Raw genomic sequence first — 60,948 nt, 5'->3', positions numbered from 1 at the left:
TCATTACATGCACATGGGCAGTATGACGGGCGAGTCCCTGAGCGCTCATACAGGTGTGTTAGCAGCATTACATGGAGAGCTTCACGTGTATTAGCCCAGGGCAGCAGGATCCTTTTTTTTTTGTTTTTAAAGGAAATTTTATTGAGTTTGTTAGTTATAAATGATTTAAAAGATAGGCCGGAAAGGATGCAGGCGGGTGGGCAGAGGAGCAGAGGCAGGCCGGAAAGGATGCAGGCGGGTGGGCAGAGGAGCAGAAGCAGGCCGAAAAGGAGGCAGACGGGTGGGCAGAGGAGCAGAAGCAGGCCGAAAAGGAGGCAGGCGGGTGGGCAGAGGAGCAGAAGCAGGCCGGAAAGGAGGCAGAAGGGTGGGCAGAGGAGCAGAGGCAGGCCGGAAAGGAGGCAGGCGGGTGGGCAGAGAAGCAGAGGCAGACAGGAAAGGAGACAGGTGGGTGGGCAGAGGAGCAGAGGCAGGCCCGGAAAGGAGGCAGGCGGGTGGGCAGAGGAGCAGAGGCAGGCCGGAAAGGAGGCAGATGGGTGGGCAGAGGAGCAGAGGCAGGCCGGAAAGGAGGCAGACGGGTGGGCAGAGGAGCAGAAGCAGGCCGAAAAGGAGGCAGACGGGTGGGCAGAGGAGCAGAAGCAGGCCGGAAAGGAGGCAGAAGGGTGGGCAGAGGAGCAGAGGCAGGCCGGAAAGGAGGCAGGTGGGTGGGCAGAGGAGCAGAGGCAGGCCCGGAAAGAAGGCAGGCGGGTGGGCAGAGGAGCAGAGGCAGGCCGGAAAGGAGGCAGATGGGTGGGCAGAGGAGCAGAGGCAGGCCGGAAAGGAGGCAGGCGGGTGGGCAGAGGAGCAGAGGCAGGCCGGAAAGGAGACAGGCGGGTGGGCAGAGGAGCAGAGGCAGACAGGAAAGGAGACAGGTGGGTGGGCAGAGGAGCAGAGGCAGGCCCGGAAAGGATGCAGGCGGGTGGGCAGAGGAGCAGAAGCAGGCCGGAAAGGAGGCAGACGGGTGGGCAGAGGAGCAGAAGCAGGCCGGAAAGGAGGCAGAAGGGTGGGCAGAGGAGCAGAGGCAGGCCGGAAAGGAGGCAGGCGGGTGGGCAGAGGAGCAGAGGCAGACAGGAAAGGAGACAGGTGGGTGGGCAGAGGAGCAGAGGCAGGCCCGGAAAGGAGGCAGGCGGGTGGGCAGAGGAGCAGAGGCAGGCCGGAAAGGAGGCAGATGGGTGGGCAGAGGAGCAGAGGCAGGCCGGAAAGGAGGCAGGCGGGTGGGCAGAGGAGCAGAGGCAGGCCGGAAAGGAGACAGGCGGGTGGGCAGAGGAGCAGAGGCAGACAGGAAAGGAGACAGGTGGGTGGGCAGAGGAGCAGAGGCAGGCCCGGAAAGGATGCAGGCGGGTGGGCAGAGGAGCAGAAGCAGGCCGGAAAGGAGGCAGACGGGTGGGCAGAGGAGCAGAAGCAGGCCGGAAAGGAGGCAGAAGGGTGGGCAGAGGAGCAGAGGCAGGCCGGAAAGGAGGCAGGCGGGTGGGCAGAGGAGCAGAGGCAGACAGGAAAGGAGACAGGTGGGTGGGCAGAGGAGCAGAGGCAGGCCCGGAAAGGAGGCAGGCGGGTGGGCAGAGGAGCAGAGGCAGGCCGGAAAGGAGGCAGATGGGTGGGCAGAGGAGCAGAGGCAGGCCGGAAAGGAGGCAGGCGGGTGGGCAGAGGAGCAGAGGCAGGTCGGAAAGGAGACAGGCGGGTGGGCAGAGGAGCAGAGGCAGGCCCGGAAAGGAGGCAGGCGGGTGGGCAGAGGAGCAGAGGCAGGCCGGAAAGGAGGCAGATGGGTGGGCAGAGGAGCAGAGGCAGGCCGGAAAGGAGGCAGGCGGGTGGGCAGAGGAGCAGAGGCAGGCCGGAAAGGAGGCAGGCGGGTGGGCAGAGGAGCAGAGGCAGGCCGGAAAGGAGGCAGGCGGGTGGGCAGAGGAGCAGAGGCAGGCCGGAAAGGAGGCAGACGGGTGGGCAGAGGAGCAGAGGCAGGCCGGAAAGGAGACAGGCGGGTGGGCAGAGGAGCAGAGGCAGGCCGGAAAGGAGACAGGCGGGTGGGCAGAGGAGCAGAGGCAGGCCGGAAAGGAGGCAGATGGGTGGGCAGAGGAGCAGAGGCAGGCCGGAAAGGAGGCAGGCGGGTGGGCAGAGGAGCAGAGGCAGGTCGGAAAGGAGACAGGCGGGTGGGCAGAGGAGCAGAGGCAGGCCCGGAAAGGAGGCAGGCGGGTGGGCAGAGGAGCAGAGGCAGGCCGGAAAAGAGGCAGATGGGTGGGCAGAGGAGCAGAGGCAGGCCGGAAAGGAGGCAGGCGGGTGGGCAGAGGAGCAGAGGCAGGCCGGAAAGGAGGCAGGCGGGTGGGCAGAGGAGCAGAGGCAGGCCGGAAAGGAGGCAGGCGGGTGGGCAGAGGAGCAGAGGCAGACAGGAAAGGAGACAGGTGGGTGGGCAGAGGAGCAGAGGCAGGCCGGAAAGGAGACAGGTGGGTGGGCAGAGGAGCAGAGGCAGGCCCGGAAAGGATGCAGGCGGGTGGGCAGAGGAGCAGAAGCAGGCCGGAAAGGAGGCAGGCGGGTGGGCAGAGGAGCAGAGGCAGGCCGGAAAGGAGACAGGCGGGTGGGCAGAGGAGCAGAGGCAGGCCGGAAAGGAGGCAGGCGGGTGGGCAGAGGAGCAGAGGCAGGCCGGAAAGGAGGCAGGCGGGTGGGCAGAGGAGCAGAGGCAGGCCGGAAAGGAGGCAGACGGGTGGGCAGAGGAGCAGAGGCAGGCCGGAAAGGAGACAGGCGGGTGGGCAGAGGAGCAGAGGCAGGCCGGAAAGGAGACAGGCGGGTGGGCAGAGGAGCAGAGGCAGGCGTGCGGAGGAGAGTGAAAGGGGGCGGGCACAGGAGAAGGCTGCATCAGAGTGGGCGGTGTGGCCTGCGCAGCGTGATCTCTACTGTCACACTACGCAGGCCGCACGCAGGGGTCAGGATTCGGGAACAGCCAGCATCTGAGCGAGTGCTCAGACGCTGCCCGGCATTAGACTGCGCATGCGCAGTCTAATCCCGAAATTCCGGGATTGGATACTCCAATCCCAGGATTGAAATCCCAGACTTTTTGGGGCCAAATCCCGGGATCCCGCCGATCCCGGGATTGGTCACCCTAGTACCGATTGACCTTAATGACTGTTGACCATTCTTTCATCTGTCGACCTTTTTTTCCCAACAACCTAATGCCTGTCGACCTATTGGCTGTCAACCTAGACAGTGTAGAGCGATTATACCGCACCCAGTATACCCCCTTATGTTTCCATTGGTTTACATGTGTCATTAACACAAATACGTCCTTCTTACTTGTTTAATCCGAGAACAGTGACATTTGCATTGAATCCATGTAGAGCAGAGTGTGAATAAACTGGGCAGAGCTTGATGGGGATATGGCCGCTAAGTCAACACTATGAATGTCGACATACATTAGGTCAACCAATAAAAGTCAACAGGGCTTATGTCGACATGTGAAAAAATGTAATTGTGGCTAAGGCTGACAGGGTCAGAAGGTTGACACAAGCATTAGGTCGACCATGGGAAGGACGGCAGTCAAAAAGTCAACATGAATCTTTCCATGTTTTGTTTTCAGCCGACTTGTGCCGACAGGCCGTATTTCATACCCTACCATCCACTAGGACATGGAGGGACAAAGAGACACCACGCCCGAAGCATGGCGAGTGCAGAGAGCCATACGAGCAGAAGCGGTACACCGACACAGAGGCCAATGTCGACTTACGTAGAAATACGTGTAAAAAAGGTGCAAAAACTCATGTCAACCTTTTGTCTTTTGACCTTCCCATTGTTGACCTAATACTTGTGTCGACCTTCAGACCGTCGACTTTAGCCATGTTGACCTATTTTGTGTGTCAACCTTTAGCGGTCGACCTAATGTAGTGTTGACCCTATGACCCATACCCCAGCGATGCACATTATTACTGCCATAGTCTATGACACTAATGATATGCCCCAACCTCTCCCTAGTTTACGGTTACTCTGCTCTACACGGATGTACAGCATGAGTGCGCCTTATTGTACTTATAAATAACTCTTACACATGATGCCAGTGAGCAGCAGCCATATAACCTGTATATATAATAACACTACGTCTATTTATGTTCCTATGAACCAATCAGGGCGCACCGCTGAGAGCATGCGCATTGCGTCCGTCGGCGCTCGGCAATGCAATTGGGACAAGACCGAGTAGGAGAGACACGCCCACCGGTCTTTGATGGAGGGTGTGTCTTACTAGTATCGCCGCGGGAATGGAGTTTCTATGGTTTCAAATAGGCGTGGCTTACATGTACACCTATAACTCCGCCTTCCCTATAAATAGCGGAGGAGGGCAGCCGGCTGCCAGCAGAGTACGTCAGGCTCCATACAGGAAGTGTCAGCGCTCAGGATGGGTTCCCGGTCGTCTACGCTGCTGCGGGACGAGGAGATAGAAGAGATCAAGAAGGAGACCGGCTGTAAGTTACTGTGTGGGTGCGGCGTCGGCTGGCACGGGTGACCCGCCGCCTGGCAGTGGCATCCCCGTATAGGCCGCATAGAATGCTCCAGGTGTCCTATGTCTGCTCCCTGCTGATTTCTAATGTCTCATAAATCCCTTAATTGGTGTCTTCTCTGTAACCATTAGGGAAGCAGAAGTTCTGCTGAGCTTTGTAGTTCTACATCGCTTTATTATCTGCACTCAGGTCAGATTGCCCCTGGGTAGCAATTCAATGGGCAGCGATGGGCATCAGGTGCCCGCCACACTTCTACGTGAAGACACCAGCTATAAAAACCCGCCCTATGCAAGTTTGCGATTGAATTGCGAATGGATCGTTATCGCTTGCAACTCCCGTCACTCACCATCGAATGATTTTCCTAGTTCGTGCAAGTGTGCGTAACTCTGACCCCTCCCCTCACGATATTGTCTCCGCTATTTGGGCTCGCACGTGCGCTATGATATCTATGCATGCGCAGTCATTCGATAATCGCTAGGATTGCACAGCAGCGATCAGTTCTGAATATTATCAGGGCTGGATTTGTGCCTATGCCCGTGAGACACCGGCCTCAGGGCGGCAGGCAAGCTGACATTCAGTTAAATAGCAGCATGGCACAGCAGGAGGGCAGCGGCGAGTGACGAGCGCCGCCGCCGCAGACATTAATTATCATGTGTAAGCGGCAGCGCCGCTCGTCACCCGCCACTGCCCACCCACTCTGCCATGCACATTACATCACCGCTTAGTGACTGGGTCCGACGGTCCCCCTGCGCTTCCAGAAATGGCTCAGGCGCGCGCGCGCCACACACACACACACACACACACACACACACACACACACACACACACACACACACACACACACACACACACACACACACACACACACAGATCCTCCCTGTACTCAGTCAGTCACAGTGTGTGAGCCGGAGAGAGACTGACGGAGACACTGTGCTAATCACTGTACTAATAAGTGCCTCCCTCCCTCCGGGTCCTCTGTACAGTGAGCAGTCCAGAGTGTTTAAAAAAATATTAAGGTGGGCTACAGTTAAATTTTAATGAAATATATAAATAACAATGTATATACATATGATTACATTAGACTGGGTGGGGGCACAAAAATGTTGTGCCTAGGGGCGGCCTGACCCCTAAATTCGACCCTGAATATTATACACTGGGCTGTCACCTTTTGCTTGTCTGTCTGTTTTCATGTTCCTGTGCACAATAAGTGCCAGCTGGTTAATCCAGTTTTATATTAGTTTGCTCAATAATCTGAGCGTGTGTGGTTGGTTTTAAAATATACAAATTGGTGTGGTTGGTTGTAGAACAGTATTGGGGCCTACACACTGGGAGATGTTATGAGCAATGCTAGAACGCTCAGCTCAGTGATGTGTCGGCGCTGTTTGCTGAGCGATCCATCAGGGCCACTGTTCTCCGGTGAGAACAGTGGCCCTGCCCGGCGATGGGCGAAAGTGACACGCGGGGCCACACGTTGCTATAGCCCCTACACACGGAGCAATGTGAGATCGCTTAGAAAATGCCCTGAAATCGTCCCGTGTAGAGGGCCCATATGTCAAATTAAAAAGTCCAGCCGTGAACTACAGTATTGGGACCTTTTATCATGAAGGTGTCACATACTCTCCGCAGAGCCATACAATATATACAGTTGTGTTCTAAAGGAAGCGGGACAATTGGCTATTGTCTAATTACAGCCTAATTGGTTAAACAATGTGTCTTTGCACCATCAGATCAAAATGTAATTTATTCAAAGCCGTTGTTCAGTCTTTTGCTAGAATCTGATTAGAACAGATCAGGTTGCAATGCGTGTGCATCCATTATGTTGAACATGCAGAATTGCAACATATTTGATCTGTTCACAGCCGGCGTTACCTGCGTTGTATCCTGTCACAGCGCGGAGCAGTGACCCTGTGTTGCTCCATTCCAGCACTCTGGTTATATTTACTTACCGCTCATTACTGTTTATGGCTCACTCGTTTATCTGTAATTTCGCTCGCTCATGAAATCTGGTCTGTCAGATGTTTTGTAAGCACATATTCGTAGCCGTTCCTTTATATAATATGTGCACTTGTGAAAGCAGGTTATCTGTTCTGCGCTTATTATAAATCCACGGAACTAAAGGTTGTTCTATCCATTGTTTATGCAAAAAAATTTTTTGTAATGTAAATGCCATCTTGGCTTATTTCACATTACTTAAAGGCTCATCATACACACGGCGATTTTGAGCTGAAAGTTTTGACATTTGAGCTGCTTTCAGCTTAAGCCACCCAGTGTGTACAGGCCAGCAAATATTGCCGCCACCGTGGGGTGGAGGGCTTTCCATAGTGTCCTGCTATGGAAAGTCCTTCTCCCTTGGGAAAATCGCTTAAACCCCTTTCACACCAGAAAGTGCATGGACTTACCTGGGAATACAGTCCAGGGATCAAGCAGGGACATTCCCGGGTTGGCCCCTTTCACCCCAGCCTAGTCCCTGCATTTGCTGGTGTGAAGGCGGAGAGACAGCGCTGGGAGGGGGCCTATGTGCCGCAGTGGGGATCCAGGCAGCGGCGGCTGGGTGCTTGTAGCGCTATTTGCCGGGTGGCGGGCCGGGAAGCGCTGCTGAATTAGAAAATATTTTGAAAAGACTGGCCGGGCACGGATTGGCTGAGAGCGTCCAGCCAGTCTTTTAAATATGTTTTCAAATTCAGCAGCGCTTCCCGCCCCGCAAATAGTTACAAGCTCCCGGATCCCCGTTGCCCGGGTCAGTAGCTTTCACATCAGGCAGTAACCCGGGCTGGTCGCAGGAGTAACCCTGCTAGCTAGCAGGGTTGAAATCCCGGGAATTTTCTCCAGCAGTTGGGCCAGGGGTCCTTTCACAACAGCGCTAGTCGCGGGTTGATCCTGGGGCCAACCTGGAAGTTTTGGCTCGTGTGAAAGGGGTATTAGATGGGCGAAATCAGCCCAGTGATTTTCCCTATCATTACTCTGCATACTCACAAAATCGCTTCGTGTATGACCACAAGTTTGCTAATTACTGTCCATCTATGGGTAGATTTTATTTATCCTTATGAATGTAGACAGTATTGTGCTGAAGCTTGAGAATTATCCTTGGTTCAGTAGCTGGCGATTTTATTCAGGAAGTTCTTCTTGGCTTAAATATTACCCAGTACAAATAGAATTCACATTATGTACTGTGCAAACCACAAAGGCAGACAGTGGTGTGTGACGGAGATCTTATAAACATAAATAGCATTTAGGTGATTATGGCAGGACTCGTTGTGCTTTGCCAGACACTCAATATTTGTGGGATCTGTCATCATCGTGGAAAGCTGTTATCCTAGCAGCTCGTTCGTCAATATGGTGACAATTGCGCAATGACCTCTAATATCCTTCTAGATCACGGTATTACACAGATGTGTTTATGGAATCTGAGTTTTGCGAAGTGTCACATCACCTTAAACGTTACACTTCAACTTATGAACTTATGTAACTTTCCATGTTTCATGCAACAGCGCTTAAGTCACAGAACTGAGCGGTCTCCCAGTGATCGTTTAACGGGTATACCGTTGTTGGGTGACATACATGCGTTGACTTGTATAATGTCGACACTTGAAATAGGTAGATATGGATTGAAGGTTGACACAATCATTAAATCAACAATGGCTAGGTCGACAGTACAAATGTTGACATGGGTTTTTCACTTTTTTGGAGCCAACATATGCCGACAGGCGGTAGGTAATTCATGCCCTACCATGCACTGTGGAGGGAGAATATAAGTGTTCCGAGCGTAACGAGATGCAGTGCCCGGAGTGTGGTGAGTGCACCGGTGCACCAATACTGTGTCCGTGTTGACTATGTCGACACAAGGGGGAAAAAAAAGTGAAAACCCCACGTCGACCTTTTGGACTGTTGAGCTAGACATTGACAACCTAAAGTTTGTGTTGACCTTAGGCATGTTGAGGTGTCGACCGAAGCCATGCCAATGTATGTCGTCCTAATAATCGTCAACCCAATGACCCATGCCCGTTTAATGATGGATTTAATTTTGTGCCAGTGGGATTAGTGGTACGTGCCTTTTATATACTAATCTAATGAAGAGGCCTGTAATGTAACAGCCCAGTGTATTGTCAGATGGATTATATATTGGCTGCATCTGAATCTACAATGTCTGTGTCCGTGGTTCTGAAACTCATCACTTTATCGCCATTTTTATCATGGCCAAAGTGTATTATAGGGAATATCAGCAATAATTAAATTAAGTAAATTATGTGGACTTAATCATCCTTAAGACTCCCCTGCAAGATCCACACAGCCTACTTGTCATGTGGGGCCTGTCGACGGGGAGAAGTGCGAAGGGTGCGAGTTAGGCTGAATTCGGGTTGACTTGTATGCTGTTTGCAACTCGTTTAAATCTTAAACAGATTTATCTTTTATACAGGAACAACCTGAGACTTATGGGCCCCATACATCAGCAATAAATTGCGACAATCCTCAGATCTGGAGATGATTGTCACAATTAATACTTAATGTGGCGGCTCCCTCTTTTGGCGATCCCGATCAAAAAATGATCTGGCCAATTGATTGCTGAATCAGATTTTAAACATGTTTAATAATCTGGTATTATCTGCGGTTGTTTTTTTTATATATTTATTTATATATTTTGGGCAAAAATCTGAAATGACAACCGATTGAGGTGATGTATGGGCACTTTCCAGATATGAAGATATAATTGTTAGATGGGAAAAATCTGCCTATCACTGAAATAAATCTGTAATGTGTGAGCAAGTCCAGATAGATTGTAGAAACCATTTGTCTGGCCAAAAAATCCCTGGATCTGGTAAACCATTCATTGTGATTGCTGATGTATGGGGCCCATAAGGCCCTTATTCTGGTCCATTCGCACAGACCAGGAAATTTGTAAGTGTATCGATGGTGGGCGTATGCGCAGGGTCATTTCTGCGCATGTCGGATGTGTGTGTCCATGGCGAACAGATTGGTTGCCGGGCACACACCCAAGTGTGGGGGTGGGGGGTTGGGCTGGATTTTCTCATGCTAATGGCCCGATAATGCGGCCAGCTGATATCACCAGAGGTCACCTGCCCACCCACTTCCCTCAGAATGCACTGAGAGCAACCTTAAGGTGGCCATACATCAGAAAGATATTGTACCCAATCATACAATCTCAATTGATTGTAAGATGGATTGTAGGCAGATTATGTACACAATCATGCAGCAAATGGATTGTGTGTCCAAAAACCACCAAGGACTGCCGGGGATTTCAAGGGAAATTGTACACAATCATGAGCGCAATCGATCTTAAGATCGATCTTTCTGATGTATGGCCAGCTTTAGATTTTTAGTCAGCGACTATCGAATGATGCGGGTGTCCCCCTGCAGGCTACGACGGGATGTTTGTTAAACATCCATTCGCAGCCAGTGCGTGCGAACACTCTGCGAATGGGTGGCGGCCAGACCACCATAAGCTAGGCAAGATTTGTTAGACCAGAATATCCCCCTTAATTTAAAGTTCGTCAGCCTTGTTTTTCTTCACTCGGCATCACCGCATTTATGTGCAATTAGACCAGGAAAACTATGGAGGTAATTATACGGCTAGCTCTAGTACAGAGATGTGATGTTATGGTCATTATTTCTACAAATTCACTTGACTATTAATAATTTAGGATAGAACTTAAACTGTTGTGACTGCAGGCAGGTAGGTCGGTATTCCCACCAAGCACAACTGTTGCTGCTTTATTGAGAAGCCAGAACCTATTTGTACAATTATATTTGCTTTCATAGCGTCAGTGTTATTTGTGTGACCTCATGAAGTTCTAAACACCCCCCCCCCCCCCCCAAATTGACTTCTGTTTTAAAAGTATTTTTAAAGGCGTCAATTTGTTCTAATTAGATTTTCTAATGTTTCTTTCCTCTTTTCTGTTTAGTCTCTCACAGCCAAATAACCCGTTTGTACAGTCGATTCACCAGTCTCGATAAGGGCGAGAACGGAACTTTAAGGTACGTGCATTTTAATGGGGAAATTAGCAAAGCTGAAACGCACAGAATTGATTGAAAGCATTAGTATAGGTGACCCTTATAGTGAATCTGCATTGTATCTGGAACCATTTTATCCTGTGTCCATGAGGATCAGTCAAAATGAATGCTTTCAGACCGCAAAACTGGTTTTGACCAGGTATTTTAAAATGTTTCTAATGCCCCTTTCAGACCGCACTTAAAAACCGGTATTTTGCAGATTTTTAACCGTTTTAAAACGGTAATCTGTGCAGTCTGACAGGTGCAGAACCACTTTACCGTTTTACAAAAGCCGTTTTTGTAAAACGGTTAAAAGGAAGGGTCCTACCCGTTTCAGACCCGGTATTTTGGCATCAAAATCGGGTCTGAAACGGTATTTAGGACCCAGCCAATGAGCTGCGTCCTAAATTAAGCGCAGTGAATATTTAATGAGCGCTCATTAAATACTCATAGCATCGGAGACCCCCGCTGCCCACCCAGACTCCTCCCTCGCTCTCCGTTCTGTCCCCGGTGGAGGAGGAGGATGCGGCGGCAGTAGCAGCACACTCAGCGCTCCGGACAAGCATCCTCCTGGCCTGAGCAGGCGGGCAGCGACCTCGCTGGCTGTGGTGTCCGATGCCCACTGCTTGTACTTCAGCAGTAGCTTCCGATCCAGACTGCGGGAGCTGGGCACGGGGGTGGCCGGGCTCTGGGGGGATGAGGATGCAGGGGGGGCCGCTGAAAACTGAACTGGCTTTGACCCTGTATTTGGAAAGTTTACAAAAACGGGTCTGCCAGTGTAAAAAAAACGGCACTTAAACGGTAATATACCGTTTAAGAGATGCGGTGTGAAAGGGGTTTTACCTGGCAGACCCGTTTTTGGAAATGTTTTCAAATACAGGGTCAAAGCCAGGGTCAAAGCAGTTTCGAGTATAATATTAATCCTTACTGTAGCAAGTTAAGACTGTGAATATTTTTAACAAATTACTTCTGCCTGTTTTTGATTCTTTGACCATGGAGAGACCTTTTCCCCACTGTATGTGGTTGGGCATCCTACTTCAGTCCAGGGCCCAGACAAAAAGGGGGGCCCAGGACTGGAGTATAATTTGTCATAAGCAAAGTTCACATTTTCCTTGAAGCAATGTAGAGGTTGAGTAGCGCATCCAGTGCTGCTGACACAGCTCTCAGCAGGCATTCCAGGTGTTCGAGAAAGGGAAGGGGGGCCCTGCCTATTTTGCCAGTCCTGGCCCCACAATTTCTGATGGTAGCCGTGATCCTTGCAGCTAGGATGTTTGAGGTCACTCAGTCTAGGTTTTTTCCACTTTAAAGGCTAGTAAACCTATATAACGCTGTATAAAAATGTCAAACAAAATGTTTTATGTGCGTTTAGGTATTTGCAACATAATCGAAGCACCTGGTTTATTATAGTGACATTGAGAATATTATAAAGGCTGTTTTATTATAATAGTTGTCCCTATTTTGCAGCCTTTCTTAGGTAGTGGAGGAATACGTTCTCCACCTTAGGTGTTCGCTTGTAAAGATAAAACTAACTTTCATATATATGATTTTATGTGCAGTCTGGTATTTGCAATGATCACTGTTTTTTAAATGACACTCGTGTTTTGCAATACTTATTCCCAAATTAGAAAGCTGTGTACAAGGTGCGATTTTGGCTATAGAGTTTGACTATATGGTCAAATTCAGTGTTCAGCCGCATGTGATCCCGATGCACGGTTCCGCGTGGTAGGTATCATGTGGCTAAGTAGACCTTGCAGGCAAGTCCATCCTGTAGAGTGTATTTGGCCTAGGACCAAGTAGCAAGATAGTGTAAATCTTAAGTGCAATCAGCCAAAATGAGCCTTAATAGCACCGTAATGATGTGGACACACGGTACGAATCTGGTTCTTAGCCAAAATTGCATAGTCAAAATCGGCCAACTGCACTTTATAGATGATGCACACTGTGAGATATGCGCTACTTTGTATTTGATTTTGCTTATAGAAGCAAAATCGACTAGAAAATCGTTTTTTTTTTTTGTCTACATCTGATGCAGATTCGATCCCAATGCGCGTCTGGTGGAAACCAAACAAAAAAATAGTCCTGGCAGCCAAGACAATATAGTGGAAATCTAATGTGTTCACTGCGGCATTCGGTTCGATGTCCATCTGACGCCAGTGTTGATCTAATAGCACATCGAATGGAAAATCGAATGAGAAAATAGTGGAAATCGAAAAAGAGTAGAAAAAACTTCAGAGCAGGCCGGAGAGTCCATATCTAATACAAATCCAATCGAACCTTGTGTACGCACCTTAAGATTTAAGGTGCGTACACAGTGAGATTTCACTTTTAATTTGACCCCGTATTCAATCTGGATGTGTGTTGGTTACATTGTTCACATTAGATTTTGACTACGTAGTACAGATCAGTCCTATATAAGGGGTGTACACGTGCTTCGATTTCAAAAGGTTTTGATTTGTTTTTGCTTTATAGAAGCAAAATCAAATCTAAATCAAATGGTTTTCAAGACTCTTTTGATCCGCATTCAATTCGATACACGCTCCATTCTCTTTATATCGAAATGAAAAATGAACTGTGCCGGCAAGGAAATGACCAAATTGATCCCGTGAATCGAATGTGTACACTGTGCCTTGAATGCTAATCAAAATCGATATCGATATTGAATGCAGAAGTGCAGATTGAATGGAATGCAAAGGCCAAATGGAAAGGGGGTGGTGGTGCATCTCCGGTCTGCAGCCACATCTGTCTGTCATAGGTAACAAACACGTTGCGTTCCAATCGCGTTTTAGGTTTGCGCTTAGATGCAAGTTGCGTACAGTTCTGCATGAAGCCCTTGTATCTGCAAAAGGTAAATCACACTTTTATTTTTGATCTAAAAATGGCAACTGAAATGTTAATTCTATCCAAACTCAAGTGAGTCTTTTAAAAATGAATAAAAAAAAAAAAAAAAAAATTAAAAAAGGCAACTTAACCAATGGATGTATTTCCCAGCAGAAGAAAGTGTTAAAGGTTGTAGCAGAATTCTACAGCATAACCTGCTTAAACTGGTAAGAACCGGATGTTGTGTTCCCAATTGCCTCCCAAGTAATTAAGTCATGGGGGCAACCAATTAATTTCCTTGCTCAAAAACTAATTGCAAACCATTCTGCGATTTTAGTGTTTAATGAAGTGTACTCGTTTATTTACGGCATGTTATTGTCTTCTGCTTAAAGAACTCAAGTAACTTTTTAACTCCATAAGCTCTTTATAAGGAACATAAAGGCTAACTGGCTTTTCTAGCATTCTCCGTTCTCTATAATACATATAGTTGTTATCTGGACGGGGTTTGGTAACGCTTTAACTGTGTTCACGTTTTCCACACCATCTAGTTCATTGGTCTTCAACCTGTGGCCCTCCAGATGTTGTGAAACTACATGTTCCAACATGCATTGCCACATTTGTTCCTATAAGTGCATGCCAAAAAACCTCAGGGCATGCTGGGACATGTAGTTCCACAACATCTGGAGGCCCACAGGTTGAAGACCTGTGATCTAGTTGGTACATTCATGACTTAATCCCATTTTCAAGCATGTGCATTAATTCCTAACCAACACATTCTACAGATCCACAGTTAGCCTGGAAAACGTGACCTGTTGTTAGATCTCACGGACCAGTTTGGCCACCCCTAGTATAGAGTATTTCTCAGTGTGTGATGGAGATGGGCGTTTTCGTTCTATGTTCACAAACAACGTCAAACGGTACAGACTTCAATTAATGCATGCTTACTTTGGCCTGATTGGATGTGAACCGCTTAGCCGACATTTTTTTTTTTTTTCCCCAGGAGCCTGTCAGAAATTGTCATGGTCTAAAATGTTTTTTATTTATTTTTTTATTTTATTAAATAAAGTTGTGACTGTCTGGCATGGCTAACAGAAACATGGTGAAATATTAATGTGCGTAGTGTGATCAGATCTCTGCGGAGGAAGGGAACGTCAGCAGCTGTAATTTATTGCCTACTCCTCATGGTGTACGGTGAAAACCTGATGGCGGCAGGTTTGGGTTTGGTGCACTGTTGCTGGTTGACATGCTTGGCTGGATTGCTGCTCATATTTAACATCTGTCCGACCATTATCAAATGCAGTGCAGCAAATCCCAAATTGATTCTGTGACACGACTATGGGGATTATTTTGGTTTGTTTGCAAAAGCAAATTCCTTCTTTAATGGACAAAACCATGCTGCACTGCAAGTGGGGCTGATGTAACGGGTGCCGGACGCGGTCCCGACAGTCATTTACCCGACGTCGGGATCCCGACTGTCAAAACACATTAAAAGACGGGTGTGCGACGGATATCCAATGGAAAATCAAATAGAAAATAGAGTTCGAAAATGAGTAGAAAAAACTTCAGAGCAGGTTGAATCGTCCATATCTAATAGAAATCAAATTGAAAATGTAATCAAACCGTATGTACGCACCGTTACACTGCTATTTAGATTCCAGTTTAAACACACTCCACCCAAATCTAACTCTCTGCACATGTTACATCAGCACCACCTGCAGTGCACATGGTTTTGTCCATTCAAGAAGGAATTAGCATTTTGCAAACCAACCAGAATAACCCCCTTTATCCCTGTACAGGTCTTGTTAATTTTCTAATCTAAACCCTCGTATATTGGTGCTATGACCGAATGTTCCTCTGTGGGATATATATTAGTTTCGGGAATATCAACCGACTCCTACTCAAGTTTACTTTTGTGCTGATAAAATCCTCAATGTGTTTGTGTTCTAAATGAAACTCGTACACATGAGCTGATCGTCCTAATGTAATGTGTGTATTGGCACGCTACCATTTGTACTTTAGGGAATAGTATTGCTACCTTACATTATACTCACGCACATCCCAATGGGACCGTTCAAAGAAAGATAGCCGCGAATAATGGATTGCTCGAAAGAACCCGTATCGTGCACTATAGATGTACCCAGATTAAGTTTATAACAAAGTACACCCTTTAGTGGCGGGTTCTACCTATGGGTTATAGCCATCAGTATAATCCTCCAATGCGGGAGTGGGACAGTTTTAGCCGGTGTTCACTCTGACTGACAGTTATTTCCTATTGTAAGTTTTACCTGCCAGTCACCTGCATAATAGGCAGTCCTATTGTGAATCATTTCGTATCTCCGGCACTGCCAGACCAGGCTGCAATTAGCAGAGAACTGGCTTCCTGTAGGAAACAACTTCCTGCCTGATGGGCAGCTCTATCTGTCTACTGTGGGCTGCAGCCGATGCAGTCTATATAAAGCTGGGGGTTTGCACATGCGCGGTCCTGGTCCTAGTCAGTTATATTGTGCCGGTGGCAGGGGCTCTCCTCCACCCCAGGCATTACCTCCCCTACAAAGTTAGGAGCGGCCACTGCCAGTTATTTTATTGTTTATTCATCTACAAGTGCAATGCTTTCACGTGCTGCCTGCCTATCCCTCCGAGCTGTACTCCTTATCTGGCTTATCTCACTGGCCTTTTTATTAAGCTGTTTATTCACAGTAAATATAATGGTATCAAAGTGAACTTTGCACCGCTTAATGTGGGAAGATGAAACGGTCACTTATTGCAGTCTTGCGACACCGTACTGAGAATCATGCCAGCGATAAGTGTACAAAGCAGATGTTGTTAGACGGTGAATTGTTAGTCATGTCCTAAATATAATTATCAACGTCTAAAAATACAGGGCAAGACATTTAACCGCCATTATTTTTACTTTTACCGTTTTGAAGAAAAGGAACAGTATAGTAAATATTCTGTCAGCTGCTTTTAAAACAGAATGAGAAGGTTAAATCCATTTAGAACTATTCCACATTCCACAAATTCCACCATGATCATTGTCTTCTAAATCAGGGCTGGGGAACCTTCTTCTTCTTTTTTTTTTTTTGGTACACAGGACATTTTAAATGGATGAAATTCTCCCGGGGCTATTACCTTGAGTCCCATGCTCCGGTCGGTGCAGAATTCTCCTGTCTCATGCACCGGTCGCCGCAGATTAACTGCTGCTGCTGGATGCCTGTTGTGCTCCCGCCGTGTCACCACCTCATGCGAGACTTACATGTCTCCCGTGCAGACCGCCGGGTGGGAGGGCGGGCCACAAAAAGTGCCTACAGGGACCGTTTATGGATTGTCCATCCTATTGGAAAACTCCTGCGAGGACCTTTACTTACATGCAGAGAGGTTTATCCAGCAGATTCAGTGTATTGAGATGAGGTTAGGCAATGGTTGTGACACTTCATGTATCATGTTTAAGGGTTTAATGCTGACACTGTTAAAATGCTCCAAATTACATTACTACAGTGACAGCGTTTTTGACCTATTACACCAAGCCTATTACAACATGTACATACATTTACTAAAGTAAATAGCCATTTTTTAATCTGGTTTTCTCAGGTTGGGAAAATATTTATTATAATAGATTAAAATTATTTCCAATTGGAAACGGTGATACAACAAAAATGAGTATTTATAGTCCAGAAGGTAGGAGGGTCCTGCTCACCAATATGTAGTACGGAGACAGGAAGACATGGCACAATCCTGTACTGTGCTGGACTATTGGGGCCTACACATGTAGCGATATGCAGGCATTTTCTGAGCGATGTTACTCACTTTTACTACATCACTCAGAAAATGCCCCTACATCGCTCTGTGTATAGGGGCCATAGCAATAGTGATGCGCGTCGCTATCACCACAGCAATTACTATCGAGGATGCTGGATAAATCACGTTGATCATCGGTCAGGGCCAGTTTACTCCCTGGAGAACACTGGCAGATCGCTCAGTACACAGCGCTGACACATCACTGACATATTGCTGTGTGCTGAGCGCTCTTGCTGTGTGTTCTGAATGATCTAGCATCGCTCAGCAGGGTCGCTACATGTGTAAGGCCCATACACACTGGGCGATTTTGAGCTGCTCACTAACCGTTTCAGCCCAAAAGCCGCCCAGTGTGTACTGCCCGTGGTGAGCGCTGATGCGCGCTTCCGCATCATCGCCAGCTGCCACCGCTTCATCGCTGTCTATACATGCTGGGCAAAAACACCCAATGTTTCTCACCCACCATTGGTCTGGACTTCCCTGGCTGTGCGTCATGTTAAAAAGCTTCCACTGTCAGGGTGGTATTGTAGGTGGGAAGGAGCAGCAGCTTCATAGGAGAGGTTTCCAAGGGGCCCCCTTCTAGAAAGTGTTATCAGGGGTTGCCTTCCTCTAGATTAGGATATAGGCGCAGTTTGCTTATTTGTATGCTGAACTCAATAACTTAAACATTTCCGAATGTATTTTGTCCTTTTCTCAGTATTTATTGAATTAATTAGCTTGCAGTTTGTATATCAGAAATGGTGTGTGTGTATATATCTATATCAGCATATCATTCATATAGAACAGAGATGGGGAACCTTTGGCCCTCCAGTTGTTGTTGAACTACACATCCCAGCATGCCTTGCAACCGCTTTAACATGGCCAAATTGCAAAACTGTTGCAGGGCATGCTGGGAGGTGTAGTTCAACAGCTGGAGGGCAAAAGGTCCCTGATATAGAAGAATCCTAATGCTTGCTAATAAGTGCTCCAGTCTGTAGTGACAGCAGGGAAGGCTGCTAAAGGAGGGGACAGAGCGGTTCTCAAGCGTTACCCCATATTTTCTAGAAAATCGTTGAACATCTGATCTGTTTCAGCGTTGTATGCGTAGGCGATATATTTTCGGAGTTGAGGGATTACCGGTAAACTGCGCATACATCAGTTACACTTCTCATACACCTACATATCTTAGTGATGTCACTTGCTGCATGGATTTAGTTGCACAGTGAAGGACACTTGGTGACCGAAGTGGTAGAGGTAACGGTAGAGTGGCGACCCAATCAAAGGGATGTTGAAACTGTTTTTGATCCGGTCTTTGCCTGTGACTGTGATCTGGCGTGCAGAAAACACGGCACCAGCGTCTCCGTACAGGACCATACGGGTTACCTAGATGTTTACAGTGTCTGCTAGCGGCGATGCATCTCTTAGTGCAGCCGCTAGGATTAGTGATGCCACCTGTGGGTGTGTTCATTCAAAACCCGACGGTAGCTGTCACACATGCTTATTCCTGCGCAGTAGCTGCTTACAGATTTGCAGCTGAAATTGCTGTTGCATCAATATGTGAATCAGGCCCAATGTGTCTTATTACTAGAAACTGCTACTGAAAAGACGTTCTAGAAAGCAAAAACTAGGAGAACAAGACTAGAGAAATGGCAACAATATGTCCCTTTGAATTTAAAGCTAGTGTAGATCCAAGGACAGAGGCCTGAAACATACGGTCTGTTATTAGGACAGCGCATACTGTGATTTAGCAATTCCGTGGCCATACCGATTGGAGGATTCAGACATGTAATCACTAGAGGGAAATAAGGAACCAAGCTTCTGTCCTGTAGTTGTGCGATAATTGCTGGGATGCGGATTTACCTGGAAAACATTAACTGTTCCAATACGATACAGCGATGCCTAACACTGGATACTGCTAGGTTCTGCTTCCTCTGTAGTACTGTGTTCTGTATATATTCATAAGATCTACACTGGATACTGCTAGGTTCTGCTTCCTCTGTAGTACTGTGTTCTGTATATATTCATCTGATCTACACTGGATACTGCTAGGTTCTGCTTCCTCTGTAGTACTGTGTTCTGTATATATTCATCTGATCTAGTCCATGTCTATACTGTATTTACTTGGCAATAACTAATTTATAAGAGCATTTTTAATTGGTCATCTCTGCTGATTTTCTTGGACTCGTATGCTGTGTACACACTAGTGTTCATTCTAGCACCCGCTGTCTTTGAAAACACATGCAGTTCATCTTCCCTGCCTGGGGTGTCGCTGTCTGCTGTGGTGGTTCTAGCACAGGTCTGGTTTGCATATCGGTGCTGATATACATACCACACTGTGCTAGAAGCACTACAGCAGACAACGACACCCCAGGCAGGGAACAGGAACTGCATGTGTTTTCAAAGATAGCGGGTGCTAGAATGAACACTACACATTGTAGGATTTTGTGTTCGATTTTGACTATATAGTCAAAATCAAATGGACATCGAACAGTTTTCAGCCTCATTCGATGACTAGTCAATCTCGATGCACTCTCCTGTTTAGTGTAACTCAAACAGTGAATTAGACAGTGCAGGGAAGACTATGGCCGATAGCAATAGAATCGCAAGTGAAATTAATACAGGACATGTATCCATTACTACTGTACAATGTGACTAAGTTAGAATCATTGTTCAGCTGTCGGTGAGTACTCAGGGGTAGATTTATTAAGCTCGGTGAAGTGATAAAGTGGTTTTTATCACCGGCCAATCTGCTCCTACCTGTCATTTTTCAAACCAAGCTTGTAACTTCACAGGTAGGAGCTGATTGGCCGGTGATAAAAAACAGACACTTTAAACTTCACCGAGCTTCATAAATCTGCCCCTGTGCGTATGGACAGTGGATGATGAGAATTGGATATAAATAGACTGGTCTTTTTGTACTACTTTTTGTTTTTTAAGTAATGTTTTCTTTCCCCTTGAACAGCCGAGAAGATTTTCAGCGAATACCTGAGCTAGCCATTAACCCATTGGGAGACCGAATTATAAATGCATTTTTCATTGAAGGGTGAGTATTGTGGCGTTTTTTTGCTTCGTTCCTTATATGATTGGTTAGTAACTGGTCACATGATTTGTAAAGTTCACAAACGTCAGGTTACACACAAGATTAAGTTGATTCTTCAAGGGCAAACTTCAGAATATTTATTGAACAAATTAGGTTATCGTTATTTAACATAATGTGTCAGAAGGAGAAGACACGATGGTAGCGTGAGAAAGGAATGAGAGGTAGATGTATGAAGCGGTGATAAGGGAGGAGAAGTGGCCCAGGGCAACCAATCAGCTGCTCCGTATAATCTTATATCCTGCTTATTATAGATGTTCCGTGCTGATTGGTTGCCATGGGCCCCATCTCCTCTGGCTCACATCTCCCTTATCACTGCTTCATACATCTACCCCTGAGAGGTGAGCTCTAACAACTAATGCTCCCAGTTCTTCTGAGGTCCAAACTGGCAACTTGCACACTGGGGCCTTTGTTCCTCTATTGATGTATTTTTCTATCCCTTGGAACTAAAACATTGTGGCAACAAAACGTTGATCAACATTGTGTTGAAAATATTCCTATTACATTGTTGCCTATTTTTAAAGTTGTTTTGCTTTATGGCTAATCATTGTATCTGTTTTCTCAGAGAGGACCAAGTAAATTTCCGCGGCTTTATGAGGACACTGGCCCATTTCAGGCCTATTGAGGATAATGAGAAGACCAAAGATGCCAGCAACTCGGAGCCCCTGAACAGTAGAAGCAATAAACTCTTGTGTAAGATGAACGGTGCCTCTAATCGTCCCGAAACCACTGATCTAGCGCATGAGATAATGATTAAGCGTTCTGGATACCGACACAGGTCAGAAGACCGGAGTTGGAACTCTGAGACAGCTCACCATGTCGCCTCTAGGATCCATTCTGTTGGTATCCTGAGCGGAAGTGTGCTGAGGCTGGTTAGGCTGTGGGAGGCGAGTGTGTGGTTTAGGCAGTATAGGGGAGGAAAGTAACATAGAAACATAGAATTTGACGGCAGATAAGAACCACTTGGCCCATCTAGTCTGCCCCTTTTTTAAACATGTTACCTCAAACCATATTTGATCCTTATTTTTTTGTAAGGATATCAATATGCCTATCCCAAGCATGTCCCCCCTTTCCCTTCTCTGCTCTAAAGTATAAATATTAAGATCTTTTAGTCTTTCCTGGTAAGTTTTGTGATGTAGGCCATGCACCATTTTAGTTGCCCTTCTTTGTACAGTCTCTAATGTATTTATATCCTTCTGGAGATATGGCCTCCAGAACTGAACACAATACTCTAGATGAGGTCGTACCAATGACCTATACAGTGGCATTATTACTACTTTCTACTGCTGATACCTCTGCCTATGCAACCAAGCATCTGACTTGCCTTCTTCATTGCTTTGTTACATTGCCTACCTGCCTTTAAGTCCCCTGAAATAGTGACACCTAGATCCCTCTCTTCCTCAGTAGTTTCCATTATAGTGCCATTTATACTATATTTAGTCTTTGGATTTTTGCAACCCAAGTGCATGATTTTGCATTTTTTGGCATTAAACTGTAGTTGCCATGCTCTTGACCATTCCTCTAATCTACCTAGATCATCAATCATTTGTTTTACCCCTCCTGGTGTGTCTACCCTGTTGCATACCTTTGTGTCATCTGCAAAAAGGCACATTTTACCCTCAATTCCATTTGCAATATCACCAATAAAGATATTAAAAAGCACCGGTGCAAGTACAGATCCCTGGGGTACCCCACTTGTAACCTTTCCCTCCTTTGACTGTACTCCGTTTACTACAACTCTCTGTTTTCTGTCCTGCAACCACGCTCTTATCCATTCAACTATCTTAGAATCCAATCCCAAGCTTTCAAGTTTATTTAACAGTCTGCGATGTGGGACAGTGTCAAAAGCTTTACTAAAGTCTAAATAAGCTACATCTACAGCCCCACCTTGATCTATTACATTAGTCACCCAGTCAAAAAAGTCAATAAGATTTGTTTGACATGATCTTCCCCCAGTAAACCCATGCTGTTTTGGATCCTGTAAATTGCTGGTTTTGAGATATTCTACAACTCTTTCTTTTAAGAGTGTTTCCATCAATTTCCCTACTACTGATGTAAGGCTCACTGGTCGATAGTTGCTTACCTCTTCTTTGCTTCCAAGTATATCCGGGGGTGGGGGGGGGGGGGGGGGGAGGGGTTTATAGTGTGGAAAAGCGTGGGGGGGGGTAGGGTAGGCTGCGGATAGGGAGTGTTACGGCGGGAGGGGAAGAGATACTTACCACTCAAGTTTTTGGAGGGGGCGCTTCAGGGACACTGGCAGGGTAAGAGGGGAATGAGCTCCGTCAGAACGGGGCGTGCACACCCCCTTCCGACGGCAGATGGCGGAGGCTGGTGATTCAAAAGCCAGCCCCAGCCTGAATGACCCCGGCTCTATCTGTATGTCACTTGAGCACTTCTGTATATTTTTCAAGCGCTCATCGATCTTTCGGAAGTATTGCCGGTCAGCCAGATAGCTTTAAAAGTATATAAAAATACTGTAACCCACATCCTTATCTGTGAGTAGTTCAATGATTTTGGTTTTATTTTATTTGCAGTTGCTTTTCGGCTGTATGACCTGGACAAAGATGACAAAATCTCCCGGGATGAGCTCCTACAGGTAACACCTCCAGTATAAACCCCTTCCGCAGCCTTCACTGGGATGTGTACGTACAGTATGTATGTAATTAGGTGTGTGCATACATACAGCAATCTCACTAGATCGCTTAGAAAATGCCCCTAAATCGCTCCGTTTGTAGGGGGCAATAGCGATGCGCGTCTAACGCCTGGTGATCGATCATTCCTCAGACTGCCGCTCACCATCTCCGCGTGTGTAGGCCTCCTCTAAAGCGTGTGTCTGTTCATTAAACTAGATCTAAGTGTTTGTTTGTTGGGAAAGTAAACGCTGCCCAGCCGAACGCCCCCCCCCCCCATCCACGACTACTTGGATTTGCATGTGAGGGGATGTGCACACCCTCCACATTCCCTCACATGTGTCCGGTTGATCAGTCTAGGCTGATGTCATGTGACGTCAGCCTCCCGCACCAAGCAGACATCAACAAGCCGCCTGTGTGCAGGGGAACGCCCAGCGTGTTTATGGGCCCTACCGTAAAATGCTGGGCGTTCCTCTGCCCACCCCCACACAGGAGCACATGGGAGATATCGGGCTATGGTGGGACCTGGAAGGAGGCGTCCCATCTCCCCACCTAATCTAAACTGCCAGTGCTAGTATTGGGTGATCACAATGACATTTTATGGAGAGTTGGACCCAACGGACTGATGCGTTATATAATCACAGCCCAAAGATGTTGGATTGGACATTGCGTAGTATTGATGCACTTTGCTCTTCACTGGCAGGTCCTGCGGATGATGGTGGGAGTGAACATCTCCGATGAGCAGTTGGGAAGCATTGCTGACCGCACTATCCAGGAGGCCGACCAGGATGGAGACTGTGCGATATCCTTCACGGAGTTTGTTAATGTATGTATCTGCCACTCGTTCATAGTGATGACCGTTGTAGACTTTCTGCGTTATGATGTTATATAATTGCTTAGCTACAGTAGTGGGAAAAGGGCCATTTCATTTCACTTAAAACTCTGGGCGGACCCCAGCAAATCGCCCCATGCTTGTCCATTATTTTGCGAACGCCACTGTAAGTGTAAAACTCGTCATAGGCGTTTGCTCCGGGGATGTGCGCAACTGGTCCTCCTCCACTCCCATTCCATCATTTATACCCTTTAATATTTATTAAAAGGGCCAATATTATGCTGGGAAAGTTTATGCTGCAGTACTCCAAGCTGCTCCAGTCAGACCCCTCCCCCTTCAAGCTCATCCAATCAGAAAACCGCCCCCCAGCTCCTCCAGTCAGACGCCTCCCCCTTCCTCCAAGCTCCTCCAAACAGAAATCCCCGGTTCTGCAAGTAAAATTGGAAGCTTGTGGGCAACAAGCTGAGCAATGATTTTCTGCTTAAGTTAATTCTCCTTTTTTGACCTTTTTTTTAATATAAATTTAGTCAGATCCGTGGAGAAGGCTGGCCATGACGGATCGCTCAGCGCACACATCGCTGACATATCGCAGTGCAGCGCTGTGTGTGAGCGATCTTGGCAATGTATACTGCTCAGTCCGACCCTATGTGTAGGCCCCATAAGGAGTTTACTATATGGGAGCTGCTGCATGTGGGGTGTACCCAGAGGTTTTTAATTTGCGTCATATTTCTCATTATTGCAATTATTGACCCCTCCCCCGGTGTCCGGGTTGATCATTCCATTCATTTACCGTGAAGGAGGGCTGCGCTTAGAGGATGAGCCCCTGGCCGTTGGTGGATGCCATGCTGGGCAGGTGCCGGGTGCACCAGATGGGGACCCCTGCCCTGGTGCTGCAGAGTGCCGGCGGCCACTGTGCAGCTCCTCCCTGCTGGGCTGCACGCTGGGGTTGATGTCCTGCTGGCCCAGGGGACTCCTAGACCAGGGAGTTCCCCGGTAATGGTTACATACAGCTGTGCTCTCTGCTCCGCTGGTTTCTCGGTAATGGTTACATCCAGCTGTTGCCTTCCTCTCTGCGCCGCCGGTTTCCCGGTAATGGTTACATCCAGCAGTTGCCTGTCCTCTCTGCGCCGCCGGTTTTCCTGTAATGGTTACATACAGCTGTGCTCTCTCGCCGCCGGTTTCCCGGTAATGGTTACATACAGGTGTTAACTGTCCTCTGTGCCGCCGGTTTCCCGGTAATGGTTACATCCAGCTGTTGCCTGTCCTCTCTGTGCCGCCGGTTTCCCAGTAATGGTTACATCCAGCTGTTGCCTGTCCTCTCTGTGCCGCCGGTTTCCCGGTAATGGTTACATACAGCTGTTATCGGTCCTCAGGTCAAGATGGGTTTTTCATTGTCTTATGTCTGTCAGCAGATTTTGGTATGGACACTGTATAAGCGTACGCGTTCCTTTGCCTGGTTTGCTGCGCTCGCTATGCTTCGGGCACGGTGCCATGCTGCTCTTGGCACACCGTTATATCCTCCCCTATGCCCACTGGGATTGGGAAGTATGAACAAGTGGGTTAAAAAAAAAAATCACGAAAAACTCATGTCATGTCGATGAACGTCGACCAATTTCTGTCTACCTTTTGCCTGTCAACCAATGGCTGTTGACCGTTTGATATTCGACCTAATGGCCTCATCCCATTGGCTTGCTAGATTGCCCAGTCTGTACATTGGAGATAGCATGTTCATTTTGTTTTTTCTTTTTCCCACTGAACTACAGTAGTACTGCCAGTAGTGATTCTTATACATTCCTATGTATCAATGGTCTTTTTCCAAACAATCCTTGTATTTCATCTACGTCTTTGTTCCCCTCTTCCCACAGGTTCTGGAAAAGGTTGACGTTGAGCAAAAGATGAGCATTCGGTTCCTGCATTAACCCCCGTGATGTCCCGGTGTCTCCAGCAGTAGAACATAGAACTGTGTCCGCTACAAGGCTAATGGGGGGGGTACCTCCTGATAACACAGCGAGGCTCACGGTAATCGGGAACAAAGTACTGCCGCTATACTACGGACCTTTGATCCAGCCCAATGATTTGTACCTGTATCTCTGCTGGTGGTACTTACCGGTCCTCTCCTCACACTAGTAAATGCTTTGTGGTCCTGGTATCCACTGCAACGGCGTACGGCTATAAACCAATCTGCAGCCAGGCCTGTGAATCCGGTTTGCTTGGCACTACAAAACGTCTGAACCATATTTAATTTTGTTGTAAATAATAAATGCATCATTTATGATTTAAACATACATGTAATCTTCATGCTTCGGGATATCAAAGAGTTGCACCCACTGAGAGGATTATGGGGGACATTTATAAGTTTGGAGAGAGATAAAGTTCTAACCAATCAAATACTAGCTGCCATGTTACAAGTTGTGTTTGAACAAAGACAGGAGCTGATTGGATGGTATTTTCTCTCTCGCCAAAGCTTTGATGTCCTAGCATTGTCATAAGGAATGACGGGTTGGCCAGTGAAGACTGCTGCTTTTTTAGGCCTGTTACCCGTCAAATCAGGCTTTTATTAGCGGTTTCTCTTTAGTGGGAATTGTTTTGGACCCATTTGGTTCTAAAAACCCCCATACCGCTGGCAGTCAGGACTGTTTGTGGCGATGTTCTCTTTGGTACCTGCTCAATTTATTTGTGGTCAGCAAAAGTGTCCACTCTGCCTGTGGTCTTTCCCCACACTGACCATGTGACCATGACTCCTCCCTCCCTCGTTGCATTGTTCTACAGAGCTACTCCGCTCCTGTGGGATCTAGGACATGGTATGACTGAACTACATAGCTCCTCCCTCATTGCATTGTTCTGCAAAGTAACTCCGCCTCCTGTGGGATCTAGGACATGGTATGACTGCACTACATAGCTCCTCCCTCATTGCATTGTTCTGCAAAGTAACTCCGCCTCCTGTGGTTTCTAGGACATGGTGACCATGTCTTTGTTTGGTGTTGGACTTAACCCTTTCAGGTCCAACGTCTAGTCGGCCTCAACAGCCCTAGCGCTAGTAGCTGATCCAGTGGTGAGACACTGAAATAAGAACATTAACATAGTTAAACATTCAGTGTAGACCATTTTTAAATAATAATAAAAAAAAAACAATTAAAAATAAGTTAAACCAGACTGTTTTGAATTGCAACAGAAAGTTTGGACTGCAAAGGGATAACGTTGTGACTTTATGTGTGGTGGGTTTTGTTTTTTTTGTGTTTTTTTTTAAGGTGTGGACTATCTGTATTCGCTCTCATCCCTATACTTGCAAAACTAAGTGCGTTTATTAAATTTCTTTGTTTAAATGTAATTTTATTTCAATTTGAATCTCAACTTTCATGTTCTGTATGATATCTGTAGAATACCTAGTCCCCTCCCTAGCTTTCAGGACCCGATACATGGTGGGAATTATTAAGGAAGGGGGAGGAAAGAAAAGCTAAAATGAAAAGTGCTGTTTTTTTATTCCAAAGTCACAATTATTAAATTTTCATTGAATTTATTTTATTTTATTTTTTTATCTTTTGTGGGTAAGTTGCTTATAGCAACCAATTGGCTTCTGTCATTTTTATAGCACTACCCGGAAAATGACAGAAGTGGATTGGATGGTGCGGGCAACTTCTGCGCGGTCTTTGCGGATACATCTTAAGCTGGCAATAATTCCGAAAGACCACGATCCGAGTCACGATTTCCGTTGAACGCCACGGCAGCTTCTCAGACACACGATAGATCATGTGTGTAATTTCACATGAGATCTGCAACTCTCAGCATAGTCGTCCTTGAGATCATGTGTGCTGTACATAAGATCATCCGATCCATCTCTTGCGGGACCGCGCATTGGATCATAATCCACACTCAATGCATCAATTGTGCATTCGGGCCTGAAATCGTTCTGATGTATGGACACTGTTACGCCATAATCTGTTTTCCGGGTGCTGGGAAGAAATTTGTGCTGCGGATGTTTGGGTCGTTGCGTTTCTCTGTACTCGTTTTCAGATTTGTAGCGGAACAGCCTGGAAATGATGACTTTGGATACCCAGGGCGCACTCAGCGCATGTGCATAACCTGTGCTGCAGAACACGCGGTGTCTCCTAAGCTGTAGCCTGCCATTTGGGGGAGGGAAGGGGTGGGCCTGCTGCTGTGCTGCGTTCCTGAAAACAAGGGCTTGAGTTCTGGGGGAGCTGAGGCCAGTGTCTGCGCTGTAGAGACTAAGCCCAGTACTCACTAAGCCATGCTGAGCGAAGGGGTGAAGCACGATTGTGCGGAACTAGCGATGCACCCTGTGATGCTGTGGGCTGAGCGATCGTGCTAAACACACAGGAAAGGCACCACTGTATTTCCATGATGGCAATGCCAGGTCCCGCTGGAGGGCATACAGAGATCCGAGCTCCATAACTAATCAGAGCGCTTAGAAATGGGGCTGGAATCACACCCGTGTGTATGTCCCTTTAATCATACTGGGACGCGGCACTGGAATCTGCAATGATGGCAGTTGGCGGCTTTTGCCTTGTAGACACCAAATGCAGCATTCAAATCGTTTTGATGCAACAGAATGCCCCGATTGTTTCATTGTTATGTGCTTATAACGGAGGTTCTCTAACACGTTGTATAGCTTAAATAATGCGTCGTCCTGTGATGTATACGCCTCAAACTGTGAACTGGAAAAAGCATTTTGTACTTTTAGGACAGTTGTTCTCAACATCGGTCTTTAAGTACCCCCCCCCCCCCCCAACAGTTCATGTTTTCCAGGTCACTCTACAGGAGCACTCATTATTCACGGACACATTTTGAAAGCTCCACAGGTGGAGCTAATTACTTCGCTTGCGATTCTGTGTGGAGACCTGGAAAAACGTAGACTGTTGGGGCCCCTGAGGGCCGAGATTGAGAACCACTGCTTTAGGGTGAGTAATGCACCATGCTGTAAAACTTGAAACCTTAAGTTCCTTTCTAGCACAACGTAATGGGATCATCACTGTTGCCCAGTTTTTAATGCACATTTCATACCTATTTATTAACCCTCCAAAATACAAAAATGGGTGTATAGATGTGAATGAGCCCCCAATATTATGATTGCATCATAGGAATAGTCTGTGTGTAAACCATCCTAATTATTTATTAAAGGTTCGGTTGGCTTTGAGATCTTATATGTATCAGAGGAGATTATGAATAAAGGGAGTAAAATGTCCTTAAGAATATCAGATACAGAACTAGAAAAGTCCGTGGTGAGACCACTGGCCCTAATTGTTATTAATCGCCAGGGCGATTGCTGCGCGCTATTCTGTGCACCGCTGTGGCCCATACACACAATTTCTGAGCAATGTAGTTTAATCGCTTAGATAATGGCCTCTCATTGCTATGTAAGCCGCATTACAAGGGGGATGCGGTTATTTGGTCTACAGCATGGTGGTCAACATAGTTCTAGGTCGAAAGGTCGTTAGTTCGAAGGGTCATTAGTTTGACAATGTCTAGGTTGACAGTCAAAAGGTCGACATGGGGTTTTCACAGTTTTTTTGAGCCGACGTGCGGACAGGCGGTATTTCATGCCCTACCATCCACTTGGGGCGAGGTGGGAGAATTAAATAGTGTGCCGAGCGTAGCGAGGGCATGCAGTTCACTTTAAACTATGTCCATGTCAACTGTGTTGACATTCAGATAAAAAAAACAGTGAAAAACCCCATGTCAACCTTTTGAGTGTCTACCTAGACATTTTCGAACTAATGACCTGTCAACCTTTTTCCATGTCGACCATCATGCTGTAGACCAAATGATCCCAACCCTTACAAGGATGTTAATACAAAGATAAGCGGTGTCATAAACTCCTGGAACAATTAAACCAGCAATTTATCAATGTCCTTATTTACGTAACATACAATCTTTATGCTATTTCTGATTCCAATACTTACGCTGAAATGATTGATAACGATTTTGTGGTTTCCAATGTATTTCCAAGCCCATGTACAGATAAGGAGTTCTACAGGCTTAAGCTGGGATGGGCTGGCGGAAGACCAATCTGCTGTCCAATGTAAATCTGCAATTGTTATGTGATGGAACACAAATGTGTAAAAGTGACATCCTAAATGGAACCTTGGAAAAATCAAATGTTGAATTTGCTCAATGCGTTCCCCTGTTTTAGTTTGCATGGGACTCAGTGGTCGCGCTGTAGATAACGCTCGTCCTGTATATACAGATGTCAAACAAAGAGAAAAAATAAATGTTTTTGAAAAATGAGGGCTTTGATTCGATGCTACAAATGCTATACAAACCCAATAAACTGTTATCCCACATTGTTCTGGTGTGCACCGTACATAACACAATTTGGCCTCAATTCCTCCAATTTTGATGCAATCTCGACTGATGGTATGTAAATTGGGCATGTTTTAGATCTGATTCCGATCCAGTGCGCATCCCCGCTGGTCGTTTATGAGATCCCACCTGCTGCGGTCAGGATCTGTAAAAGATTCATTCAACTGGGTACAGATCTGCTTAGGATTATGTTCGTTCCGGTGTGTACCCAGCTAGTCAGCGACTGAGATATATATTTCTGAACAGGCGCCTTTCTCTAAGCCGTTACTCCTCAAAGGGTTGAATCTGAATAGTGGCGCTTCATGTGTCAGACTTTGATATATCAACCGGTTCCTATCATTTTTCAAGCACAGCCTGGAACATAACAGAAGCTGCTTGACTGGTATGTTATTTGTAAACAAGGTTTCATACATCTTCCCCCACAGTATTGAGCAGCTCCGTTTGTAAATTTAAAGCCCCCATATATTACGCAATTTGGGATTTTAGCTGTCGGTATTTGCTGTGTCAGTTGGGATGCCGGTGCTGGTCCTCTGATGGCAGTTAGGGTGCTGGTATCTGTATACTGACTGCATCCGCATGAGAGAGACCATATATTTCCCTCAAATTCCGACATAAAATATTGTTTGATATTGCAGCAGATTTAAAACTTGCCAGAATATAATGGGAGACGGGTGACCATTGACAGGTGTATATAGGAAAGACAGCAAAAGCTACTTAAAAAAATATTAGAGTAGAATTTTTTTAGACCAGTGGTTCTCAAACTTTTTTTGCATCCCGGCACCCCAGGAAAATTGCTGAAAAAAAAAAATTAAATCAAGAAAACGGTTTACAAGCAAATCTTTTCCTACATAATTGAATATATAGGTGACCTATTTGTCCACATAATTTATAACTATCAGCCCTTAGCACTGGTTTTCTCTATTACATTGACCATAAATAATTTGGATTTGTACAGGACCACCAATCCTTGGCACCCCAGAGCGCCATGGCACACATTTTAAGAACTCCTGGTTTAGACTGTTAAGGTGCCCACACACTGATAGATATCAGATCCAATCCAATATCTATGCAATTTCCCTTGATATCCAGAACCTCGGATCATGGCCACACCCTGAACAATTAAGTAAACGCTCAGAGGGTTTAATCAATCGTTCTGTGTGGCCATGATCAGGGGTGTTGCCCCCCCGCCTCTCCATCGCACCACTGCTACTGGCAGATGGGGAGTGGCCGGTGGCAGACAGGAGATTCAAAAACTCCTATTTATTTGAATTGGACAGCTGCTGATTGGCTGAGAGAGTGCTCAGGATCCAAGTATCCCATTACTGTTCTATAATGTTGCCTACAAGACATAATTCCTATTCACGTCCACAGAAAGATTAATTAGTGTGTGCTCTAGGTAGGTTACATCGACCCTTTCTCAGTCTATCGATCACTATTTACTGCTTACTTAATAGTAAATCACACCGAACGATGCCATTAACCTTTGCAGTAAGTCAACACAGATTACTTGGCATTAATAAAAAATATTTCAGTAACAGCTGACGTCCTTTTGTAAGCCGTAATGTCCTTAATATTATCTAGGTGTAAGCACCTGTGAGTGTGCTAAAATGTATTTATTTGTGTATTAACCGTTTGTTATACAGCGCAGCAGGTTCAGTTGCGGAATACAATTAAAACAGGGACAAAACAAACTAGTTACAGACCGTCAAATGGTCCATTCTCTTGGATGGCGTTCATTTTAGCCTATCCAATTACCGATTTATTATATTCAAAACTTTCTTTTATTGAAATGTAAGAACAAGTCAATACAAACAAGGGTACTTGTTTCCTAGCACGGCGCCCCTCGTGGGTCATCGCATACCTTAAGTTAAGGTATGCGATCGACGCGACCGATGCTATTTTTAGCCTTTTCCCCGACAAATAAAAAATTGCGTCCATCGCATGACTTAACTTAAGGTATGCGATGCGACCGACGCGATTTAACATTGAATGCATTGTATTCAATGTTAAATTCCTATGTAAAATCAGATATGCAATGGCATACAATGTGACTGATGCGATAGACCCGATTTTACATAGGGAACAATGTTAAATGGCCCAATGGACCCGATTTTTGATTGTATACCCACCCTGATGGGTAATTTGTATGTCAAATGCCCCCCATTGTTAACGCCACCCCACGATGAATGCCAACCCGAAGCATGGCGAGCGCAGCGGTACGTGTCCTCCGACCTTTTCATACCCCCACTATCCACGTGGGCGTAGAGTTGATTTTATATAGTGTGGTGAGCGGACGCTTAATACCTGTGAAGTAATGAGCGGCCCCTCGCAGGTGCTGGTGCTGGTGCTGCCGGGCGGGGAGAGGATAGTCTGCCGTCCCCCTGCAGTCCTGTCATGTCACCGAGGGGAGGAGAGCACAGCACACCGCGTGTCTCCTTCCCCCCCTCACTTCCCTGTGACTGGGCCATCCACCAATAAAAGCTCACGGGCCGGCTCCTGATTGGCTGCCGGCCTGCGAGCTCTGATTGGCGGACGGCCCAGTCACAAGGATGCACAGTGAGGGGTAGGAGAGATGCGTGCTCTCCTCCCCTCAGAAGGAGAAAGGATTCGGGGAACCGGCATCGGGTGATGGGGGACGTGGGCGGTGGGCCGCAGGAGCCGCACTTTACAAGGGGGAGAGCCGCATGTGGCTTGAGAGCTGCGGGTTGGCCACCCCTGCCCTACAGGGTCATGTAAGTATACCCCCGACCTACAAACTAACCTAATACCCCCTTTTAAGTGCGTGTCTTATTGCTAATCTAATGTCTACATACGTATTTCAAAAGGACGGATATCATCACGTCCGTATTTCACAATTAGCACCGTCATACTTGTCTGTTGCTGCCCACCACATAACCAATAGGGCTATCGGGTAGTTGTATTCTAGCCGCACCTATCATGCCGCTACAACACTTCCTGCTTTGCCTCATTGCTGGCCCGCTGTACTGTACATGTAGGAGAGCTCGCATCTCCTGCGCAGCCATGAGCTGGCAGCCGGCACCGACAGGACTGTTCCTGCTGTGGAGGATAGGCAAGGACACCTGCAGCTGTCAAATGCGGTAGCTGCAGGTGTTGGAACGGTCAGTGCTGCTGACTGTTCATACATTGCCCACATATCGGCGTGAGAGATTAATAACGAGTGACAACAAGAATATCACTAATCTGAAATTTTGCCCCTTGAGGTGCGTACACTGGACGATATATCGGTCGTTCAGTTGATAACAAATGCTTTGATCTGATGCACCTAAGTTTGGTAATTTTTCATACGATGTATCACATGCGATCCGATTCATCGCTCCAGAATACGATGTATTCTTATTAAAGCAGTGGCAATCATTGGATCTGAGCATCGGACACTTTACACCCATTTATCGGCCCAACGCGTCAAAATTGTGTAGAAAAGTGTCATATCGTATAAGTGTATGGCCACCTTTTAGTGTGTAAGAATGGCTGCACCACTATATACTACTGTTTGTATATTTTAATGGTTTACAAAGCTCGCACCCCCGTCAGGTTCAGCTGTCTCTATGCTACATCTACTGTACATGCTGCCATAGGTGCCGATTTATGTTTTTGCTGGGGGGTGCGCAAGCCAAAAATATAGGGGAGTGGCTTCATGGGAAAGGGGCGTGGCCACAAAATAATACCAATTTATATTATACAGCACAGAAATAAATGCCCCCCACGATGTCAGGTACATAAATGCCCCCACAGTACCCGTGCCGGCAATGAGGGAGGAGGAGTGTGGTGGGACATGGGCGGGTGGACCGCTGCTGAGCTGCTCAGTGCCCGGCGGCTCCGCACAGGCTGGCCCGTCTCACGCCTGAATGTACTAATAGGAAATACATTCTGGTCTCATGAAGAGAATTCCAGTTGACTTCAATGGGGGCAGATTGAACCATTTGCTGCTTCACCATACAGCGCTATCACTGCTGCACCGGGGTGCTGGGAGTACAGCGGATTAGGGGTGCACAGAAATCTGGGGTTTATATGGTATATGCACTGCTATGTGATGTATTAGTAAGGGTAGGGGTACAGGTGGGCACATATGGAAAGGGATTAGGGGTGCACAGAAATCTGGGGTTTATATGGTATATGCACTGTGGTATGTGATGTATTAGTAAGGGTAGGGGTACAGGTGGGCACATATGGAAAGGGATTAGGGGTGCACAGAAATCTGGGGTTTATATGGTATATGCACCGTGTTATGTGATGTATTAGTAAGGGTAGGGGTACAGGTGGGCACATATGGAAGGGGATTAGGGGTGCACAGAAATCTGGGGTTTATATGGTATATGCACTGTGTTATGTGATGTACTAGTAAGGGTAGGGGTACAGGTGGGCACATATGGAAAGGGATTAGGGGTGCACAGAAATCTGGGGTTTATATGGTATATGCACTGTGTTATGTGATGTATTAGTAAGGGTAGGGGTACAGGTGGGCACATATGGAAAGGGATTGGGGTGCACAGAAATCTGGGGGTTATATGGTATATGCACTGCGTTATGTGATGTATTAGTAAGGGTAGGGGTACAGGTGGGCACATATGGAAAGGGATTAGGGGTGCACAGAAATCTGGGGTTTATATGGTATATGCACCGTGTTATGTGATGTATTAGTAAGGGTAGGGGTACAGGTGGGCACATATGGAAAGGGATTAGGGGTGCACAGAAATCTGGGGTTTATATGGTATATGCACAGTGTTATGTGATGTATTAGTAAGGGTAGGGGTACAGGTGGGCACATATGGAAAGGGATTAGGGGTGCACAGAAATCTGGGGTTTATATGGTATATGCACTGCGTTATGTGATGTACTAGTAAGGGTAGGGGTACAGGTGGGCACATATGGAAAGGGACTAGGGGTGCACAGAAATCTGGGGTTTATATGGTATATGCACTGCGTTATGTGATGTACTAGTAAGGGTAGGGGTACAGGTGGGCACATATGGAAAGGGATTAGGGGTGCACAGAAATCTGGGGTTTATATGGTATATGCACTGCGTTATGTGATGTACTAGTAAGGGTAGGGGTACAGGTGGGCACATATGGGAAGGGATTACGGGTGCACAGAAATCTGGGGTTTATATGGTTTATGCACCGCATTATGTGATGTACTAGTAAGGGTAGGGGTACAGGTGGGCACATATGGGAAGGGATTAGGGGTGCACAGAAATCTGGGGTTTATATGGTATATACACTGCGTTATGTGATGTATTAGTAAGGGTAGGGGTACAGGTGGGCACATATGGAAGGGGATTAGAGGTGCACAGAAATCTGGGGTTTATATGGTATATGCACCGTGTTATGTGATGTATTAGTAAGGGTAGGGGTACAGGTGGGCACATATGGAAAGGGATTAGGGGTGCACAGAAATCTGAGGTTTATATGGTATATGCACTGTGTTATGTGATGTACTAGTAAGGGTAGGGGTACAGGTGGGCACATATGGAAAGGGATTAGGGGTGCACAGAAATCTGGGGTTTATATGGTATATGCACCGCGTTATGTGATGTATTAGTAAGGGTAGGGGTACAGGTGGGCACATATGGAAAGGGATTAGGGGTGCACAGAAATCTGGGGTTTATATGGTATATGCACTGTGTTATGTGATGTACTAGTAAGGGTAGGGGTACAGGTGGGCACATATGGAAAGGGATTAGGGGTGCACAGAAATCTGGGGTTTATATGGTATATGCACTGCGTTATGTGATGTACTAGTAAGGGTAGGGGTACAGGTGGGCACATATGGGAAGGGATTAGGGGTGCACAGAAATCTGGGGTTTATATGGTATATGCACCGCTTTATGTGATGTACTAGTAAGGGTAGGGGTACAGGTGGGCACATATGGAAAGGGATTAGGGGTGCACAGAAATCGGGTTTATATGGTATATGCACTGCGTTATGTGATGTATTAGTAAGGGTAGGGGTACAGGTGGGCACATATGGAAAGGGATTAGGGGTGCACAGAAATCGGGTTTATATGGTATATGCACTGCGTTATGTGATGTATTAGTAAGGGTAGGGGTACAGGTGGGCACATATGGAAAGGGATTAGGGGTGCACAGAAATCTGGGGTTTATATGGTATATGCACCGCATTATGTGATGTATTAGTAAGGGTAGGGGTACAGGTGGGCACATATGGAAAGGGATTAGGGGTGCACAGAAATCTGGGGTTTATATGGTATATGCACTGCGTTATGTGATGTATTAGTAAGGGTAGGGGTACAGGTGGGCACATATGGAAAGGGATTAGGGGTGCACAGAAATCTGGGGTTTATATGGTATATGCACCTGTGACAGTGCCCCTGTATGGTGTGGTGCAAGATGGCGTACCTGGACTCTGGACTTGCCGGCTTCGGATCTTCACGGCCTCTTCTTGAAAGAACCTGTGACAGGGAATGGCACAACCCAAGGAGGACCCACAGAAGCGACACTACTACAATTAGCAGCAACAAAGATTTATTTAAAAAAAAAATACTCGTACCGGTTGCTGCAGTGCATTTACACATATATAACCATCAAGAAAAGGTGTAACATGTAAATGTTCAATTTAAGGCATTAAAGAGATAACAATTGCAAATAGAATGACATCATGGTGATAAAAATACAAAAAAGAAGAGACATTAAAGAGAATAATATTACATCACTAAGACACTATACTGCATATATAACACTATCACAAAATATCCGACCGACAGGTGGCGCTATGCACCCTGTGTGTACTGAACTGTAGTCCCTGGTGCAAAACAGTCACTGCACTTGGAGAAAGGTCCCGCGATGGAAATCCTCACAAGAGAGAATAGTCCCTAGCTTAGTGTAGAACATAAAAGGTTAACAATCCTCTCAAGAGGGACAAGCAAGCCACCTGTTTTAGGGTGACTTCTTGTAAGGTATTGGAACTATCCGTGCTGCAGTAATAAACAGGGTACAGGATGTCAGTCACTAAAGTGGACCTCCAATGATGTGTGCTGTCAGGAGGGGATAGGACTTCAGGGGGTACCCCTGCTGGGGTGCGGGCTTGCTGTTGGGGTATAGGGCTCCCCGGTACCTTAGTTCTGGTGCCAGCTCCTGCTGGTAATGACTCTTGGCCTCTGCTGCTCTGTGGGGCTGTCCTCTGAGTGACTCCCAGATGGGTTGCAGTGTCCCTCTCTGCCTAGTTCTGTGCTGTAGGTCTCTGCAGTCATCCCTTCACATGGTGCTCACCCCTTCTTCTGGTCAGCAGTGCAGGCTGTCAATAACTGCTGGGTCCTCACTCCCTGCGCTGCCCAGTCTCAGGTGTGTGCTTCTCTCTGCACAGCATCTCTGTCTGCATGCTTCCTGGCTTAGGATACAAGCTCTTCTCCCCTCTGCACACTTTCTCTCTCTCTCTCTCACACTGCTGCTGGGATCACCTCTGACCTCCCAGCTTCCTGTCTCATGTGCAGGGGAGCTGGGACACTAGGACACTAGCTGAGTCTGTTAACCCCTCACAGACCTGCAGCTTCAACAAGCAAAGGAGGTTTTCCTCTGAGCAGCATTAACTGCAATTAAAATCTCTTTGGGGGCACAAGAGTACACCAGGGGTGGACTGCCACACACCTCCCTGCTGGAAATTTGCCTGTCCGCAGGCAACTTAACCAGAGCCAATAAGTCCCAGACAAAGTCCTGTCAATAAACATTTTGCAGCAACAAAACAATGCAAACAGTTATACATTACATAACCACAAGTATTACATACCTTCCTATAACCTGACTATCCAATGTGGGCTCCCTGGGTCAACCATCCCTCCGCCACAGGACTCCATCCCTCTGCAGTCCAGCTTCTCCACTGCTGTCAACGGATTGCGCCCACTCTCACGACTTGCACTCAGCTTTAGGCACGTCTCGCCTCTCCATCTTGCCTCTTCGACCTCTGTATCGCCTGCTGGATTCTGAGGGCGAATTCCTCTCCTAAGATGGTCGTATATTCACCACTTGTTACCGGCTTCCCACCGATGAAACAGATCTTGGCCTTGTCTTCTCTCTCTGGTGCTTCTACTTTGGCCTTGGATTCAGGCAGTGGCACAACTGGTTCTGCTGCTGACGGCTCCACTGTCTGTGTCACAGCCATGTGAACCACAATCTCTGGGCTTCTCTGCTGGTCTACCATTCCGACATTTCTCGGCCTTAGATTCGCCACCCGGTAATCGGCATCGTCCATCCTGGGCACATACTCCCGCGTCGGCTCCGGAAGTTGAGGCCTGGTCGCTTTTTGCCAGTTCTGATGGACTGCCTCACTCCGCACGACCGGTTTCTTGCTTGACCTCGTGATGTCAGGTTCTGGTGGGCGGGGCATCTGTCCTGGTCGAGGAGGGTTGGCATTAAATCGGTCACTCTCGCCATTTACTTCCCTCAGTTCAGCTCTACTTCCGCTGTGGCTGTACTCTTGCTGGTAGTACGGTTGGGGCTCTCTATGACTTGGATAGTGTGCTGGGGTGCGTCTGTTACGTAGCACCGGTGTTCCATTCGGTCCAGTCACGTTGGCGGCCTTGGTGCCTTTCTTCCCGCTTGTCAATTCAAATTCTACGGCCTCACCGTTGCTCAGGCTCCGGAAGCTGTTTTGGGGGTTGGCATGCTGGATGGCGGTATAGTGGACATACACGCTATGGCCAGTGTCTGCGCACTTAATGAATCCATATCCGCGTGGCACATCAAACCACAGGACACGACCTGTGATCCTTCTTGGGCCGGTTCGCGGCCTATTGGTCATCTGAGTTACACCGGATGCTCTTGACGCGTTCTGGAACACTGCCGGTGGACTACTTCTCCCGTGCCTTCTCACAGTGTGTAGTCGTTCTGACCTCCATTGGGGATTCTGTTGCCGTCTATGCCTTCTGCCACCTTCACGTTGCTGTCTTTCCTTTTCATCCTCCGCCCATTCCTGACGCATCTCACGGATCATCCTGGTCATTTAGGTCATCGCTCCGATGATGGCCCCAATCGAGTTCTGATTGGCTTGGGCTTGTGGAGTGGCGGTTCTTCGCATCTCCTGCGGTTCTGTGTACTGCGATCGCCACATCTTGCCATTCACAGGGGTCTTGTGCAATCCTGTTCGTAGACGCCAAGTGTGACAGTGCCCCTGTATGGTGTGGTGCAAGATGGCGTACCTGGACTCTGGACTTGCCGGCTTCGGATCTTCACGGCCTCTTCTTGAAAGAACCTGTGACAGGGAATGGCACAACCCAAGGAGGACCCACAGAAGCGACACTACTACAATTAGCAGCAACAAAGATTTATTTAAAAAAAAAATACTCGTACCGGTTGCTGCAGTGCATTTACACATATATAACCATCAAGAAAAGGTGTAACATGTAAATGTTCAATTTAAGGCATTAAAGAGATAACGATTGCAAATAGAATGACATCATGGTGATAAAAATACAAAAAAGAAGAGACATTAAAGAGAATAATATTACATCACTAAGACACTATACTGCATATATAACACTATCACAAAATATCCGACCGACAGGTGGCGCTATGCACCCTGTGTGTACTGAACTGTAGTCCCTGGTGCAAAACAGTCACTGCACTTGGAGAAAGGTCCCGCGACGGAAATCCTCACAAGAGAGAATAGTCCCTAGCTTAGTGTAGAACATAAAAGGTTAACAATCCTCTCAAGAGGGACAAGCAAGCCACCTGTTTTAGGGTGACTTCTTGTAAGGTATTGGAACTATCCGTGCTGCAGTAATAAACAGGGTACAGGATGTCAGTCACTAAAGTGGACCTCCAATGATGTGTGCTGTCAGGAGGGGATAGGACTTCAGGGGGTACCCCTGCTGGGGTGCGGGCTTGCTGTTGGGGTATAGGGCTCCCCGGTACCTTAGTTCTGGTGCCAGCTCCTGCTGGTAATGACTCTTGGCCTCTGCTGCTCTGTGGGGCTGTCCTCTGAGTGACTCCCAGATGGGTTGCAGTGTCCCTCTCTGCCTAGTTCTGTGCTGTAGGTCTCTGCAGTCATCCCTTCACATGGTGCTCACCCCTTCTTCTGGTCAGCAGTGCAGGCTGTCAATAACTGCTGGGTCCTCACTCCCTGCGCTGCCCAGTCTCAGGTGTGTGCTTCTCTCTGCACAGCATCTCTGTCTGCATGCTTCCTGGCTTAGGATACAAGCTCTTCTCCCCTCTGCACACTTTCTCTCTCTCTCTCACACTGCTGCTGGGATCACCTCTGACCTCCCAGCTTCCTGTCTCATGTGCAGGGGAGCTGGGACACTAGGACACTAGCTGAGTCTGTTAACCCCTCACAGACCTGCAGCTTCAACAAGCAAAGGAGGTTTTCCTCTGAGCAGCATTGGCTGCAATTAAAATCTCTTTGGGGGCACAAGAGTACACCAGGGGTGGACTGCCATACACCGTGTTATGTGATGTATTAGTAAGGGTAGGGGTACAGGTGGGCACATATGGAAAGGGATTAGGGGTGCACAGAAATCTGGGGTTTATATGGTATATACACTGCGTTATGTGATGTATTAGTAAGGGTAGGGGTACAGGTGGGCACATATGGAAAGGGATTAGGGGTGCACAGAAATCTGGGGTTTATATGGTATATGCACTGTGGTATGTTATGTATTAGTAAGGGTAGGGGTACAGGTGGGCACATATGGAAAGGGATTGGGGTGCACAGAAATCTGGGGTTTATATGGTATATGCACCGCGTTATGTGATGTATTAGTAAGGGTAGGGGTACAGGTGGGCACATATGGAAAGGGATTAGGGGTGCACAGAAATCTGGGGTTTATATGGTATATGCACTGTTTTATGTGATGTACTAGTAAGGGTAGGGGTACAGGTGGGCACATATGGAAAGGGATTAGGGGTGCACAGAAATCTGGGGTTTATATGGTATATGCACCGTGTTATGTGATGTATTAGTAAGGGTAGGGGTACAGGTGGGCACATATGGAAAGGGATTAGGGGTGCACAGAAATCTGGGGTTTATATGGTATATGCACTGTGTTATGTGATGTATTAGTAAGGGTAGGGGTACAGGTGGGTACATATGGAAAGGGATTGGGGTGCACAGAAATCTGGGGGTTATATGGTATATGCACCGTGTTATGTGATGTATTAGTAAGGGTAGGGGTACAGGTGGGCACATATGGAAAGGGATTAGGGGTGCACAGAAATCTGGGGGTTATATGGTATATGCACCGCGTTATGTGATGTATTAGTAAGGGTAGGGGTACAGGTGGGCACATATGGAAAGGGATTAGGGGTGCACAGAAATCTGGGGGTTATATGGTATATGCACCGCGTTATGTGATGTATTAGTAAGGGTAGGGGTACAGGTGGGCACATATGGAAAGGGGTTAGGGGTGCACAGAAATCTGGGGTTTATATGGTATATGCACCGCGTTATGTGATGTATTAGTAAGGGTAGGGGTACAGGTGGGCACATATGGAAAGGGATTAGGGGTGCACAGAAATCTGGGGTTTATATGGTATATGCACTGCGTTATGTGATGTATTAGTAAGGGTAGGGGTACAGGTGGGCACATATGGAAAGGGATTAGGGGTGCACAGAAATCTGGGGTTTATATGGTAAATGCACTGCGTTATGTGATGTATTAGTAAGGGTAGGGGTACAGGTGGGCACATATGGAAAGGGATTAGGGGTGCACAGAAATCTGGGGTTTATATGGTATATGCACCGCGTTATGTGATCTATTAGTAAGGGTAGGGGTACAGGTGGGCACATATGGAAAGGGATTAGGGGTGCACAGAAATCTGGGGTTTATATGGTATATGCACCGCGTTATGTGATGTATTAGTAAGGGTAGGGGTACAGGTGGGCACATATGGAAAGGGATTAGGGGTGCACAGAAATCTGGGGTTTATATGGTATATGCACTGCGTTATGTGATGTATTAGTAAGGGTAGGGGTACAGGTGGGCACATATGGAAAGGGATTAGGGGTGCACAGAAATCTGGGGTTTATATGGTATATGCACTGCGTTATGTGATGTATTAGTAAGGGTAGGGGTGCAGGTGGGCACATATGGAAGGGGATTAGGGGTGCACAGAAATCTGGGGTTTATATGGTATATGCACCGTGTTATGTGATGTATTAGTAAGGGTAGGGATGCAGGTGGGCACATATGGGAAGGGATTAGGGGTGCACAGAAATCTGGGGTTTATATGGTATATGCACCGCGTTATGTGATGTACTAGTAAGGGTAGGGGTACAGGTGGGCACATATGGAAAGGGACTAGGGGTGCACAGAAATCTGGGGTTTATATGGTATATGCACTGCGTTATGTGATGTACTAGTAAGGGTAGGGGTACAGGTGGGCACATATGGAAAGGGATTAGGGGTGCACAGAAATCTGGGGTTTATATGGTATATGCACTGCGTTATATGATGTACTAGTAAGGGTAGGGGTACAGGTGGGCACATATGGAAAGGGATTAGGGGTGCACAGAAATCTGGGGTTTATATGGTATATGCACTGCGTTATATGATGTATTAGTAAGGGTAGGGGTACAGGTGGGCACATATGGAAAGGGATTGGGGTGCACAGAAATCTGGGGTTTATATGGTATATGCACTGCGTTATATGATGTATTAGTAAGGGTAGGGGTACAGGTGGGCACATATGGAAAGGGATTAGGGGTGCACAGAAATCTGGGGTTTATATGGTATATGCACTGCGTTATGTGATGTATTAGTAAGGGTAGGGGTACAGGTGGGCACATATGGAAAGGGATTAGGGGTGCACAGAAATCTGGGGTTTATATGGTATATGCACCGCGTTATGTGATGTACTAGTAAGGGTAGGGGTACAGGTGGGCACATTTGGAAGGGGATTAGGGGTGCACAGAAATCTGGGGTTTATATGGTATATGCACCGCGTTATGTGATGTACTAGTAAGGGTAGGGGTACAGGTGGGCACATATGGAAAGGGATTAGGGGTGCACAGAAATCTGGGGTTTATATGGTATATGCACCGTGTTATGTGATGTATTAGTAAGGGTAGGGGTACAGGTGGGCACATATGGAAGGGGATTAGGGGTGCACAGAAATCTGGGGTTTATATGGTATATGCACCGCGTTATGTGATGTACTAGTAAGGGTAGGGGTACAGGTGGGCACATATGGAAAGGGACTAGGGGTGCACAGAAATCTGGGGTTTATATGGTATATACACCGCGTTATGTGATGTATTAGTAAGGGTAGGGGTACAGGTGGGCACATATGGAAAGGGATTAGGGGTGCACAGAAATCTGGGGTTTATATGGTATATGCACCGCGTTATGTGATGTATTAGTAAGGGTAGGGGTACAGGTGGGTACATATGGAAAGGGATTAGGGGTGCACAGAAATCTGGGGTTTATATGGTATATGCACCGCGTTATGTGATGTATTAGTAAGGGTAGGGGTACAGGTGGGCACATATGGAAAGGGATTAGGGGTGCACAGAAATCTGGGGTTTATATGGTATATGCACCGCGTTATGTGATGTATTAGTAAGGGTAGGGGTACAGGTGGGCACATATGGAAAGGGATTAGGGGTGCACAGAAATCTGGGGTTTATATGGTATATGCACCGTGTTATGTGATGTATTAGTAAGGGTAGGGGTACAGGTGGGCACATATGGAAAGGGATTAGGGGTGCACAGAAATCTGGGGTTTATATGGTATATGCACCGTGTTATGTGATGTATTAGTAAGGGTAGGGGTACAGGTGGGCACATATGGAAAGGGATTAGGGGTGCACAGAAATCTGGGGTTTATATGGTATATGCACTGCGTTATGTGATGTACTAGTAAGGGTAGGGGTACAGGTGGGCACATATGGAAGGGGATTAGGGGTGCACAGAAATCTGGGGTTTATATGGTATATGCACCGCGTTATGTGATGTACTAGTAAGGGTAGGGGTACAGGTGGGCACATATGGAAAGGGATTGGGGTGCACAGAAATCTGGGGTTTATATGGTATATGCACCGCGTTATGTGATGTATTAGTAAGGGTAGGGGTACAGGTGGGCACATATGGAAAGGGATTAGGGGTGCACAGAAATCTGGGGTTTATATGGTATATGCACTGCGTTATGTGATGTATTAGTAAGGGTAGGGGTACAGGTGGGCACATATGGAAAGGGATTAGGGGTGCACAGAAATCTGGGGGTTATATGGTATATGCACCGTGTTATGTGATGTATTAGTAAGGGTAGGGGTACAGGTGGGCACATATGGAAAGGGACTAGGGGTGCACAGAAATCTGGGGTTTATATGGTATATGCACCGCGTTATGTGATGTACTAGTAAGGGTAGGGGTACAGGTGGGCACATATGGAAAGGGATTGGGGTGCACAGAAATCTGGGGTTTATATGGTATATGCACCGCGTTATGTGATGTATTAGTAAGGGTAGGGGTACAGGTGGGCACACATGGAAAGGGATTAGGGGTGCACAGAAATCTGGGGTTTATATGGTATATGCACCGTGTTATGTGATGTATTAGTAAGGGTAGGGGTACAGGTGGGCACATATGGAAAGGGACTAGGGGTGCACAGAAATCTGGGGTTTATATGGTATATGCACCGTGTTATGTGATGTATTAGTAAGGGTAGGGGTACAGGTGGGCACATATGGAAAGGGATTGGGGTGCACAGAAATCTGGGGTTTATATGGTATATGCACCGCGTTATGTGATGTATTAGTAAGGGTAGGGGTACAGGTGGGCACATATGGAAGGGGATTAGGGGTGCACAGAAATCTGGGGTTTATATGGTATATGCACCGCGTTATGTGATGTACTAGTAAGGGTAGGGGTACAGGTGGGCACATATGGAAGGGGATTAGGGGTGCACAGAAATCTGGGGTTTATATGGTATATGCACCGTGTTATGTGATGTATTAGTAAGGGTAGGGGTACAGGTGGGCACATATGGAAAGGGATTAGGGGTGCACAGAAATCTGGGGTTTATATGGTATATACACCGCGTTATGTGATGTATTAGTAAGGGTAGGGGTACAGGTGGGCACATATGGAAAGGGATTAGGGGTGCACAGAAATCTGGGGTTTATATGGTATATGCACCGCGTTATGTGATGTATTAGTAAGGGTAGGGGTACAGGTGGGCACATATGGAAAGGGATTAGGGGTGCACAGAAATCTGGGGTTTATATGGTATATGCACCGTGTTATGTGATGTATTAGTAAGGGTAGGGGTACAGGTGGGCAGATATGGAAAGGGGTTAGGGGTGCACAGAAATCTGGGGTTTATATGGTATATGCACCGTGTTATGTGATGTATTAGTAAGGGTAGGGGTACAGGTGGGCAGATATGGAAAGGGGTTAGGGGTGCACAGAAATCTGGGGTTTATATGGTATATGCACCGTGTTATGTGATGTATTAGTAAGGGTAGGGGTACAGGTGGGCACATATGGAAAGGGATTAGGGGTGCACAGAAATCTGGGGTTTATATGGTATATGCACCGCGTTATGTGATGTATTAGTAAGGGTAGGGGTACAGGTGGGCACATATGGAAAGGGATTAGGGGTGCACAGAAATCTGGGGTTTATATGGTATATGCACCGCGTTATGTGATGTATTAGTAAGGGTAGGGGTACAGGTGGGCACATATGGAAAGGGATTAGGGGTGCACAGAAATCTGGGGTTTATATGGTATATACACTGCGTTATGTGATGTATTAGTAAGGGTAGGGGTACAGGTGGGCACATATGGAAAGGGATTAGGGGTGCACAGAAATCTGGGGTTTATATGGTATATGCACCGTGTTATGTGATGTATTAGTAAGGGTAGGGGTACAGGTGGGCACATATGGAAAGGGATTAGGGGTGCACAGAAATCTGGGGTTTATATGGTATATGCACTGCGTTATGTGATGTATTAGTAAGGGTAGGGGTACAGGTGGGCACATATGGAAAGGGATTAGGGGTGCACAGAAATCTGGGGTTTATATGGTATATGCACTGCGTTATGTGATGTATTAGTAAGGGTAGGGGTACAGGCAGAGCCGAATTTCCCATTAGGCACGTGAGGCACCGGCCTAGGGGCGGCACATGTTTGGGGGCGGCACTTGGATGCCTGTGATAGTACTGTCAGCCCAAAATGTACCAATAACTGCAAAATATCCACTGTACTGTACTATATTCCATCTTAAATAGAGTGTAAATGGATAGGACATGCAGATACTGCCCCTATAAACTGTCCTACTTAGTAAACATTATTGTTGTGCCTAGGGGCGCCCTCCTCTCTAAATCCGCCCCTGGGTACAGGTGGGCACATATGGAAAGGGATTAGGGGTGCACAGAAATCTGGGGTTTATATGGTATATGCACCGCGTTATGTGATGTACTAGTAAGGGTAGGGATGCAGGTGGGCACATATGGAAAGGGATTAGGGGTGCACAGAAATCTGGGGGTTATATGGTATATGCACTGCGTTATATGATGTATTAGTAAGGGTAGGGGTACAGGTGGGCACATATGGAAAGGGATTAGGGGTGCACAGAAATCTGGGGGTTATATGGTATATGCACTGCGTTATGTGATGTATTAGTAAGGGTAGGGGTACAGGTGGGCACACATGGAAAGGGATTAGGGGTGCACAGAAATCTGGGGTTTATATGGTATATGCACCGTGTTATGTGATGTATTAGTAAGGGTAGGGGTACAGGCAGAGCCGAATTTCCCATTAGGCACGTGAGGCACCGGCCTAGGGGCGGCACATGTTTGGGGGCGGCACTTGGATGCCTGTGATAGTACTGTCAGCCCAAAATGGAAAGGGATTAGGGGTGCACAGAAATCTGGGGGTTATATGGTATATGCACTGCGTTATATGATGTATTAGTAAGGGTAGGGGTACAGGTGGGCACATATGGAAAGGGATTAGGGGTGCACAGAAATCTGGGGTTTATATGGTATATGCACCGTGTTATGTGATGTATTAGTAAGGGTAGGGATGCAGGTGGGCACATATGGAAAGGGATTAGGGGTGCACAGAAATCTGGGGTTTATATGGTATATGCACCGCGTTATGTGATGTACTAGTAAGGGTAGGGATGCAGGTGGGCACATATGGAAAGGGATTAGGGGTGCACAGAAATCTGGGGTTTATTTGGTATATGCACTGCGTTATGTGATGTACTAGTAAGGGTAGGGGTACAGGTGGGCACATATGGAAAGGGATTAGGGGTGCACAGAAATCTGGGGTTTATTTGGTATATGCACCGCGTTATGTGATGTATTAGTAAGGGTAAGGGTAGGGGTACAGGTGGGCACAGCTGTCATCCCACAGTCAGCAGCCTCAGTCCATGTCATTCTGCATGTAACATGTATGTAACATGTGTGTGATCATGTGCGGTCCTGATACAGGGCACAGGCGGAAGGTTATGCTCAGGCTGCTGCCATTGCAGGGTGTCATTGTTGTCATAGTCCCGGGCCCCATCCCGCCTGACTGAGGAGAGCTTTCCGTACTGCTCACAGCCTCACCCCCCCGGCCCACTCCGGCCGTGGGGGAACGCGAGTGGGCAGTGAAGAATCACACAGGGCCTACGCTGTTTCCGTAGTGACCCGATGACGCAGCAGCGATACTTCCGCCCCAGCGCGGTGCCGCAGACGGTGAGTGACGGAGCTGTGCGGCTGCGGGGGGTCAGGAGCTCTGCGCGCGGTGACACATCGGCCCCCGGCACAGCCCGGCAGTCCCCGGAGCACAGCCCGGCAGAGCGGAGGACCATGGGGAGGCCGAGTAACGGGGTCGCGCCAGGATCGGGGCTGCCGCGGTGCAGAAGCCGGATGTAGAGGGGGAGACGGAGCCCGGCTGGCTGCTGTCACAGGTCAGTCTCTCCCGCAATGCGGTCCCCGCGTACTCTGCTCCGTCCCGTGTGTGTGTGTGCTCTGCACTGTACATCTCCCCGTGTGTGTGTGCTCTGCACTGTACATCTCCCCGTGTGTGTGTGCTCTGCACTGTACATCGCCCCGTGTGTGTGTGCTCTGCACTGTACATCGCCCCGTGTGTGTGTGTGTGCTCAGCACTGTACATCGCCCCGTGTGTGTGCTCTGCACTGTACATCTCCCCGTGTGTGTGCTCTGCACTGTACATCTCCCTGTGTGTGTGTGCTCTGCACTGTACATCTCCCCGTGTGTGTGCTCTGCGCTGTACATCTCCCCGTGTGTGTGCTCTGCGCTGTACATCTCCCCGTGTGTGTGCTCTGCGCTGTACATCTCCCCGTGTGTGTGCTCTGCGCTGTACATCCCCCCGTGTGTGTGCTCTGCGCTGTACATCCCCCCGTGTGTGTGCTCTGCGCTGTACATCCCCCCGTGTGTGTGCTCTGCGCTGTACATCCCCCCGTGTGTGTGCTCTGCGCTGTACATCCCACCGTGTGTGTGCTCTGCGCTGTCCATCCCCCCGTGTGTGTGCTCTGCGCTGTACATCCCCCCGTGTGTGTGCTCTGCGCTGTACATCCCCCCGTGTGTGTGCTCTGCGCTGTACATCCCCCCGTGTGTGTGCTCTGCGCTGTACATCTCCCCGTGTGTGTGCTCTGCGCTGTACATCTCCCCGTGTGTGTGTGCTCTGCGCTGTACATCTCCCCGTGTGTGTGCTCTGCGCTGTACATCTCCCCGTGTGTGTGCTCTGCGCTGTACATCTCCCCGTGTGTGTGCTCTGCGCTGTACATCTCCCCGTGTGTGTGCTCTGCGCTGTTCATCTCCCCGTGTGTGTGCTCTGCGCTGTACATCTCCCCGTGTGTGTGCTCTGCGCTGTACATCTCCCCGTGTGTGTGCTCTGCGCTGTTCATCTCCCCGTGTGTGTGCTCTGCGCTGTTCATCTCCCCGTGTGTGTGCTCTGCGCTGTAAATCTCCCCGTGTGTGTGCTCTGCGCTGTAAATCTCCCCGTGTGTGTGCTCTGCGCTGTACATCTCCCCGTGTGAGTGCTCTGCACATCTCCCCGCAGTGTCGTCCTGTATGTGTGCTCAGCACTGCATATCTCCCCGCAGTGCCTGTCATGTGGGTATGCAGCCTGCTCTGCACTGCATATCTCCCCGCAGTGCCTGTCATGTGGGTATGCAGCCTGCTCTGCACTGCATATCTCCCCGCAGTGCCTGTCATGTGGGTATGCAGCCTGCTCTGCACATCTCCCCGCAGTGCCCGTCCCGTATGTGTGCTCAGCACTGCATATCTCCCCGCAGTGCCTGTCATGTGGGTATTCAGCCTGCTTTGCACTGCATATTACCCCATATTGCTTGTGCCAACACACTTGTCTGCTAGACTGTGCACCTAGCCTACATTCTGCCACCTGGCTGATTAATGCCTTCATGTTGCCCTGTCTTCACTCACCCTCTCCACTTTGCCCAAAGGCTAAAGCCCCCATACACTAACTCAATTTGGGCCATTTCACCCATACCCGACGGAACGGGCCGAGAAATCAGCCCAAATCGGGTCAGTGTGATATCCCCTCAGGTCCGATGCACAGTCTTGTTGGAGGTTGGACCTCGACCTGCGATCACATGCGATCCGTCACATGGTGATCGGCAGGACATACGCTGCTGCGGGAAATCACAGTAGTGTATGCCCATCTGTAGTGGGGATACGGTCGGGTGGTCGTCAGTCATTAAATCAACACCACTAGGTCGACATGGTTCTAGGTCGACTGGTTATTAGGTCAATATGGTCTAGGTCGACAGTAAAAAAAGGTCGACATGGGGTTTTTCACTGTTTTTGAGCCGACGTGACGTATTTCACGCCCTACCATCCACTAGGGCATGGTGGGAGAATAAAATAGTGTGCCGAGCGCAGCGGTGCACTGAATCCTGTGTCCATGTCGACTGTGTTGACATTCGGGTAAAAAACCTGTGAAAAACTCCATGTTGACATTTTGATTGTCGACCTAGACCATATCAACCTAATATTTGTTGTCGAACTAATGACCTGTCATTCTTGTCCCACGTCCACCTTGCAGTATGTCGACCTAGTGGTGTCGATGCCTGTCGACCATATGATCCATTTAGTGATGCCTTCACATCCCCATGGCAATGTTCAAGATGATGATAGAGACAATTACGGTGATTTAATTTTTTAAACTAAGCTCCTTGCCTCATCCAGCCATGTACAAAAGACTTGTATACAGGTATTGATACATTTCTACACATTAGCTGGGTACACACTATACAACAAGCTCCACCATCGATATCTTTAACGATTTCAGCGATGTGCCTCAATATAAGATATTGCGCATACACACTGAACGATATTGTTCAGTGATGTCACCCGGCCTCCTGCTGAACATGCTGTCATAGACGATGTACAGTAAAGGCCCCCATACACTAGGGCGATTTGTCCTGAGGACAAGTCGCCCCGGACTTCCCCCTGAGCTTCCCCGGGGGAGCTTGATAAGATTGGCACTTGATGTGCCATTTTTTACATGTGATAAATCATCTCGATTTATCACATGTAAACCCGGGGAGCAGGGGGGGGGGGCTGCAGAACAGGGCTGCTGGTGGGGGGTGCTGCTAAGGCAGCGTGCGGGGGACAGTGACAGAGCCGGTCAGGGGGAGGCGGGAGCTGTCAGTGCTGGAAAAAAAGCCCATACAATGAATGGGCAGCCTATGATTGGCTGAGCGCTCTCTCAGCCAATTGCTGACTGGCTGAGAGAGCGCTCAGCCAATCACAGGCTGCCCATTCATTGTATGGGCTTTTTTTTCCCAGCGCTGACAGCTTTTCCTGCCCGGCTCTGTTACTGCCAACTCTGTGTCCCCCGCAGCGCCCCTTCCCCCCCCCCGCATTGACGGCTCCCGGCTCCCTGCGGAGGTAGTGCAGGCGGGGACCGCAGGCGTCGCAGAGCAGAGACTGTCGGCGCGGCCGGAGAATAGAAAGAAATCTTATTCAAAAGACTGGGCGTCGGACCTACAGAACATAAGATATATCGGAATCTGAGCCATCATGGGTGCTTTTTAGCACCCACGATGTTCAGATCCGATATATCTTTATATACAGTCCCCCTGTCTTACTAGCAGCGCCCCCCCTCCCCCCGCATTGACGGCTCCTGGCGGAGGTAGTGCAGAGCAGAGACCGTCGGCGCGGCGGGAGAATAGGAAGAAATCCTATTCAAAAGACCGGGCGGCCGCTGATTGGCTGAGCTCTCAGATCGTTTGCCAGCACTAACGGAAGTGATTCATATTCCTCAACCACGACCTTAGCGTTTTTAGCGGATATTTTGCGCATCTCTCACCGCAACGTTGGTACTCCAAGGGTTAAGCAGAATCCTCGGTTTACTTACAGGCAAATACATCTTGGATATAGGGTCAACAGTATTTAGGTTTTCACGTTCTAACCTTTTTGTGCCCTGTATGTGAGCTTTATGGTGCCCGTACGCGGGGCGATGTGCCACAACACTGTGCGTTTTATACTAGATGCGATCTAGTACAGAAAGTACGGGCTGGGCATAATCTGTGTGCGGTGTGATGTGCACGGTAGTAGTAGTTCTGCGGGAAGGTCAAGCTGTTTGAATGACGTTTTTAAGAGCGATAGAGTGTACGCATCGACAGACGCTGATCCGCACGGGATGTATCGCTCACCGATATTTCATCTAGTGTGTACCCAGTCATCTGTAATACATACAGAATGGATATGATTGGTTGAATAACTTCCTTTCATGCATAAGTATTACTATGCAAGCGGTGCCCGCTGTCTCCCGTATGAACAGACACTTCTGCATCAAAGCATGTCTGACAGCGCAGACACATCACCTACCACAACGGGCCGCACTCTGATGTGTCTGCATGATAATGAGGGACCTGACACGCAGGGATTCCTGACCAGGAGGATGAAAAGATGCATTAACATTTAGTCCTCCGCAGCCGCTGCTCACACATTTCTGTTTCTACTCGATCCCTCCCCCACCTGGCGCAGATAGTCCCTTGTGAGCCTCACACCCCCCCCTCCAAAAGGATTTCCGTTTTTTATATTCCAACATTTTTATTGAATAAAGATTCAGTAACAGTGAGTGCAAAGGTAAAAACCGTCATCTCACGATGTCAGTGAGCAGATTCAGTTCGCTAAATATCAAAACAAGTAGGATTTACGTTTTGTTAATTGCTTACCGGATTCTCATAGTGGAGCTTAGATACATTTACAATGCATGCCGACAGATATGGTAATGGAGGGATTCGGTATGAAATCCCAACGGTCAAAATACCGACGTTTAAAATCCTGACAAGGTCAAAATACCGACATATGGAATGTAGACAGGTGAAAAAGTCAACATGACTTTCGGTCAACAGGGTTTTTTTCACTGTTTTTTTTAACCGAATGTCGACACAGGTGACATGGACACAGTTGAAAGTCAACCGCAGCCCCTCGCTGCGCTCAGCACACTATTTTATTCTCCCGCCACGCCCTAGTGGATGGCAGGGCATGAAATACCGCCTGTCGGGTCAAAAAACAGTGAAAAAACACATGTCGACCTCGTGACCTGTCGACCGAAAGTCATGTTGACTTTTTCACCTGTCTACATTCTATATGTCGGTATTTTGACCATCGGTTAATGGTTGTCGGTAATTTGACCCTCGGGATTTTGACTGCATCCCAACACAGTCATTGGGTGGGAATTTGAGCTCCCAAACTCAGAGCCACAGCGGCCATATGTTTAGAAGACTTTCAGAAGGTGCTGTGCCTGGCCATAGGCTGGATGCTATAGACCTGACCGCTGCATGCAATGGTGGACTGTCCACAACCACAGACGGAGTCTCCGAGCTGGCACAGCCCTAGGGGCAGGCTAGTATTAAATATTGCTGCCTGTGCGGTGTCACAAAGTCTCAGCCGCACATGATTAAGCGGGTGTACGGTCACTAGGGCGACATACATTGGATAAAGCACTGATGCTTGGCAAGCCTCAGGTCGACATGGCTTTAGGTTGACGTGGGTCATAAGGTTGACACATGCATTAAGTCGACATGGGGAAGATCGACAGTCAGAAGGTTGACGCAGGTTTTTCACATTTATTTGAGCCGACGTGCTGACAGGTGGTATTTCATGCCCTACCATCCCATTGTCGACCTAATGCATATGTCGACCTTATGACCCTGTCGGCCTTAAGCCGTGTCAACCGAATGACTGCCAACCTTCAGTGGTTGACACAAAGTATGTCAACCTTAGTTGGGTCAACCCAATGACCCATAACTGCTTAAGTGTTAATTTCTCAATCAGGCCCCCAGTCTCCCCCCTTGCCCTCCCTTGGGATCAAATAATCCCCCTTTCACACTGACAAATATATCCCGGGTTATGGCACATGAATGCGAAACAACCTGGGAAACTGGTCAGTGTGAAAGGGTCCTGGAAGATTTTCCCGGGACCAATGTTCCGGTATTTCATCCCCGGTCTTGACCAGGGTCAGTGTGAACGGGTATCCTGGGTTGACGCGACCTGGGTCCCGTTCACTGCACTGTAAAGGCGCCGCTGGGAGAAGCTGACACCTCCGAGCGCCGCCCCGGACCTGCCTCCAAATTACGCAATGCGATCTAGTACAAAAAGTACCTGTTGCACATACATTTATGTGCGATGTAATGTGCGCGGGAGCCCGCTGTGCACGGGCAAAACACACCGTGTATGGGTCTGTTTGGTGGGACCATACTCTATATACGAGGAATATGTCAGGACCAAAGCCTTATTAATAGTGGTTGGTTTGTACTAACTTGAATGCTGTCCTGTTAGTTGCAGGACTTGGAATCTGCACCTACCTGGAGACTAGACTCCGCTCACTAAATCAGAGTTCACACAGTTCGTGATGCAAATGTAACCTAGTTCTGTGAGAAACCATTGTCAATCATGGTGTTACCCTGGTCCCAGAATGCTCCATGCCAGGTGCTGACGCGTTGACATCAGTAGGAAACACTAATTCCACAAGAGCATCTTCACGCCTTCTTCTTCTATGTGACCCTGAGTGTTCCAGCCTTTACGTACTGTACTGTTAGTCTGTCGCCACGAAGCTGTCAGTGTACATCCCTATCATCTGACATATTGGCGCTGTACCATTTATCTGCCAGAACTTCCCTCTCCGATCATTATCCTATACTCCTATTATCCTATTTACTATACTTATCCTATAGTAAATACATTGCCTTATATAACCTGGAACAATAAGTGGGATGAATGTGTTTTTAATAGTAAGTAAGTAAGTAAGTAAGATTTATATAGCGCACTTTCTCCAGCAGGACTCAAGGCGCTTATACATACAGACCAAACCATTTCTTAACCCGTTTTGTGTTATTGAATTAAAAAGACAGGATTGGTGCTGCCACGCTGATTGCCAATCACATCATGTCAGATTCCTTTCTATCGTGCTCAAGTAAAATCCTTATTTGCAGAAAGAAATGTTTTACTGTCATCTATTCTCACAACCATGTTTTTTTTTTTTTGTCTCTCTGCTCTGGGGATTTGTTAAGGAATGTGCTGGCAATAGATATAACGAGGAGGCTTTAATTATTAAAAATCATTATTATTTAGGGCACTCTGTACCGAAAGATATTTTCGTCTTGATGAGTCCCCATTCGGGGCACACATCGGCCTGGAAGTGGAAAACATTTCTAGATTCTGTTTAAATTTTTAGGTAATATTTAGCCTATGGATTGATTAAGTGCACGTTATCTTGTACTGTAGGTTTGTTCCACTTGTGTTTTTGGTATGTTTTATGTTTCGTGTACGATTATTGTAAAACATTTCTTCTATAAATGGGTTTTTAAAACGGCTTTCTTTTTTTCCGGATGCTCTAGTGTATGGGCATATGGCTGATCAAAGGTGTTCTCAGGAGGCTAGAGAGGAAATCTGTGTTTTCCTTCAGGCATCGTTTTATAAGGAGTTTCCCCACCCACCGTATATAAGGAGCAGAACAGCACAGGACAAAGTGTAGAGCAGGGACCGCAGAGCTCCTCAGGCTGGTGGACCTGACGGTGATTGATCCTGCAGATGCTTTGCTGCAGCGTTTTGAAGGTCAAGCAAGATCAGAGGACTCTTAAGGACTCTTCAGTGATTGTCACACTTGGATCAGTACCCTAATGGTAAATGCTTTTGTAGAAATGTTTTACTGTTACGTCAAAATGCTTTTCTATTGATTTGGCTTTTATTAACTTCGCTTATGGGGATTGTGTGATGTCCGATACATCTCATTATATAGATTTTTTTTTCTCTGTCTGCTGCATTTTACAGCATGTTTGTATACGTTCTTCATAGCCAGCTGGATATATTGTATGGGTTAATCTTATTGGTGGGCACTTATTACCTGGTATATAACACAAGGATAAATATGCTCTAACAATCCATTCGTGGTGGATGTAATGCTACAAATGAGTTTGCTTTACTTTAACAATTTAAACCCCTTTTTTTTATGTTTTGTAAAGTTGTTACCCATATTAGGTGGGAAGAGGCGCAGATATATTGTTCCTCGCCAGTAACTTGGGTGAAACCGAAACGTCTGAATTAGAGTGTATCCAGCCAATGCTGCAAAATAGACGGAGAACTGTGGGGCGGATAAATTTAAGCATGGCGAAGTGATAAAGTGGAATGCGATAACACAGCAGCCAATCAGCTCCTAGCTGTCATTTTGAAAACCAAGCCTGTAACATGGCAGTTATCACCGTCCACTTCATCACCTCCAAGCTTAATTCGTTTTGCAATACTGCACTTCTAGTTTATAGAATGTTTTTTTATTTACTATAAGGATGGACTATTCTTTAACAGTAGTTCAGGATCTAGAGTCCTACTGTATTCTATGGGCTTCGCAATATGCGAGGAAAAGTGGCATCTTTCTGGATGGCTGAATGGATACATTTGTTGATGTGACTTAATAGAATAGAATTCCTTTATTCATCTCACAATGGAGAAATTTGGGACTTGATGGGAGAACAGGCAATGGTGATGGTTTTCTGTTAGGCCTGCGGCTCCAGTACTACTTATGATGTGCATTGGAATTGGATCATCCATCACCCGCAGAGACCAGGGTGATGCTTGTACCTACATTGTGCTTTGATGTCTGCTGGGGGCGCTGCACATGCGCTGTCAGCCAGACCAAGCTGCACAGTGGCCACTACCGGCAGAGGGTTCCTGTAGGGACTACACCCCCCTCCGGGACCAGTGCGCATACCTGATATTGATATTTGTGGCAGCATAGAAACCGATGGGGGATGCTGCTGGCAGTGGCAGTTGATTGCTATAATCCCAGAGGGGACAAATAACTATGCACCTGGGCAATACCATGTTACACTGCAGGGAGGGGGGGGGGAGATATAAAGTGTGCCGGGAAAGTTAACCCCGTACATGCTAGCTGACTAGCAGCATCAGCAATATAATACCTTATACCTGCGGTGTCTCCGGCCGAACAAGAGAGCGTGTACATACTGAACGATATCTGTTGTTCAGTGATGTTTCTGGGTCCGCTGATGTGCATGCAGTTGCTAATGGTATAGGTACAGACAATGTGGGGAGGCCATGAACAATGCGAGGAAGTGTGCATTAACATCACTGAGCATACTCGCTTCCAGGGGCCCTCCTCAGCGATGTCTTAAGATTTGGGTGGGATTTGTCCAAGATCCACTCTAAATTGCAGTGTAAAAAGGAAGCTATCCAGGGTTTGTGGGCTACATGCAAAAACATACCACATTTACCCTGCATGCATCCCCCTTGCAGTACTACATGGTCTGTCCGGGTGCAAAGTTAAGTTGAATACACATGGTGAGATTTTTGCTTGAATTCCCCCAGAGCCCTCAGAAACCACCGATATTAACCGGACACACTGTGCGATTTTGGCTAGGTTTGATTTTTGACTACAATAGAACACTAGATTGTACACTATGTAAAATTAACCTTCCTTTACAGTCTTTTTATTTTATTTTAGCGATGCCAATCTCATCGCAAGCTGTATACACACCGTGCAATATGTGCGAAGTCAAACTCCTTAGCTCACATCGAATGGTGTGTTCCCAACGTGTAATCCTCAAACATGCGTTTCTATGCTCTGTTTCGGTGTACAGAATTAGCGATATCTGTTGCATGTCGGCAAAAGAATCTCTATTTATTAATTTTTTTGCCAACATGACATTTTTAAGAATTACTTTGTGTTTCAGTAAGTTTAATTTCTAAAGAATTTTAATGAGGCAGAAAACATACCTTCCTAGTGTGAACAGGACCTGGGGTGCTCGAGCTGGGTTACCCGTTCACAATGTACTGCAACTCTGGTCATAGACGTTTCAACCCTGACCAGGGTTGAAATGCCAGGTTGCTTGATGTGGGCTGGGGCTTCCACACTGCACCTCGACCCGGGTTTGTGACGTAATGACCTGTCAATAACCCAGGTCAAGAGTGCGGTCTGAATGGGGTATTCGTTGTATGTATTACACTTGGCCTCATGCCCCGTACACACGGGGCGAGTTGAGCTTTGTGCTGGGCGTTCTAGCATTGCTCAAATCGCAGCACACACACACTGCACCAGCGATGTGTACAGATCTGTCACTGCCCGTGTTGGACTAGATATTTCAATCACGCTTGTAATATCTAGCCCGGTGATAGCGAGGCGCGGGTCCCCGCACTGTTATCCCTATGACCCCCACACACACAGTGATTTGAGGCTTAAGTCACCCCCGTGTGTATGCCCCATCAGTAACATGTTAAACAGTCTGTTCAATGGTAGAGCTTACTTTCAGAAATAAAATATCTGTATATAGGCTTTGTGTCCACATTATTACTTGATGGTATTTACAGTGTCCTCGCTCTCCAATAGAGAAAGCTGGGAATGTCTGTGTGTTGTGATCTGTAGACTGTCCACACTCCGTGTAATGCGATTTCCACGGAACGTCTAGCTGGCTGCGGAGTAGGTTTCTTTTCTCCAGTATTTAGAAAGGACGAGCGAGGGGGGGGATGAAAACCCCCAACCTATCCTCCTTTGTACAGAGGAGTCTATTAGACTATAATGTAGCAGCGCTTCTCCTAGGTAATCCATCATCCCAACACAAAGCTGTCTGCTGCTGCCCACTGCAGAGGATCATGCTGGAAATGCAGATATGCTGGATGGTGAAGTACCGGCTCCTTTGTGTTCCAGATACAAAAGGAGTTCTGAGAGTAATGAACTCCGTCGTGCCTATTGTCTAACCGTGATGCGAAGTTAATTCACGTAATTCGCAACACAGGTCTGTACATATGTGTACAGCACAATAACATGAGAACAAATCTCCTGTTCCGGCATTTTATGATATGGCAAAGTTTTAATTGTATATAAAACGTACATGTTTTTCTGCGTACAGTATATCAATAACGCAACTGTATTTTTAGATGTTAAGCTGGCCATACATCAGAAAGATCGATTGCGCTCATGATTGTTTACAATTTCCCTTGAAATCCCCGGCAGTCCTTGGTGGTTTTTGGGGTCACAATCTACTCACAATACATCATACAATCAGTCATACAATCCATCTGCTGCATGATTGTGTAAAATCCATCTTACAATCAATTGAGATTGTATGATTGGGTACAATATCTTTCTGATGTATGGCCACCTTAAGAGTTACATATTCAGACTAATGAACAGTTTTTAACGGTACTTGTTTCCTAGCACGGCGCCCGTCGTGGGTGATCGCATACCTTAACTTAAGGCCGACATGCACTATGCGATTTGGGCCCGATTTGACCCGATTCGGAGGAATCGGGCCGTGAAATCGGGCCAATTCGCATGTGCAGACATCCCATCCGACCCGATGCGCGGTCCCGTGCGCATCGGGTCGGATTCGGGAGGTCGGACGGGCTGCACATAAGATTTGTTAAATCTTATGTGCAGCCCATGGCGGGCAGGGGACGCAGCGTATAGAACGTGCGGTGGAGGGAGACGAGCGGGGGACTGTAAGCAGGGAGCCGGGCTAGAGAGGCATTGGGCGCACTATCCTGGGCGGGGGGGGGGGGGGAATGCCGCAAATAGATACTTCCAGTTCCAGGCGGTGAACGCCGCAAGTGGATCAGAGACAGAGACCGGGTAGCGTAGGGGAAGCCGGGCACATAGAAATGAATGGACAGCCAGTAATTGGCTGAGAGCTCTCTGACTGAGAGAGCTCTCAGCCAATCACTGACTGTTAATTCATTTCTATGTCCGCCCGCTGCTGCCTGGCTTCCCCTACGCTACCTGGTCTCTGCTCTCTGGTCCCCTCGCGGAGTTCACCGCCTGGACCAGTGCGCCCACTGCCTTCCCTGCCTGGCTCCGTGCTTGCAGTCCCCCGCTCGTCATCTGGCTCCCTCCACCGCAGGTACTACAGGCTGCGTCCGCTGCCTGCTTGCAGCCCCCATGCCCTGCTCTGCTCCCGGCTCCCACTGACAGCAGCTCCCCGGGGGGACTGCATGTGATAAATCGCACATCAAGTGCCAAATCGTATGTGACCCCCCCAGGGGAGTTGTCAGTAGATTAGGTCCGACTTGTCCTTTGGACAATGTATAAGGGCCTTTAAGGTATGCGATGGACGCGACCAACGCGATTTTAGGGCTATTTTTATCCTTTTCCCCGACAATTAAAAAGTCACATCCATTGCATGCCTTAAGTTAAGGCATGCAATGCGACCAACGCGATTTAACATTGAATGCAATGTATTCAATGTTAAATTCCTATGTAAAATCCCAATGCCCCCCCATTGTTAACGTCACCCTACAATGAATGCCAACCCGAAGAGTGGCGAGCGCAGCGGTATGCGTCCTCCGACCTATCCACGTCGGCGTGGAGTTGATTTTATATAGTGTGGCGAGCGCAGTGTAACGTATAATTGGGTCTCAGGGACCATTTTACATTGGTTCCAATGTATCTGATGTAAAAATCCCGTCCATCGCATGCGATTTGGTTGCATGCGATGCGATCGACGCGATTTTGGGACCCGATGGATACAATTTCCATCGCTGGCGCCGTGCTAGGAAACAAGTACCTTTTTAACTGAAGTTCATCTTCTGCAAAACTGCTTTGTAAGTCCCTCCATTGTAGGGTGGCCAATCCCGGGATCTGGCCCCAAAATGTCTGGGATTTCAATCCCGGCATTGGAGTGTTCCCTAAGAACTCTCTTCAGGCAGCCTATCAGATTCCAGAACCACCTACATTACCTGCATACACCTTTCCTATGCAATCACATCCCCACTGTACTGCCGACACACGTCCTCACTAAAGGCCCCCATACACTATGCGATTTTCGGCCGATTTCATCCGATTTCGGCCCTTTGGGCCGATAAATCGGATGAAATCGGCTGAAAATCGCATGTGTTTGACATCTGATCTGATGCGCGTTCCCGTGCGCATCAGATCGGATCAGGGCGTCGGACCTGCTGAACGTCAGATATATCGGAATCTGACCCATCATGGGCACATCGTGGGTGCTTTTTAGCACCCACGAGGTTTCAGATCCGATATATCTGTGTGTACCTGTTCTGGTGCTTCCACAGTAGCTACATCCGGAACACACGTCACCGGAGGGGGCAGGCGCAATGGGGGAGAAAAGCCAGTGAGAGGGGAAGAGACAGCAGCAGCAGCGTCCGTCCCACATTCAAGAGCCAGCGACAGAGGAGGAGGGAAGACCCAAATATGGTTGTGGGCAGAACTGTTGGCGCGAGCATCACTGCCCGACTCCCCCTCTCCCCTGCTCCTGAGTGTCATGGTCAACACTGAGCCAGCTTCACCCCGTCCTGCTGCAGTTTTTCAGCCTGTGCAGCAGAAGCCCGACTCCCCTACCTCTCCCCTTCTGCTGGGTGTCATGGTCAGCTCCGTCTGCAGCCCGACCCTCATCTGCTAAAAATCAGCTAAGCCAGCTTCCCCCCCTCTCTCCCCCGTCCTGCTGCAGTTTATTTTCAGCCTGTGCAGCAGAGACCTAGTCCCCGTACATCTCCCCTGCTGCTGGAGGTCAGTGGTGGTGTGGGCAGCAGGGCCCCCTCCTCCCT

At 47.5% G+C, this 60,948-nt stretch overlaps 1 protein-coding gene and 1 long non-coding RNA gene across 3 annotated transcripts in view; both read left to right on the top strand.

Annotated features, from left to right (window-relative positions):
- Nucleotides 1-4,330: 4,330 nt before the first annotated feature.
- CHP1 (calcineurin like EF-hand protein 1) lies at nt 4,331-25,946 on the top strand. Its single transcript, XM_083167259.1, has 7 exons — nt 4,331-4,472; nt 10,427-10,499; nt 20,065-20,145; nt 20,765-20,892; nt 22,734-22,795; nt 23,533-23,655; nt 25,527-25,946. Exons 1-7 carry the CDS (start codon nt 4,406-4,408, stop codon nt 25,578-25,580), a joined length of 588 nt encoding a protein of 195 aa, XP_083023385.1. The 5' UTR covers nt 4,331-4,405; the 3' UTR covers nt 25,581-25,946.
- A 21,343-nt stretch (nt 25,947-47,289) lies between these two features.
- The window catches only part of LOC146050424 (uncharacterized), a 17,049-nt gene continuing 3,390 nt past the window's right edge, over nt 47,290-60,948 (top strand). Inside the window, exons 1-2 of one of the 2 annotated variants that reach the window (XR_014466308.1) lie at nt 47,290-47,849; nt 54,777-55,061. This is a non-coding gene — a long non-coding RNA (uncharacterized LOC146050424). The remainder of the gene's footprint in view (nt 47,850-54,776; nt 55,062-60,948) is intronic. The other variant, XR_014466307.1, reaches the window with a different exon arrangement.

This window comes from Crinia signifera, chromosome 12, assembly GCF_055691185.1.
Source record: "Crinia signifera chromosome 12, ASM5569118v1, whole genome shotgun sequence".
NCBI lineage: Eukaryota > Metazoa > Chordata > Amphibia > Anura > Myobatrachidae > Crinia > Crinia signifera.
Note: the sequence above shows the minus strand (reverse complement) of the source record. Positions and strands in the feature narration are given on the sequence as shown.

Excerpts from the sequence above, each read along its gene's own strand:
- CHP1 (XM_083167259.1), top strand. The coding sequence starts at position 4,406 with ATGGGTTCCCGGTCGTCTACGCTGCTGCGGGACGAGGAGATAGAAGAG. Across the intron at positions 10,500-20,064 it reads GGCGAGAACGGAACTTTAAG|CCGAGAAGATTTTCAGCGAA; the intron begins GTACGTGCATTT and ends CCCCTTGAACAG. Across the intron at positions 22,796-23,532 it reads CCCGGGATGAGCTCCTACAG|GTCCTGCGGATGATGGTGGG; the intron begins GTAACACCTCCA and ends CTTCACTGGCAG.